Source organism: Stylophora pistillata, chromosome 4 (assembly GCF_964205215.1).
Source record: "Stylophora pistillata chromosome 4, jaStyPist1.2, whole genome shotgun sequence".
NCBI classification, from domain to species: Eukaryota; Metazoa; Cnidaria; class Anthozoa; order Scleractinia; family Pocilloporidae; genus Stylophora; species Stylophora pistillata.
The window spans coordinates 36,221,165-36,281,738 of NC_142522.1; the positions used below are offsets into that span (position 1 = coordinate 36,221,165).

Consider the following 60,574-nt stretch of genomic DNA (forward strand, 5'->3'; position numbering starts at 1 on the left):
CCAGCCCGAGAACTCTATTGGCTTTGTTGGAAGTTTTGTCACAGTGTTCTTTCCAATTTAGCTCGCTCGTTAATCTAACACCCAGATAATCAGAGGAAGTTACATGTTCCAAGACCTGACTATGCATGTAATATGGTAGTATGACAACGGTTCGCTTGTTGGTCAAGGATATGTGGTTGCATTTCTTAACATTAAACTCCATCTGCCAAAGGCAGGCCCATGAAGTTAGTCTGTCAAGGTGTTGTTGAAGGATAAGATGATCCGCAGGCGATACAACCTGTACGACGAATTAGCCTTCACGATCAATCTGGACGAGAGCTGATCAAACTCAGTCTCCGAGCTTCAACTTACCGAGGGATTCCAAACTTCTGTGTTATCATTAGGCCGAATAGATTTATTCCACAATTGTATATGTTTGTTGTCCTAGAGTTGAAATTAGTTTACATTTCTATCACAGAAACATAGGTTTTCCTCAAATCTAAACAAAAGAGACAAAAAAAAGCCACTATGCTCAGTACTTAATAGAAAATACGATTATTAAGTTTTTTGGAGAGCTTCTATCAGGAAAACCGTGAAAAAGGGAAGAAAAAAATCCGGCGTGTGTTGATCAAGAGAGGATTGATTACATTCAGTACGGATACACCCAAAAATCCAAAAAAAAAAAAGATCCCAAGTTCAAGATTCATGCTCTTAAATAGGAAGTGACATAACCTCAAATTACTTTTTTTTAACTAAATTTAGTATGGTAAGTATACGGCACTATTCATTACCATGCGAGGGCCAATTACTATAACTAGCCAGCTAAACTTTCCTATTTATGAAGCGGGGATGTTCTGGTTAGAACCGTACTAATCATTAATCACTGACCGCTAAAAACTTTTGGTCTGATTAGTTTCAAATTTTAATTGTTTGTTCATGTTTGGCGCCCGCTTATTTTATTTTGGGAATTTCACACACGTAACACTACATCTGCTTCTTTTGTTAATGACTTTCAAGACTGCGTGATTTTCTTAACAATCCTTGCGTTTGTTTGATTGTTTGTTTAGTTTCTTTTTGGTTCGTCTATGTATCTGTGCTTTTAGGCAAGCGGCCGGAAGCCTATATTGAATGAAGGTACTGAAACTGTTATACGACCCTTTAGGGCGATGGTACTAAAAATAGTTTTAGAATATTATCTTAATTAGATAAGAGATGCACAGAGACAAGATGAAAACTGAAAGAAACGTGATTCAAACGACCTTTTGTGGGGGGAAACAAACAGTTTTACGTGGCCAAATTCAGGAAATGTTATCTGGTGTAATAATCAACATTTTGCTAATTTTTATGAAAAGTTTTGCGGATTGCCCAGATCAAATAAATGTAAATAATTTTCACGTAGAATCTGTGCTTAACTGGCAGAATTATAATTACCTTGATAGACCTGATTGCAATTTCTTTCGCATTTCATGATAATGCTTCACTTTTAGATTTGCTTCAATATACGCCTTTTATCTGTAATTGGGCGAAAAATCCCTCACTTGCTGACATTTCAAATCACATTAAATAAAAGACTCACTGCTTAGTTGGTTATAATTACAATGAAAATCAGAAACGTACTTTGTATAATATATACACTCGTGGCGAAAGCAGTGAATGAGACAGACTGACTGACGCTTTACTCTTAAAGTCCAATCTAATGATTTTGATACGAACCAGGAAAACTGGGTCGAGTACACGAGGTCGAGGTCGTGGCTTGTTGGTAGACTTCCCAGGAGAACATTTGAACTTCTTAATGATTAAAGGAAAGGGAATCGAAACCTGTCCAAAACAATTCAAAGTTAAAAAGAAACCTTTGGTGGACTTTTTTGCAAAGAGTTTCTCATGAAGTTTCAGCTTGGCCCCCTTACCTTGGACTCAGTCGATTAAAAGCTGAGACAGGAAGAATCTCGGAGGGACGCAATATGAGGGGGGGGGGGGTGTTGGGGGGTGTTGCGGGTGGGTAGACCGCTATAGAGTGTGCTTTTATAAGTGGCATATTATGCTATTTGCTTTGCTCACTTTTTTTTCTCAAAGTATGTTCAAAATTATGCTGTTTTTTTTTTTAATTTTGCACTTTTCCTTGTCAAAATCTTTTTTCAGAAATAAGCACAAAACAACTTAAAAATTGTTACAAACAATTACAAAATGGTCAAATTTCATATTTAATTATACCTTCTTTTGCTTGAGTTACACACTTCCTCTGAGTAAACAACAACGACAACAACAAAAACAAAACAAAACAAAGCAAAGCAATAGCAAATAACTACTGCACTCCATTCCAGACTAGAACAACAGGCAGCCCAGACTCTATCACAGGCTCTGTCACAGGCTCTGTCACAGGCTCTGTCAGAGGCTCTGTCAGAGGCTCTTTCACAGTTGATTCATAGAGTTTGTATAGAGTAGTCTGTATGAAGGTAAGACTATTTCTTTGATTATTTCACACAACTTTATATTTACGGAGCTCAAAAGCAAGTCCAACTGAACCACTATACAAACTCTATAATAATCAACTGTGAAAGAGCCTGTGACACTGAGCCTGTGACAGAGCCTGTGACAGAACCTGGTCTACCTGTGCTAGAATCGGTAACTTGATGTATTAAAATGTATGATGTTAGTATCACATTGGTTATCTATTCCACGCTCATGACAAGACGAAAAACCAAAAATTGTCGTTCTTCAACATGAGCAGAGCTTTGTGGACCTGACTCTTCTACGGTCCTGTGCATAGCATGTTCTGCGCGTGATCAAACTTTTAAGGCGCGAGGGATTCTCTAAACCTGTACACCGGCACTCACTTGGTAAAAAAAAAAAATAATAATAATATAAATAAACACGAGAAATAAAACGGCCCGTGGCACAGTATATTCACAATGTCAAGCCGTTCACCGTGGGGAGTGAGATTGGTGTTAAACTAAACCACACAAGCTGGTTGAAATTTCAAGAAAGTAATAACAAGATGAAGCTATTCAGATAAGTTCGATAGTTAAAAATGTGAGAATCCAATCTACTCGAGTCAGAGGCAGACCCAATTAGGTATAATACACGACATGTTTAATAACTTGAACTATAGCACTTGAACTATAACTTCGACGAAGGGCTAACGCGCGAAACGTCAGCTTTTGTAATCGTTATGGTGGCCAATTTACCCCTTCAACTTTGTTGATATATCCAAATTATAGCCGAGAACGAGTTTATCCCAATAGACACCATTACCTCTCTTTTTTAAATATTGAGACAGGGATGAAAAACGTCTGCGCCTGCGCCAAGGACCCGCGGTACGTAACGCGGGCTCAGACGCGCGCTTCTGTAAACTCAATAAATTTTGCGGGAAATGGACAGCCGTTACAAAAGTTGAAAAAATAAGGAAGCCGTTTAAAAGATAAGGTTTTAATTCTCATTTTTGAAAAGAAGAGAAGAATTTAAAAAAATTGAGAGGGTCTACAAATTGTACAAAAATTGTTCTCGCGCCGAAAAACCGTCTTCGCTGCGAAGTTTCCATACGGTTGCGAACTGGCTCAATTTGCGGAAAACGTTTACAGTGTCGTGTTGGCTTTTTCTGATCACTTTTTTGTCCCTTCATGCAAAATGTTGGTGCGTCGGTAAAACAAGGAGCAGTAAAGAAGCTTTTTACGGAAATTATAAGCCCCTGCCACTTGGTTTGGCAAGAGCTGTGAACTTGCCTGAAGAAACTCCAGTTTGTTTACATCATCGTCGAACGATTGAAAAGCGAGATGATCGCTGCTCATAGCCGTTTTCCGACCGACATTCCAATTAATTAAACTTAATTCCTGTAAGCCTTTTCGAAATTTTGTACATACAGGGAAGAAAAAAAGCGAGATATCAATCAGGGAGCAAGTGGTGTAACGTTAACGCCTGTGAAATCAAATTTTACTAAAGTGCCGAAGGAGACTGAGGTATGGCGATAACAGATGGATTTCGTTGTGAACTATGTTGACTCAAACTCATGCATTTGGTTTTACTTTGATTTACATCGAGGAAAGTGGCTCTTTAGGATTGGGAAAATTACGAAACAAGAAGCCATTTATTTTTTAATCAACGTTAAATATCTATCATTTCAAAACGAATTACTGTTAATTTTACATAGGTAAACTTCCACTGTTTTAATTAAGCTAATATTTGAGAGAGGGAATTTTTCTCTCATTAATATCTTGTAATAGTTCCATTATTTACTGTGTTGTCAAAATAGCTTTGTTAAGTTTTCATAGCATTAAATTATTTTGGAATTTACTTTTGTGTCTGTTATTATCACCATTCAAATTTAAGACATATACCAATAATTTTGGTTACGATGAATATACGAAGTTCACATATTGGAACTGCGGTTATAGATACGTAGGATGCACGATCCTCGCAGTAGAGAGCGCTATTAATGCAATAGAGAAAATCAGACCTGAAAAAAATAAGGCCTGTACGGGGTTCGAACCATTGACCTCTGCGATACTAGTGCAGCGCTCTACCAATTGAGCTAACAAGCCAAGTGGGAGCAGGCCGTTAATTTGATTCGTAATAAACCCGTGATGATAAATCAGATACGATGAATATATGAAGTTCACATATTTGAACTGCGGTTATAGATAAGTATGATGCACGATGCTCGCAGTAGAGAGCGCTATTAATGCAATAGCGAAAATCAGACCTGAAAAAAATCAGGCCTGTACGGGATTCGAACCAATGACCTCTGCGGTACTAGGGCAGTGCTCTACCAATTCAGCTAACAAGCTAACCGGGAGCAGGCCGTTAAGTAGATTCGTAATAAACCCGTGATGATAAAGGTTCGAATCCCGTACAGGCCTGATTTTTTTCTGGTCTGATTTTCGCTATTGCATAAATAGCGCTCTCTACTGCGAGGATCGTGCATCATACGTACCAGTAATTTTGATCAGTCATTTACCTTGAACCAATTGTTAATAGAAACCAACTCAAACCAACCCATCCTTAAATTCCACCCCCATCATATCAATCAAAATATTCAGCTCAAAATTTTTTTAACTCAAAAATATATTTTTTGGCTCCCTATACCTAACCTCTTCTATTCCTTTTACCACCTACTTTTAGTACTAACCAACATGTTACCCATCTCCCTCATTCCTTTTCCTCTGATTATGACTGTCTCATCTTATTTCATTCTAACCTTCCTTATTATTAATATAAATATTTGTACTACCTTGAAGTGGCTGCCTTGCAAATTGAATATAAAAATAATGAATATACAAATTTGTCAGAGAAATCCTTAAAAAAAAAAAAAAAAACAATAAACAAACAAGTAATAAAGGGCTTTCCAATTTTCTAGAGACTAAAGATTCCTTTATGGAGTCCTTTACAATGAAAATCTTTCATTTTCCTTTTTTTTCTTTTCTTGTGCATCTTTTTGTCTTGTATTTCTTCATTTTCATTTTATTTGAAGTGTAGTTATAGTAAGTTAAGAAAAATTTGACCAACTATCAGCAGGTCAAAGGAATACCTTGTAGATATAGAAGCAAACAACATAAAATTGTGAAAGTGTGGACCTTCAATGCTAGTATCCATTTGAACTACTGATAGTTTATATTTTAATGCTGCCTTATGACTGACATAACTGCCTTGCAGTTTGTAGGTCCCTCAGTGCAACTTCTCTATAGGGGAATCCTTGTTTACAATATTTGCCTCATTAGCATAAGCAATTCAGTTTCTGATGGAGCTAAAAATAAATCAGTTCTGAACATCGAAAGGTCAAAGTACGATTAACTCAGCCAATGAATACGAGCCTGATGCATAGAATACTTTTTGTGCAACACGGGTTTAAAACCTCAAAATTTTACATAGAATGTATGAGCTCATTAGCACTTTTGCCACCCAGAAATTTTGCAGTTTTTGGACTATTTCTCCTTGAATATTACACCCAAAGAGCTAAAATTTTCACCGTGTACTAAGGTTTTCTAGCTCTTTAGCTGCCTGAAGTCAATTTGTATCTAACATGCTTCCTTCTTTATGCAAAGCCGTATGCGAATGGGCAAAAATGTAAACAATGACGTCAACATGAATCCGTCAATCGAACAACAAACATTGTATTTTCATCATTTCACACTTTCAACTCTTGCCACCCTCACGCTTCCTTTCCCCTTAATAACCCACTATTTTTGTGGAGATTTGGGAACCCTTTCATTTGGAATTCCATACTTTTACACATGTAATACCACAAAGGTTGCTAGATAAATCGAATGCATTTTTTTAAAAAAAAAGTTTTTCTTTCTTAAAAAGGTAAAAAAAAATTCTATCCAACCACATCAACATGACAATGTCACTTTCTGGTTCTTTCTTAGCACTATTTTACAGTCAACAGTTATTGGCAGAACAGGAAGCAACTCATGTACACTTATTGCCCTTTTGTTTATCAAACTGATTTATTCATCCAAAGTGGATATTTCTGTAATAAGCAGTCAACTGAGTCAGGTGTGGGTGTACCAGATAATTGTTCACGGAATATCTTACTAGGCAACGGGATCTGTGATTCAATCACACAAAACTCCTCAAACCTTTGGTGTGCTACAACCTCTCCAAGACCCTAAATCACTGAACAATAGTCATCAACCATACCACTATTGGTCCTAAACTCCCTGTCAGCATGAATCCTGAAACAATTCCGGCTTCTGTTTTCATTTGAGTTCCTACACCATTATACTTATTCCACCTTTCCCAGGAAGTTTTCTTTTTGATAGCACATCCACATCCATATCACTGCTTACAAAATCTTCAAGTTCAAGATAGTTATGTTGACGGAGAACAAATAATCAATGATGTGTCAAAAGTTAAATCCAGTTAATAGTAGTGTATAACTTATGTATTCTTCTATTTATTGTCATGTGTTTCTATTTCTGTATTTTTATCTCATAATGTCATTTCTGCTTTTAAATTAATGATTTAATATTTAATTTCTGTTTCTTGTATATTTATTGAATCTTTTGTTGAACCGAAATTTATGTAAGATGTTTTAGCGTCCACACACTGCCCGCCGAGACTAGCTATACTATTTGTGGGTAGTGGCTGATTATGTTAAGTTAAGTTTAACGCCATTAACATAAAGGAAGGAAGGAAGGTTTCAAAAAACAGGAAGGAAGGAAGGTTTCTACGAGAAGAATGGATTTCATGTGGCTTTTGCTGAGTGGCAGCATTCATAGGGTCTCCTCTCATACCATATGGAAATAACTAATTTCCAATACACTCTTAGGACTGTAACGAATGTTATGTTCCAGTGAGAGCGATATGCATGGGGTAACGCGATAGTTTGCATCGTTTTTGATTTGCAATTGTTCATGTAACACCGTGTAGGATCGGTGTGCTTTCGCTTCGCCTTGATAAAAAGTTCCATTTTTCTTCGAGATTCACATTTATTACCAAATCACGGTACTATTTACCCTCTATCAATTTGAATCTTAGCTTATTATCTAAAATGGAGATAAATTATACTAAAAGAAATTAAGCTTGCAGTGTTTCCTTACCGAGTTCTGAAAGTTGGCTCTTGTGCAAGCAAATAAACATTTCCCAAAAATAATACGTTCAACATGTCGACGAGTTCAGTTTGCAGAAGTTATTTTCAAATAGCGTCCTTACATTCCAGTCTGAAAGGCAAAATATAACCACGAATGCGCAGTTTAAATTGCTCCGACATTTCGTTGATCGAACGATCGAACAACTCGCCAACCACCGACAACAACATGCTCAGGCGACGCATGCGCAGATGATTTTGATCCCTGTCGATCATTGATAGCACATAAAAATTCATGCGTTCAGACGGACGACCGCTGAATTGAAGTCAAGTTCCTACAAAATTTGAGAGTCTTGCTGTGCAGTTGTGTGTTGTGATTGTTACTTTTTGAAACGGTCTGTGCTCGGAAAAGCTGTTCTGACCCTTCGCTCGCTGAACGGATACTTTATTTCAACTAGCATTTAACGATTCTTCGCTCGATTATTTGAGTTTTTGTACATTCAAAACGTGACGACTTAGAAGAGAAAAAAGATCATGTTTTGTTGTTACAGCCTGCCTCCGAGATCAGCTGTGACAGTTCTGCCACCATAATTCGCCATTGAGTTAATGGCAGCTTCGTCTGTTTATAAGGAGAGTTGCAGAAAAGACTGCTGTAATTAACATCATGGATAACAGTTCAAAAGGAGAATTAGAGGATGGAAGTGTTCCGGAAACCTTGAAACCTCCGCCACGCTCGAAGTCGCGAACAAAGTCAGTGGACGAACTTTTGGCTCATTTAGAGGAACAGAACAGGTGAGTCTTCACAGGATTGCTGAGATTTATTACTTTCTTTTTTTGTGTGAATAAAACGACGGCAATTTAAAATATGTGTGAGTGAGTACTTAAAATTTGCGATGTTTATTTTTACCCTTGATGTTTTGAGATATATATATATATATATACTGTTTGAAAATTATTGCCACAAAGTATGTTAATGTGTACATTGAGTTACAATATCAGAAATGTTTTGTGACCATTAATCGAGGTGAAAAAACTGCCCCCCTATATCGAAAACAGAGCCTTCAAGATGCATTCTTCATCTATCGACCTGAAGATTATTCATATCACTTTTGCTTAATCTTTGTGGACTTTTTTTTGGCAAGCTCTACTATTCCTGTGACTTTATTTCCGGCACGTGAAGCTCCTATGATAGTATTACTCAAGCGGCCAAAATATTGCGCTAAGTTGAAGTAAAAGTATATCAAAGAAAAGGAACCTTTCAAATAATGATTATTTGTTTATGAAGCAGATACTTTTAACTCTACAAGTTCTTATAGCTAACTAAGTGAACGCACTAGTGAGTCATTGATTAGATAACAAATAAAACAGTCAATTGGGTTCAAAATTTGCATATTTTTCAATCTGAAATATTACAGCTGTGTGAAAAGGCCTGATTGTAATTGTTTTCGGTATTGCGTAGGCAGTCAAATGAAGCATGTGATCAATTAAGAAAGAGTAACATGAGGAAAAGTAAAATGAAAAATAGGTCATGAATTTTCCTTCTTAAATTACCTGTGCCTATAAATATTTATCATTTGTTATCATGGCAAAAAGTGATTCTTGATTAGGAAAAGGATGTAATCTGATGGCTCTCACATAGTGAATGTTAAATTTGAATTGATAAATCTTTATTCAATTTTGTGATCATTTTTTTTTATTATTATTTTATGATTGCAGACATATTTGCATTTTTACAAATGTGTTATATATCAACTTAATTTAAAATAAATCTGAAGAATGTCATATCATATGATTTTACCCCATGCAAAAAATCTCTGGAAAATGTCATTTGCATATACACACCAATTTACATCCCAGATTTATTTCCACGGCAGCCATGAATCTTCCCAGCATACATGCACATTTAGCATATGATGCCTGGCCTAGATATTTCAGTGTTTTAATGAAGTGCTTCAAAATTTCCACTTTAAGTAATAATGTATCACATTAATTTAGGACCATTTCATGAGGTTAACAGTAAAAATTTTATCACTCTTTTAGGTTGTTGAGCAGTGATTCTAAGGCACTGACCACCATCCCAGATGGAGCATCTCCAAGCCTTGGCAATAAGAGATGGTCAGCATGCAGTACAGGAAGTAACTCTCTAGATGCTACATGTGACAGTCCAGAGACACCAGACAACCATGATGAGTTGTGTGGCGAAGCAGACACTTATCACCAATGGGGACAACTCATTAACCATTGGTCTGATTCTCAGAGGAAGAAACCAAAGTTTATCAGAGATATGGTTAGGCGAGGTGTTCCTAATGCATTGCGTGGGATGGTATGGCAGTTACTTTGTGAAGCAAGGGATTCTCCCCTTAGAGATCAGTACCCCCAGCTTATTAAGGTTAGTTGCAGTCACTTGTAATGTTGTAATGTGAGTATAGTGAATAATTTCCTGCAAATGCATGGCATCTGACCGTATTTTTCTTTCAGCAGCAATCGATTGATAATTGAATTGTAGTGTTAAGTAGTAAATTGTTTCACAACTCTTTAAAATCATATTGCTTATTGACACTTTTGGAATAATTCTTAAGGAATATCTTGGTATATGTCAGGACTTTTTTAACTATAAAATGATTTTCATAATATGTACATTATGTAAGGCTTCCTATATTTAGATGCTTCGGTTTATCATGAAAAACTGTGAAGCTGCAGTAATCCCACTAACTCAAAAAGCAAAGGGAATAAAAAGCAGTTTGGATTTACTAAAAGTAAACATTACTGCTGGAAATGGGCATCAAGGAAAATGTCCTTTAATTCAAGTTTGCAAGATATCTAAGGTGACTGAGTTCAAGGAAGCAAGTTTATTATTTTTTTTTATTGTTTGGTTGGCAAGCTACAACTATCAGCTTACTTGCAATTTCCTTTCTTTTTAGTTGATCAATTGATGTATCAGTTTTAAAAGAAGTCTCTGTTTGATATTTAAATTTTCTCATGTAATTTCAGAGCAATTCAGCATGTGAACGGATGATAAAACGAGATATTGCAAGAACCTTTCCTGATCATTCATTCTTTAAAGATAAAGATGGTATTGGTCAAGGAACTCTTTATAATGTTATCAAGGTAAACATGTGTGTTAACACTATTTGTCTTAAGTTTATGCCAGACCAATTAAACATTTTTTCCAGTTCTGCTACTTATTTCCAACCTAATATGTCTAATGTAAACATGAGACTGGTGTTACCAAATTATAATATGTGCTACTAAATCATTGACTCAGTGGAGGTTTGCTGGTCTGATGATGGTGTTTCATGCTTCCTGTGAATAAATAAAATTTATAAAGATTTTATGGAAACTGTTGTAAGTTGTTTCCACATTTTTCTTCTACTTTCCACCACGTATAAGCAATTTAACCCTTTCTACCCTGACATCAGTTTGCATATTCTCCTTGCTGCCTTCCACACATTTCCTAATCTGCTGACGAGGAGAATTTGTTCAACATTCAAGAGCTTATTTAGTTGGTGATTATTTCCTCTGCAGTCTATTCTTGTGACCTTCCTGTTTGATTCAGAGATGTCACACTGTAGGGTTAACTTGACTAGAAAATTTTGTAAAGCTTGACGTACCAATATTACCAGCATGTTCTTTATTTTGCTTTCTATTTAATTAGGCATACTCTGTGTGGGATAAGGAAGTGGGATATTGTCAAGGTAGTGCATTCATAGTTGGCATATTGCTTATGCAGGTAACTCTTTCATTTTGTTGGCTAGTGTGTTATAATTGTTTTTTTGTTTTTTTTTTGTATCATACATTTACATGTTTGTACAAGATAATGTTAAAACTTTATTTTTTTATATTGTAGATGCCTGAGGAAGATGCTTTTTGTGTATTTGTAAAGCTCATGCAGGATTATAGAATGAGAGAAATATTCAAACCCACAATGGCTGAACTAGGACTTTGCATATTTCAGCTGGAAAGCATGTTGCAGGTTTAAAATAACTCTGTTCATTAACACGGTCTGTTGTTATTATTATTACTGTTATTATTATTATTAGTTTTACTTAAAAGTAAAGCAACTTTTAATTTTAATACTAACAGGATTATGGTTATGGTGTGAGTGCTAAACTACATCTGGTAGATCACACATAGCTGAGCTAAATTTACATGCTTGTGTTATGCATTGCACAGTCTACATGTAACTGTTTGTTTTTGAAAGAACCCCTCCCTATACTTTTCAGGAACACCTTCCCCTTCTGTTTTCACATTTTCAAGCCCAGGTATTTCTAATTTCAGAATATTAATAATAGTAGTTAGTATGTAGTTAGTATGTAGTTAACATGTAGTTAGTATGTAGATTTTAAAGTGCTTCTTTAATCACAAGTTCAAAACTCTTTGTAGCCATTTGTAAACATTTCTGTATTTTTCCTTTGTTGTCAAGCAAGCTCATGTCAATTCCAGCTTGGGGGGGGGGGGGGGGCTACTGTTTTGGAGGAGCAGGGATGGTGCAGTGGTGAGAGCCCTTGCCTCCTGCCACTGTGGCCTGGGTTTGATTCACATTTAGATTGAGTTTGTTGTTGATTCATGTCCTTGCTCCAGAGTTTTCCCCTAGTCCTCTGGTTTTTCTCCCTCTGCAAATACCAACATTTTAAATTCCAATTGGACTTAGCAACTGTGGACAAGTAGAACCAATTAGAGGAATGTCCATTGCTAAATTCCCATTCCCAGGCTCCCTTACTCTCCAGCTTCCAAGAGTCCTTTGCATTTGGCTTGACAAATTGTGTGATGCACAATATTTCTTTAATGTATGCCACACAGAAAGCTATAATTTTGTATAGTGCCTGATATCTGTGTTTAAAAGAGAAAAAAAATCGAAACAAAAAGAAAACGAAAACAACTAACGTTATTTTAGAGAGACTAGCATTATTGTTTAGTACTTTCTCCATTACCAGGGATTCCATACAGCCATGTATGCATCATCATGGTTCTTGACGCTTTTTGCTTCTGTATTTCCGCTGAATGCATCATTTAGAATTATGGATGTCTTCATTTGTGAGGTGAGAGGTGACAAATGATTTTAGAATTCTCAACTATCCACTTTTTTTCTCTTTTAAAACGTTTGCGTGTACAGGCAAATAAATTTACTTTCAAAATCAATACCCTAGTCCTACCAAGGATAAACTCAGTCCATCAGTATTTAAACATTTCTTTGAAGTTGACTCTTTTACAGAAGTATCTATTGCTTTTTTTTGTTTAGGGAAGGGAGGGTCTCTTTCGTGTCATCATGGCAATGCTCACCCTTGGCCAAGATGAGATACTTGAACTCGATATGGAAGGAATGCTGAAGGTGAGTCAACCAGCCACCCAATGGGTGCGTAGCATTGTCACAATGGTAGTAAGAATTGGTCTTAGCTGTCCAAAATAGCAAAGAAAAGAAGCTGGAGGCTCCCAGTCTTTTAAAGCTGGTCGGCAGCAAACGACTTATTTCAGGTCTGGTCAATGTTTTTGATTTCAATCAGTGCTTAAGAAACGAAAGGTCTGTAACGTTTTGTTGCTCTTTTACCTGCACTTAGCTGGTGAAAGTTCAAGATTAGGGTTATGGTTCTTAATCAAAGAAGCCTCAGTCTATATAAGTTCGCTCTCCTTTAATCTGCCGAATTAATGTGACGAATCGCACTTTCTGTTCCGACGAACTTGAACCATTTGGCGACTAAAATAAAATGCGCAGGTTTTATAATTGTGTTAAGGGGGTAAGTTTCTAAAGAAACTGTGGTGCTTCGACGGTGGGGGGTAACAAGGTCATTTGGTTTTATCGACTAAGTCGATAATGAAACTTGACCACCGTGAAGAGTTTAAAAGCTGACGTTTCGAGCGTCAGCCCTTCGTCAGAGCGAATAATTGTGTCATGTCTCCCACTTGAGAATAGTTGATTTTAGAACCTGCCTTATTAGGTCTCTTTGGCTTATTGGCAAGGCAATTTATGATGGCTTTGAGTTCTCACATAAAAGTAGTTGAAGATACAGGTTTTGGTTTTGGCTGAGAAGACATTGCTGCCATCTACATATATATGTATTCTAGTCTTGTCACCTCAGCCACGGAAATCTTACAGCTGTCTCAGTGGAGCAAACATTATGAAAATTGATTGTTTGATTTTTATTTTATTTCTTTTCTTCCTTATAAGTATTTTCAAAAAACCATGCCAGACAAATACGAAGAGGACATGAATGTTTTGATGAAAGCAGCTGCAGAAGCCAAAGTGAGCACCAAGAAATTAAAAAGGTACATCCTCTGGCAGCTGTGTCGACTTGAATGACTTGTAAACTACTGATCTTTCCCTGCCCCCCTCCCAGTGGTGCCCTGTATATTCATGTCGGACGCTCTCTCAGGGGTGGGTCAATCCAATTCCTTTCGCGCGTTTATGTTTTAGGCTGGAGAAGGAGTACACGCGTGTAAAACACAAAGAAGCAGAAGACAACGAAGAACTACGACGATTGAAGACTGAGAATAGACTACTGCTCCAGAGAATCGATGAACTGGAGAAGGTTAGTACAGTTTAGATGTGTATATGACCACAGGAGGATAGCGTAGGCACTTTACAATTAACTTTGTTTTTCTTCACGTCCATTATCAATTTTGGAAGTTGCATGGGGTTTTAAAGATGAAATAATCCGATGTGATAAGAAAAATCCAGGTCTCCAGATGGGATTTGAACCCACGACCCTCCGTGGTCACATGCGCTGATCTAAACTTGGCTGTGTAGCCGCATGGGGTTGTAAAGATGAAATAATGCGATGAAATAATGCGATGTAATAAGAAAAATCCAGGTCTCCAGACGAGATTTGAACCCACGACCCTCCGTGATTACATGCGCTGATCTAAACTTGGCTGTGTAGCCGCGCGATGCGGTTCCAGTCCATACCCACAAACTGACCCTTGCTCACCATAGAGTCTCCAGAAACTCAGTGGTTGGCGCATCCGACTAGATCATGGAGGGTCGTGGGTTCAAATTCCATCTGGGGACCTGAATTTTTCTCATTGCATGGGGTTACTGAAATTTTACCTCAGAATAAGATCGATAAATTGTCACTAAATGTGCGGAACACTTTTGGTTTTTCTGTTCAACAGGAGAGTGCCAGTTTAGCTGACAGATTAATACAGGTAACGGCTGTTTTTGGTCAAGTGCAAGAGTTGTTACATCTTTGTCTACAGCGTGGGACAAAGAAACTTTCACTGCTATATGTATTTGTGGAGATGGTAAATCTTAAGCTGGGTGGTCGAATGAAGGATGTTTTACATCAGACACGAACTGGGAACAAAGATGGAGAGTTTTCGCACTATTGCTCTCGGTTTCATATCGCTAAGTTTCTTATCAATTCTCGTCCCATTTTCTTTTCAATGTCATTGTGGCAAAGTGTTCTTCTCCAGATCTTTCACTTCCAACTTTTTATTAATTTTAGGGTCAAATAACTCGGGCGCAAGAACAAGAAGAAATCTACGCTCTCAAGCGAGATCTTGTCCTTTTGAAAAAACACGATGAGGCAACTACTGCTGCACTTTTAGAGGCCAACAGACGAATAGAAGAACTCTCAATGTTTAAGGTAGTTAAATGCGTTCATTTCTGTCAAAGTACGGATCATTTTCGCTCTCTATACTAAGAGATCGTACGTACGTAAGATAATTGTGTGTGTGCCGATTTTTTTTTTTTCTGTACACGAGTGGATCAGGACACATCTGTCTTTGCCGAATAATAAATTCTAATTTTCCCAAATTTGTTCGGTCAAGATGACTTCTTCTCGCTTCTTCCCTTGGATCCCTTATTTCTTTACGATTTTAGAGTTGTGAAATAGTAACAAGGTCCACCTTGAACTTATGATCACCTTTGCTCAATTGGCATATTTCCCAACAGAGTCACATAATAAACGAGATGAGCGGGCGACAGGATGCCTCTCCTCCCTCCCCACGGGACGTTAAGATCATCGCATTGGAGGCGGAGCTGGAGGAGTACAAAAAGAGAGAATCTAAAACAAACCAAATGCTTAATGAAATGTCGAGGAGGTCACGAGATTTAGAAAACGAGGTTTGTTTTAAAGGCTGTTGCATGGGGTAAAAAACTAGGAGGATAAAGATGTATTTCAGTTGTTATCAAAGTAATGTTTTGTCAGTCGCGGCTACATGTGCTGCAAAGCTATTAAATAATCGCACAAAATAGACAAAGCACCTGTGCACGGTTGTAAGGGGAACAAACAAAAAGGCTAACAAAGGAAATAACTTAGAACAATTTACATTTGAAAAGACGAAGTAGGTACTATACGCACAAAAATGTAATTTACAGTTCATTATGAAGAATAGAATTTGAAACTTCGACATAGATGACATACATATGTACACGCCCAAACTTCGAGAATACCTGCGAGGTCTTTTAATTTGTTCATAATAGTAAGTGACTATACTGGTAATAAAGTGCTTTGTGCAGTACAATCAAGTGTCATCGTCAAAATATACCAACATTAGTCATTATGTTTTTTTTTTTATCATTTTATCAGCTACTAGCTACTTGTTACTTGCCTAAAATGTAATTTGCAATCTCCAATTGCTGACTATCTATTGAAGTGTTGTTGCCCGTTTTGCAGCTTTACCTCGCTAAAGAGAGTGCAGAGAAAGCGGCCGTTCCTCAAGTGGAGGAAGAAGTACAGAAAGATGAAAAAATTATTTGAACAACAATTGGTGGAAAAGAGTCGGATCGTTTAGCTGATATGTAACTGACGCACGCAAGACATGTGGAACATTCGTTTTAAGACGATTAAGTCATTCAGCTTTCATAGCTATCAGGTCTCTTGGATTGTCAAGGTGCCTTTATTGAGCCCAGAATACGAATAATTTGTATTAGATTGACTTGCGTATCGCTGTGATTTCTTTTCTTTTCTTTACATTGTTTTGTAAGGATAAGGTCGTTATGGTCGTCGAGACGGAAGAAGGGAGTTTACAGGTGAATTACCTGAATTTGTCTTTTGACTATGTTCAAAATGTAATGAATAATGTAATTTGATGATAAAAAGAATTAATTTCGTATTCATTATTAATAGTTCTCAATGTACTAAAGAAAGAAGGAACTTGGAATGATTTGTTTTAATTTTTCCTTAGTTTTCTCTGGTTTTGAAATGTTCTTTATGGGCAAAATATGACACAAAATGTTCAAAGATATATCGAGCTAAAGAGAAACACAAGAAAGAAAAAACATTCAATTGTTATCTGTTCGAATGCTCTTGTTACAGAGGAGAGTTGTACAATAGAAATAATTAAATTAAACTGATATCCCACGTCGAGAATTGTAAAAAGCGAAGGCTCGAAATGTTGATGTGGAAAATGCTTTATACGAGAAATTAAGGTATCTCAATTTTTTTGGTATTTGTATCTTAGATTTAAGAGTTCAAATATTGCTAGAGTACCTTAAAATATTAATGAAGAGTAAAGTTTACTTAATGGTTTAGTTTTGCATTGATTATCGTTTCAAAGAGTATGTGCTTGTCATTTTGAAAAGAGACTAGGCCGGGTTTCTGTGGTCAATAAATACGGAAATTGTTTCACGGAATATTGAAATGTTCAAAGGCTGACGGTTTCGAAAGAAACTGAACAAAAGCTCATCTTTCAAACCGGCAGTCTAAATCCCACAGGGATCAACGAACGCTTTTCATTCCACTAATTTATTCTTGTTTCTCTCGTTGCCATGTTCCCACCAATAACGTAGCACCATTCTCTGCCTTAAAAAGCACACACAAACCACAATTCCTCTATTCGCTCCGACGAAGGGCTAACGCTCGAAACGTCAGCTTTTGTAATCGTTGCGGTGGCCAATTTACCACTTCAACTTTGTTGATATATCCAAATTATATTGAAATCTTCAGTTGGGTTGCCTGTTCTAATTCAGTCCACAAAAATAAATCTGTGACCTCGTATTTCAAGGTTAATGTTATTCGAAGAAAATCTATTCCACATTCCTCAGTGTCGGTATCTGTGTTAGGAATACCTTTGCAACTAAGCCAAATAATCGGTAAATAACTTTTGTCATTCTCTTTACTTGTCAGATAGTAGACACTCAAGAAAATATTGATTGTAATTTTTTTTTATTCAATCTCTGTCCAAGCATCTTGCAAACTTTATATTATACTTAGTTCTGTGGAAAGGCCGGTTCCTCAGAAGAAGCGTTTCAAGACCTGTGGAAGTACGGAAATTCAAAAGTGAATCTAAAATAGCTAGGACAAACTCATCTTATTTTACAGATACGCTCCATTATCAGCTGGAGGGTTGATTCAACCTGCCTTCGAATATTTGATATTTATTGAATTGATAGCGGCTTTCCCAAAGCGGGCATGCCAGTATCTTAATTACGGTAGGTATTGGAATCACCCTAGCCTGCAATGCAGGCCTCTTACGAACACAAGAGCGCATGAACGTTGCAAGCTCGCGATTTTTTTATCCAACCGGCCACTTTCGATCTAGAGTTAGGGTGGGTAGTGGGGGAGATGGGTGGGGAAGTCGAGCACCCCGTCCCCTCTCCCTCTTTTTGACCGTCTCTCACCCCTTTGGTCACTCATAATCTTGTGCTGCCGTAAAGATCAAAGATGGCAGCAGTAATTATCACCAAGAGAACACTGGGCAACCGCTGCCAAATTTACGCCTGCTCTGCAGGCTAGACTCACCCTTTAGGCATCGCACCCATACAACTCTACCCTCATGCAGGGATAGCTCGAGTCGACAACGATGATCTTGATATATCGGGCCTTAACAGGATTGAATGTATTCAACGCAGGTGTGAAATGATCACAGTTTCCCGCAAAAGTCTGAAATGATAGCACGACATAAGATAGTTTAAAATAGCTGGAAGAACCTTTACAGATACGCGGAATACTTAAAGTGCTCCAAAACCGGGATAATAAAAAATTAACATGCTCGAGCACCAACCTTATGAAAGCGAACAAATAAACAAACAAAGAAAAAAACAATAGTTTGGCAAAGAAATAAAACGTTGATTGCAATAGCTTTTGGTTCTCACCTTTTCCTTTCCATTTTCCTGGTAAATCTGGAAGTTTGATCCGTCATTACTGAAAGCCAGTTTGTATTCTTTGACGTGCTCATGGAAAACATCGCGACCTTAACGACAATTAAAAATGAAAGCTTAACACGAACTAACTACATCACTTATCGTTAAGATTTTGGGTAATATCACAAACTGCACGCACTCAAAGGCTCTTGTCACGGGCTTTTCCTATTGATTTTAGTCTCCGAAAAATTTCGTCAATTTATTTTCTTCAAAATGATAAAATCGTGGTAAAGCATTTTTCAATCAAGAATGGAAACCGATCCTAAACTGTTTTGATTTTTCCTTACTGCGCTCTGTGTTAACTGAAAACTACCTTATATTTATGAATTGTTCGACTGCGTTGGCCACTAAGTGGAACGCCTGTTTATTATCAACTCCAGAGTTTGTTTAAGTAGGAAATCGTTGGGGTTACAAGTGCGCACCTAGCGAGAAAGCTGCGTTGATCTCTAAGTGAAACACCAGCCAATTGGAGAATTTTTCAATTGAGTGTATAAAAAAGTGCGAGATTACATTAGTTTCGCTCTACTTCGATCAGTGATTAATCCAAAAAAGTCACACCACTCTCTCGACCAATCAGATGCAAAACTAAAACCAATCACGATTTGGTCGGCCGCGTTTTCCCCGCGCTTTGGTTGCTCTATCAGTTGTAAGGATTGTTACGGGAGATAAATCACTAGCGTTATGAGTATGAATCCCCACGTGAAGGCAATAGCCAGCTACAGTTCCGGCTAACATGTTACAACTGCAGGTTTAGATTACCTTGTGTGGCTATTCCCCTAACTGTCTTGGTTTGGCCAAGATCAATCTGTAGCCACTGGTTGTCGCGAACCTCAGCGCACCAAGCTCCGATCCTTTTGTTGTCTTGGTCATCCTCAAAGTAAAGACGAGCATTGTCTGCTGTGGCTCTCCAATCACCTACCATGATAAGAAAAAACCATACGAACGCAAAACGCAAATAAAAGGAGGAATCATGTATCAACAGAAAGGACCTTGTGTGGCCCACTAGCTAATCAGCCGCACATAAGCGCAAAACCAAACGAAGGTAAAACGCAAATGAGAGAAAGAATCATATAGAAACAGACAGGTCGTTATGTGGCTCACCAATTAAAAATTACTTGTACATGAGAACAAAACTAAAAGAACCCGCAAGGTAAATGAAACGAGAAATCATGTGGCAGAAGAAAGGTTCTTGTCTAGTCCTGATATTTCATTTACTTTTTTCCTCCTTCGAGCCAACAGAGACGCCGCGCCAGAAGGATCCAAAAGGATTCGTAGTCCAAACCTCGATAAATGATAGGAGAAGTAGTATGGCACACGAGGACGGACAACTTCGAGCGAAGGAAGACATACACTCAATAAAAAATCTAAAAAGTTTAATAAAAAAACGTTTCGGTCCAAGACCTTCATCAGCAAAGTGCTATGCCTGAAGAGCCGCAGCAGCGGTGAAACGCGTAGCGCAAAAGCAAAGTAAAAGAGGACTTTCGTTTTTCATTTATTTTACTATATGTATATATAAATTTCAATTGAAATTTTTGAAACTGTTCACCCTTAGAACCGTGCGGGTGACCAGCATCCAATTTCTCCAAACAATATCACTAACTAAAGAATAAAGAAGCCCCCGATTGTTAAAAAATTCTCCTTGTCAGCACCATAGGAAATGTATAACGAACAGTCTAGAGGATATGCGTTATGATGTGTTAGGTTGTAAAGGGTTAAACTTTGGTCATCCTGTTACGCAGAAAGTTATGTAACTCGCCATTTTATGAGTGCACGGTATGTATCGAGTAAAACAGAACAGCATAGTGGATGACGGTTATCCCAATGGATTTCGTAATTACTCACTCACCTGGTCTGTACTCTGTTGAAGCACTAAAAGCACTGTCTGGAAGTTTGTAGCTTCCTGGCCATCCTAGACCGAGACCTTCTGAGCAAGCACCTAAGTGACAAAACATAACCATGCGATGGCAATTTCAGTCAGTGTCTTGAGTTTCTGAAATGTGAAAACGGTGACAGGGGTAATAAGGTTTTCAACTACATCTTTTTCCACCCTTATTATGTTAGTAGTTTTAAGACGAACAGGAATTTAAACATGTATTCAAGCTGCAATGCTAGTGTGCAAGATGGCAGAGGACCCACACCAAGTAAAAGAAGCCACGCCGCTTTCCCTTTTTAAGAACTCTCTTATTTTCATTTTAGTCATTAGTTTTCTATTAATATAATACTCGGACATACTTTAATTTGCTCTTTTTTATTGTGTTGATCTAGAAAAATTGTACTTCATTGATATGTAATTTCCTTTTTATTCAAATTTTTTTAAATATAATTTTAAGATAATTTTTAAATTTTTAAATTCTATCATGTAGTCTTAAATTTACGCAGGGCCCCTTTTGATACCAGCCTATGGCTGATGGGGCTACCTTGCCCAAATAAAGATGTTTTGTTTGACCCTTGTCTTACCTTTAAAAATACATTAATCGTTACCTTTAGGCTTGATTGGGTACGTATCACATCTTGTTTTGCAACTAATGCGGCAAGTACTTTCAGTCCATCCATTCGTTTTGCATTCACCACTGGCAGCCCACGATGGACAGCTTTTACGTTTATCAACACACATGAAGCCTGGAATGCAATGATCCGAAAAGTTTTTACTCGGTCATGACTTAAGAGAATCAATTAAGTATAGGTGGTGCTCAATTTTCTCTGTAAAAAGTTTCTAGTTTTTGTTGCACTTGACTTTGCCATGTTGTTCTCACTTCAAAACAACCCATTAGAATGGGAAAATGGAAAAAGTTGTTCGAAAGGTAAATATTCCCTGAACAGTTCTTAAACTGCAAGCGCATCGAAATTCAAACGTGTCTTTATGTTGTTCTTTTTCTTAACAATTTCATTTCATAATAACTTTTTCTATACCACAGAAGTCTTTTTACAACAAGAAATTGACAAATAAAGGATTTATTTAAAGGAACTTGATGCCTTCTGTAAAGAAATTCTGTGCCTGAAAATACAAAGATAGAATTAAAGCAAACATGGAACAGTGAATGCACTAACCTGATCCCGTCCTGTTCGGCAAAGTAGGTGGAACGGTTGGTATCCCTGTGATTGGTGGATTAGTTGGGTTTGGTGGCTTGGTCGGTTTCGGTGAATTAGTCGGATTTGGCTCTATCAAAAAAAAAAAGGAAGAAAAGAAAAAAGAAAAGAAGAAGAAGGATAACAGAATGGCGTTGGGAATTACTAGAAAGCCCATAAAACATCACACCTTAAAGGTTGCCTCAAGGGTCCTTACTTGTGCACTCATTACAGTAGCCGCACGTGTGAGGACATTCCATTTCCATCTTGACTGGATCAGAACTGCATTCATCATTTTCTGCACGAACCTTACAGTCAAATTTCAGATCGACGCAGTTATCTGTGGAGACGCAACAGACGCTCTAAGCATTTGAAGTCCTTGGTCGTATCTGATATCCCTTTCTTTTTTCCATACATAATAATAGATTCGACGAGCGAGATAATAGAGAATGACGCCCCTTGTTTAAGATAAAATGCTCGAGGTAAGGCTGGTGATTATCTGCCGATCCAAAAACCTCCGTCTTTTTTTGTAAATGCCAAACTCAAAATTAACCATTTCCTTAGAAAAAATATAATTTGAAGCATGCATATACCTGATGAGCAAAAATCACAAGTCTTTTTGCAGTGATAGATCAAACTTGAATGTTGGGGATTCGCACAGAAACCAGACCGCTTCCAACTGGCGCAATTCGCTGATAGAGCTCTGTCAATACAAATCTTGGGCGATGGGTCTAAAATTTAGAATAGGAAGCAGATATTTTAAGTTATCCTATTTTTAGTAAAAATAAAACATACCTCTTTTCAACATGATGTGCATTAGTTAGTGGACGATGGTATCATGTTTCCCGAGACGAAGTCGGAAAACATCAGGACTTGAAGGAAAACAAAATTAACTGTTTCCCCGAGGGACCATACATTAAGGTTACCGTGCACCTTCAGGGGTGTCTCGCGCGCAAGCGCTGAAGCGCGTCCGCTTTAAACACGAAGGCGCGCTATAAAAGGAGCCTTAGGTCCCACTGGACCATTTGTCAATCAACCGTTGTGTCATGTAGAACTCTTAGAGTCAAGTCAGCTTGAGCTACAGCTACTCCAAAGCAGTGAGCAACAGGCGCATTCCTCAAAATTGTTTTTTGTCTTCATCACAATACAAGAATTTTTGAGATTTGTATTTCCTTTCTCCAATGGAAACTGTCTTCATTTGTGGCGGTAAATTTGAGATCGAAGTAGGTGGTTCGCACGTTACCTCATGCCACCATGCTGGTGGAAGTAAACAATAGATATCTCATTAGCTCCTTTTGTTCGTCTACCACCATTTACATTTGACCCGCACACGTCAACGACGAGTGACTAATGAGCCAAGGTCTTCCCAGGGAAGACTTCCTTATATAGCGCGCCTTCGTGTTTAAACTGTAGATATCTAAACACTGAATCACCTTTTAAGAGCTACAAGTCAAAGGGAATTTGTTCGATTGCTCTCAAATTTGGACAGTAGCTATTATTTACATATAAACAACAAACACGGGTCTCCGAATTTGTTATTTCTAAATAGTTTTTATCAAGAGCAATTTTTGTACGATCACTCCACATTTTTTAATCCTATTTCAAAACTGTTCTGTAACTTTTCACTGAAATTGAATATGGCAAATCGCAGACGCGTGTTTTTAGCGCTTTGGCCCCGGAAACGGAGGAACACATAAATAAGCGAAAAACAAAATTCGCTTTAAGGCGGCTGAACACAGTTTTTGATACCTTTGTTTCTTTCACTATTTTCTCTAAAACCCTTGATCTCTCGGTCGCCAAAATTGGAAGAAAGCAAGTTAACAACGACGTATGTGCCGTTGCCATGGCGATATGAATAGATATAAATTAGCAATTAAAATCGGTTTTGTTTTTTTGTAGAAAATCTAGTCATTAAATTTTCTTTATAATTTGCATGCAGTGAGCTTGTAACGATACTCACAAGTTAACACCATTTTGCTAACAATTTAACAGAGAAATCTTTGATTATCCCTTGTTAAAGGTTCACTCGATTTTCTAGCATTTCCTTTGTTTAAAATCTATTTTTTTCAATACTCCAGTTACTTGTTTCCTAAAGTATTTCTGTGCCAAATTTCGTGAAATTGTAATGAGTGGTTCTCAAGAAATAGGCATATTTCCGAGGAAGCAATTTTCCATTCAATCACATTTTTTTACTTACTACGCATGCGCTACATTTAACTGGTTTCTCAGTTTCGGTAACGACGAAAAAGCTCAGAATCACTGGGTTCTTTGCACCGTTAACTTTTCTAACATATCTTTGTAACAAAAGATTAAATCCCTCATACACTGTGCCAACTATAGAGAAAAATAGCACAGACAGTGCGGGTACGGGTTGAGTAAATGAAATGGCTGCTCTGTGACGGCATGTTTGTTTTTTGCAATCCTTGTGCGCGCGAAAACTGTGTTCATCCACCTTAACATGTAACGTTCAAAAGGTGATTCGGGCGCTCGCATTTAGAAGTCGTGAAAAACTCGACAATTCATTTTTTTTTCAAAACTTTTGGTATAGTCTGATAGCCAGTCCTATAAACTTTAATTTGATATAGGGGTTTACATATCTACAGTTTAAACCGGACGCGCCACATCGCTTGCACGCGATACCCCTGAAGGTGCACGGTAACCTTAAGTGCTTTGTTATCTATTTAGACTTTCCCTTAAACAATCCTTTAGCAAATTTATGCTGTTGCATTCGGCGCGCAGCCAACAACTGCGCAATTGATTGCCGGTCGGGATAGATCGGGGACACGTGACCAAGAATCAACCAATCTCAGTGCTCGTTTTGTGAGTGAAAGTCTAGGTATATAACAAAGCTTCTTATTAACCCTCTGAGCTGTCTCTAACTAGACTAAGATCGTAAGTAAAATCAAGATTTCGTGGACAACGCTGATTGTATAGCATCAAACAATATTAAATATGGTGTGGATTGAAAAAGACAAAATTTAGCTGTCGCAGCAATCAAAATACAAATGAATAAAGGCTGATAGTTTCGAAAGAAACTGTTTGAGGCTGCGAAAGACGAAGGGCTCCGACGAAGGGCTAACGCTCGAAACGTCAGCTTTTGTAATCGTTACGGTGGCCAATTTACCATTTCAACTTTGTTGATATATCCAAATTATCTCGTTACCCCTACCGACGCAGCCCCAAACAGTTTCTTTCGAAACTATCAGCCTTTATTAATATTGAATATGACTTCACAAGTAGATAATCATTTGCAAATACATTTGCAAAGGCGAAAGAGTAAATAGATTGTGCTATGAAGAAGGTTTTGATCAGCTTGCAACCCTTTAATAAAAAAAAGGGAAACGAAAACAATTTTCCTGACCAAGAGATTAATAAACATTGGAGTGACTGACCGAACAGAGGCAAAGAAGACTAGTTTTGCTTTCATTTATTTGGTTTTTTACTCTTCGTTCATGTGGCCGAAAGGTCAATTGCTATTGAGAGATCCCTCCGTTCGGGAGGTCCTGTTTTTGAGTCTCGCTTCGACCACTTAACGGACAGGTAGTTCCGAGTTCTACTATTCAGTTCAAATTCCCCAAGGTTATATGTTAGCATATTTTTCTATAGTCTTTGGAAGTGTAACTTACCAGTGCACTTTTTGCACGTGTTACACGTGTGAGGACAGTGCTTGTCCATGTAATCTTTGTCGGAGGAACATTTTCCGTCAGAAGCCCATTTTTTGCACTCGTATTTTAAGTCAATACAACTATCTGAAAGCAAAAAGAAAAGAATCTTTGGCATTTGTTTGGCCTGTACTACAGAGACAGCATCGAAAATTCATTGTAGTAGAGCACTCTTCATAAGACAAATAAATAGATCTGTTTTTTAAGTCTTTTCTTGTTCAGATCAATTAAATCTCAACAAAGATCGATTGCAGTATTTTCCAAAATCTTAGTGTTTCGTTGGGAAAAGTTAGAGATCTTTCAGATGTATCTGTTATACTTACTAGATGAGCAAAATTCACAACTTTTTTTGCAATGGTAAATCAGGGAGGAATGCTGTTTGCAGAAGCCGGCATTTTTCCAGCTCTCGCAGTCGGCTTTTGGGGCCCTGTCAAGGCACCTCTCTGGAGCAGCATTTGCTGGAAATAGAAACCAATGCAAAAGTTGTCCGGTTTTTCTTCTAGCATCTGTCTCACTCTATCTCTAGGCAGCACGTTTGAGACAGTGAATATAGTACATGGTTCAGCTAATCAACAGGATCTTTAAACTCAGTTTGTAAAGTCGGAAGTTCTAGGTTCAAATTATATTCTCAGGTGCAGAGATGTCAGATTGTTTTTCTGAGTCACACATCCACGACTAAAGTTGAAATATTGACAGAACCTCTTTTGTTCATTTGAATTACCCGAACACCAACTATGCTTTGGTCTCAGGTCAACGACATTGGGTAGTTTAGAGGGTGAAATTTCTATCAGTTTCAACAACCCGCAAAACGGTATGTGGCAAGACTAAGAACTGATTCGAATTAAAATTCAGCATTAAGTTGATTGTTGTAGTTCACTTTGTTTTACAGGGACTAATCTTAATTAATCCAGCACTTGATATATTAATTGCAAAAGCTAGTTAAAGAGATCACTTACCGATTGTGTTTCTTTTAACTCGACCTGATTACAGATGAATTTACAAATAGTTAACAAGTGATATTGACCTTGATGGGAACTGTATAAACTTAAGTGAAGTTAAAATTTTAGGCCAATTTTACTGATATTTGGTTGAGTAACAGAGAACTTAAATTTGGAACCTGCAGAGTAAGCTTCATAATCAAGTTGAGGTCTTTTTCTTTGGTTTTCCCTGAAGAAAATCACCATTGGTTTAAGCATTTTAATAAGTTAAATGAGTTGTGACCGATAACCTGAAAAGTTTTACCACTCATTTTTTTTTCTTTTTTACGTTTGTATTTGTTTTGCATGCTCTTTCTTATTCCCATCAATTCTACCATGAAGAGATACTTACTGGGACATTTGTACATCCTGCGCGCCTGTAATGCGTCATCGTCACTGAGTTTGATATACGGGGTCTTCCCATTGAGTGGTCTGATTGGCTCCAGAGTCATTTTTCCATTTTTGGAGAAAGCCGTCCATGGGTAATGCATTATAGATGAGTAATCATACGGGACCCCGTAGTCGATTACCTCTGATCCTTGAACTTTCTTCTTGAAGTTGTACGCCATACCTAGGAATAAAAGTATTGGCTTGATTCGTTGCAAATCACCGTCCGTTAGTCTGGACAGTCAAGTTGTGACTTGCTTTTACATCATTCTAGAGATCGAGAGACGTTTGGTAAAATGAAATTTTATGATCGTTCTTGTCGCTCACTCTTATCCATCTTTCAAAAGCCTTTTTGTGGTAAGATGAAATTTTTCATTTAAGCGTGCCCGATAACTTACTGTCCAGAATGTTTTCCCAGTTGATCTTCAAATAGTTGTCCCGATCAGGTCTGCTCTGTTCGTGCCAAAAACCAATAGCGTGACCAATCTCGTGAGTCATCACGTGCTTGTATTCACAGCCGTTTCCGATGGACAGCCAAGTTTTTCGACCAGACACTTTTCCAACCTCGCACCAACAACTGTAAAAAAATGGTACGTTTAATACTTTCGATCGATAAGGATCTTAGATTTATTGGCCTAATGCGAACATTTCTGCCTGGTCCTCCGACCCTTCTTGTTATCACCTAATTATCCATGTAGCAAACGCAAGGGACCGTTTTATTTTCGAGTGCTTTTGACTTACACGGTGTCTTAAGAAGAAGGGGGTGTTCTTAAGGAAGACCTTGAAATAATATTCAAAGTAACCTTATCCAACGTGTAATAGAAATGTGTATCAAGAAACTGAAAGGAAGCCGTGAACAAATGCCAAGAATAACTTGCAGTGCATTGGTACTGAACCAATCCAAGAGTAGCAGCAATAGTCCAAGTCGCTTCATGCTACAAAAACCATGATACACTCGTAAAATCAGGGACTGATAGACTCATGGACATGATCTAAACCACCATACCCATTTCCACGATGGAACCAAAGAAACTCTGTCTCAGTCGTCCTCTTAACGAATCTTAGGCATGTTTTGCTCTCCCACTCAGCAATAGCTTCCATTGTGGTTCGTACCGCGCGATCCATGTTGGCTGCAAATAAATGACGCATTTGATTGGTTAAAACAGTAGCTTTCTATTTTCATTCTATATAGTTGTTCCATAATACGTCCGTAAAATGTTAAAGAGATCAAGGGGAAGCTTTTTGGGTCGCTCACTTTTTTGTTGGGTGGGAAAGGATCAAGAATAGATTACAACAAGTCAGGAGGAGCCTGAATGCTTTCTTGCTATTTCTTAAATAGTTACTTGTTCAGCTAAACCGTTCTTGGTATTAAGCACTCACCTACACTACAATCAAACTCGTAAGGAATAACACCATTGGGCCACTTTATCTTGTCCACATTGGTTGCGGCGCGTCCTGGAGATCCATCTGGGTTTCCATGCAAAGCGTTGTTTAGTCGCTGCTCCTCTGAAAGCTTGATATCTCCTTCATAGAGATGCAGTGAATCAGATTGGCGCTCTCCTTGGCTCTCTGGATTATCTGTAAAGGAATGCGTTTTCAAACAGAAATTTAGAAAAATTATTTCGCGCACGGGGTTTATTTTAATATGCATGCAGAAGAGCATTACCAGGATGCAACCCGCAGTAATATTTCAGTTCCTTTTACTTTGCAAGCTTAAGGAACGCCTTAAATCAGCAAACAAGATGTCCTTAGTAAATTTTTCGCATGATGTGGTGAGCCGATAGTTTCAAAACCTTCATTCTTTAAAATCGCACAGAACCTGCTTAAAACATCTGCCTGAAAATGAAAGTGATCCAACCTAGCAATGTAGCAGTGATTCTTCAAGAGATGATGATACTGGGACAGAGTTTGTTTGATCTAGTCGCCTTTTTGCCTAGAAATCGAAATTTTCTTTTCTTTGCATCGTACCTGAATTGCCATTATAAATTTGCTATCTGAAAAAGAATTAGCTGACACACACCATCACTGTTGGCAATATCACATAGGGAACCCCTTCAGTGGAGCTCAGATTGCAACCTACTTTTTATTCCAAGATTTACTTCCAGAATCTGCTCGAAGGCTCCTTTCTCACCCTGGTATCCTTTGGTCAAGAGAAGGGTACCAAGAACCAGCAGCGAGATGTGATTCATCGATAAACGCAAACAGTCCTGAAAAGAGATAAATTTATAACTCTTCAAATATCATAATTCGATGCAAATCGAAAGTTTTACATCTAAGCACGAGAAAAGTAATGTTCAAAAGCAGACTTGGTAAAAGGAATTGGTGTCTCTGTGATTCTAAAGCAAAATTTCAACGAGAATCATTTCTGAGTGACAAACTCACCGGACATATATCGTTACAGCCATTCTATGTATTTTTAAAAAAAACAATTATAAAACTAGGTGAGGTTTAAACAAAGGAAAATCTTTTCTTCCACTCCCTTGGAATGAAAACTAGTTTCTGTGATTTGACGACATTCTTGAGACCGATAATTGGCAATTCCGATAATGATTTCTTCATCACATTTCATGGGCCACAAAAAATGTTACTTACCCTAATTATTCCACTTACTGCTCAGGAATATTAGTCGTCTGCTTCGGCGCTGTACATTGAAGAGTGGCCTTATTTTGCAGGGTGAATGCCTTTCATAGGTGTTGTTCGTTTGAACAGTTGCCGAACTGATTTACCCGTACAACAAACAGTACTTTTCTTAAGACATTGCTGTGTTTGAAATAGCAACAATACCCATCTTGCCTGAACATCTATTTGGCATTGTGACTGTTTTTCTGTATAAACACAAAGTAGATTTGTGTAGTATCTTGTTGTTCTGTTTAGGGTGCTCCGTTTGTTCAAGTAAGGAAAATCGATCCATTGTACGTTAGCTGAAGCCGATGTAGAGAGATCATTTATCTCGGGGTCTCAATTTTCTTTGTTCTTCATACAGATCCCGTAATAACTGCTAGGAGTATATACTAAAACAGTGGATAGCGCTGAAGGCGCGCTCCGGGATTGGCTAGTCAAACTCTGAATATCCTTTGCTATTTACCTCCGAGCAACTCGAGAAAAAATGGCGTCCCGGTTTGCATCCGTGACAAGCGAAGAAATCACTCAGATTAATATTTGGTGGTGTATATTATCTCACTGTTTTAGTATATACTCTCAGATGTATCTTTTGTACTTACTAGATGAGAAAAATTCACGTTTTTTTTGCAATGGTAAATCAGGGAGGAATGCTGTTTGCAAAAGCCGGCATTTTTCCAGCTCTTCCCAGTCGGCTTTTGGGGCCCTGTCTATGCACCTTTCTGGAGCAGCATTTGCTGGAAATAGAAAACAATGCAAACGTTGTCAGGTTGCTTTTCTAGCATCTGTCTCACTCTATCTCTAGGCAGCACGTTTGAGACAGCCGTGAATTTAGTACATCGTTCAGCTAGTCAACAGGATCTTTAAACTCAGTTTGTAAAGTCGGAAGTTCTAGGTTCAAATTATATTCTCAGGCGCAGAGATATTTACCTCGTCGCTTCGCGACTCGGTAAATATCGACCACTTGAACCACCTCCACTTCGGTGAATAGTTGTTAATTATCGAGTTCAGCATATGCATCTTGCACAATTATTTGAATGCGGGGTAAAACATACGATTTGAATGCACTAAAACAAGCAAAGTTGGAAAATGCTTTAATGCGAGTGTGAACAAACAGTTCGATAACAACATCAACGAAATTTCATTCGAGGCAAGTTGAAAGTGCACTTTATAAATCGCGTTGAATTTGAAACCGTTCACCTCGCAAATATAGCTATATTATGTAACATCCTTATTGCTAAAAAGTAAAAATCAACCATTTAGTGATAATAAAATAGCCATACCACATATTTACACAGCCTTGGTCTCACGCTTAAAAATAATGGCAAAAGGCAGACATTTTTATTTGTTTTACCGAGCTAAGTCTAAGACAGAGCTATTCAACTCAAAGAAAGACACATACAGCTGATGCAGAGAGAAATCTGACCTTGGCACGGGCGAAAACACGACGTAATTGGAGGTGATGTTGCAAATGATTCCTTACTTATTCTTCTCTTTTAATGAATGGGCTAATTAGTAAGACTTGCACCAAATACACTCATTGTGTGAACGACGACTAACACCGGCTCTAAAATCATGTGGAAGAGATACAATTTATGAACGTACTTTGCGTAGGAAAAAAAAAGCGAGATAATATACTACATGAAATTGATACTTTCAAAGGAAAATCTAATAATTTTTCATCTTTGTCTTCTTTTTTTTGTTGTTGATAATATTAAGAGAACTCCTATCTATTCTAAAGCGGAAATTTTGCTTTACACTGAAAATGCGGAAAAGTACAAGGAGTGCATTCTTGGAAACTGACTGCTGATTTTTCATTTCCGACTAAGATTGTTATCTAGCAAGGAAACAGCTTGCGGTCATCCAAAACAAGAAACAAAATTAATTGTATAAACAGATACAAATGATCTTTAAAATAATTTCCTCCTTTTTTTAAAGGTAGCAAAATGAAGAACACAGCGTTTTCCCTGGCACATAAATCACTCTGAATAATTCATTGCCCTTTGACCAACAAAGCATTTTAAGGAGCATTCGGTAGCGATGAAGTTTGTTAACTTTTCAAACAACATTGTTAGGGACACTCGCTTTTGTCAAACAAATACGATAGGAACACATGCAGCAACCTTAAACGAACTTGAAAATGAAATATTTCCGCAACGTTTTAGCGCGAAAGTGTGTATATGCCTTTAAGAATTTCACTTTTAATTCGCGTTTACGTATAAGAGCACTGATGGTTTTATGTCATGCAAAAATACAACCATTAGTTGTGGCGTATTGTGGCTTTCTCCGTTTGAACCCTCAATACAGGTAAAATGATTAAGGTATGTAGCACTTTAAGTCCTTTTAGCTTTGATCAATGGTCACTCGCAAATTTTTTGGCGACAGCTACCCAACAAGCGTAGTGGTGGCGCAATTAGATTTTTCTTCATGTTTTTGCTTTGAAGTTGGAAATTGAATTTCTTCCAAATTATTTCTCAGATGAATTTGATTTTCTTGCGATATTTTCACGGGAACTAACAAACTTAACAAAATTCCTGTCCAACTTAATATAGACTTAATGGTCACGGTGTACTTTATTGTTTGATATATAACTGCTTTCTCTTGGACTATGTTCTTATGTTATATCAAATCCACATCTCTATTTTCAAGGGATAATCGAAAATTCACGTAATGAAGAACAATGGCTACAGTGCTAATTTAGAGCGACAAAAGCTGAGATATTTAGGTCATCGAAAAAAACATCGATCTCCTATTTATTTGCTTAGATCGTTGAGGTGATATTTAGAATAAGAATGATTAATTCGAAAATCACTCTAGAAGAAAGGATAACGAACCTTATCAAAAAGCCAAAAACAGGAGCCGTTACCATTTCAACTTTTAATAGAGAAGATATTTGAAATGGAGTAAAATTTTTCAAGTCTGAGCTGTTAAGTTACGTAGTTACTGTAAGAGAATTGCGAGAACGCATTGATAACTATTTTAGTAACTGAGAGCAGTGATCTCATCATTGGGTGATTCTCTTTTGGTTGTAACTATTCTGAATAGGGAATTGTGATTTTCATCCTTTTGGTGAGCATTGGAGCATTTTGCCAGCGACAGCATTTGGACAAGGTGGTTCTCAGAGACTTCTACAGATCATCTCAGGGTCCTGTTCCTAAGCACAGCTCTCCAATGGGAATTTATGCCGAGTCACGTTCAAACTACCGTGAAGATAACTGCTGTGTCAAGAGGAAGATAGTACAAAACGGAAAAATCAAGTCTCAGTGTCGCAGCGAGCATCCTGATTGTTTTTCTAAATCGAGTCCTACAAGCCCTAGTTTTGGGAAGTGCGAATCTGTGAGGGACAGTGAAGATGATGTAATTGCTTGTCGATGCGCTGCTAAAAAATAGGAAAGTAACCCTCTCTGATCTTGAACATCCTTTTCAGGGGAAGTTCTTAATTAAAGTCTAAACATAAAGGAATACAAAAGGCCGTAATGCCTATCTATTGTTGTCTTCTCTGCATCGGAATAATTTGATTTACGATTCTCCACCATTATTAATAGTGATTGTGCGACCTCTGTAGAGTGAATACCACAGGTCTTTCTCTTTGAGCTTACATGCTTCGTCCTCTTTGCGTGGTTTAAGCACAATCAAAATAACTGTTGCTTCCACGTGTCTTTCGTTATCTAGATTAGCAAATATCATTTACAAATGTATGTGAAAAATAATAAAACTGTTCGTGGTTTCCACAAATAGTTATCCCTTCCACGTTGATTCCCGTAAGAAACTAAACCGGCTAAGGTAAGCAACGCATAGTATCGCCTGAAAATGCATCAATGAAATCCAGTGGTTACACCTCGAAGCGTTTTGAGAATTTTAACCTTATTTGTGCAAAACCTATATTTTGCAAAATGAATAAGTTTTGATCTTGGTTGACGTCTTCCGGCTGAGTACCCGTAATATTTTTGCTCGACTGACCTTTCAAGAACTTTTGTCAAAAATGGTCAAATCAAGATTGAGTGCATAATCACCCTTTCCAGTTGTTTCAGGAAATCAGATGCCGCAAACTTTTCCCTTGTTTAGTGTAGAAACTATTTTTATTCCTAAATTTTTTGTGATTGGCGGCTGTCATTGTCCTGCACGGCTGGATCTTTAAAATGTGTGGGTATCCCAATACAGATAATGAGACCCTGTTTGAGAGACCGATTCATCAGTGTAAATAAATTGATTAAACGTCACGTACTTAAATTCACCCTTCAAATCTTATCAGGCAAAGCATTCAGCCTCTTAAAGATTTCACGTGATCTGTGATGAGCAATTAGCACACGTCATGAATAAGGTCTACTCTACTTTGTGGCATATGAAGACGGATGGGATTACACGTTCAATCGCAAAAACAAAAGCCACAAAGGCTACTATTTCACTGATTTTATATCTCCATCGATTTGCGTTTTCTGGTAATTACGCATGCTTCTGCTGCGTTTTTAGTACTCACATACTGATCAAGGAGTAAGTGAAACGAAGGAAACATTGGAAAATATTTTAATTGGGTCAAGTTGTTAAACTGTGACGACTGTCCTGGTTGTGCAAAGTCCCCTAATACAGAGAATGACCAAGGAAGAGGAAAACAGGAAAATTTATGAACAAAGGGAAACTAGAAACAAATTGCTCTTCACTCCATTTAACTCAAATTGTAATAATCCCGGTTTTTGATGTGGCTGACATTTTATTGGCAACAGTTCAAAATTAAAGACTATATTGGACATTCATTGTGATATCAATTCGTGATTAACTATTCTGCACTTGACACTTCAAATTTTATTTTAGCTCTTTATTTCACAATCCTTAAAACCACGTAACAATAATGTATCGATGTCACTCATTTAATAACACCTTTCTTTTCAAATCCTTTTGAATATTCTACTTTAAGTTTGGCTGCCAGAAAAAAAATAATTATCAAAAGATATAGAAAAAATGATAGAACATCTGACAATTCAAGAAACTTTTCCAGCTAGTTTTTAGCGGCGCATCGACAAGCAATCACACTATACCTACTGTCTCTCACAGTTTCACATTGCCCAAATAGGTTACTACTAGGATCAGATTTTCTGAAACAATCGGGATGCTCGCTTCGACATCGATATGTGATTCTTCCGTTGTTGATAAAGCTCTCCTTGACACAACAGTCATCATAAGATGAGTGGCGCTTGACTCGTTGAGAAATAAAACTTCTTGAGGCATCAATCTGTGTTGTATTCCAAGGTGACTTGTTGGAGTTGAGGAGTTTCTCCTTCAGACCTTGCGGCCAGCAACTTATTTCGTACAGGAAACAGCAAACAACAAAGGCAAAGATAGCAACCTTGAGAAAGCAAAGAAATGCACCATCAGGAATGTGTGTATCACCTTGAACAGGTGTTGATTTTCATTTCAAGTTTGCGAGAGAGAACCTTTTAATTGTTACTGTATATTATGATTTTATCAAATCGGTTTTAATTGTCAAGTTAAGCATGTTTTCGTGGAAGTACTTATCATACTTCTGTTCATAGGCTTCCCTTACAAAACGCCGGCAAAATATTTTAAAAAAAATCATTGCAGCTGTTCAAGGTGATAATGTTTAAGTTAAAATCACTGCTATAAGAAAAATTGAAGCACATGGCATCTGTGCATTGAACTTGACTTATCGCCTGCTTCATAAAGGAGTTATTAAATATATGTATGGTCTACTTTCAAGACATCGTACCTTGGAAATCATTTTGTTCCTACTCAGAACTTGAATAATCCACAGGTAGTGAAGACACTTTTTCTCTCTGATTTCACTGCAGTTTGGAATGATGTTCCTCTCCTAGAAGCTATAGCCTTTTATAGTCTCCCATCGAAAAGGGATATTTTTTCCTATCCATTGTACTACTACAATGCATGTAATTTCATTGATCATCGATACCCATTGACTAAACAAAGAAAGGCTATTATTATCAAAAAAAGTTGTAATGGCTTGACGTCAAAGATCGTTACAGAGAGCATTTAAGACCTGGGGACTTCCCATTTTCCTAAATATGCAACTTGCAAAAGGATATATCGAGGTTTATTCAAACAAAGAGAACCTTAAAGCTGCCACATGTATGTTATCAATTGATTTATTTTTTGTAAACCTGCTATTTCGTCTTAAAGATTCCTTTGTGTGAATTATCCATTGCTAAACAGCTGAAAAACAAAATAGAATAAAAATAAACCTTTCCTGTCAGAAACAGTACCTAGGATAAGTAATTTTAAACATTTCTTTTTCTTTTTTGAACTGAAAACCACAAGTCCTCGACTTATATACCAATATTTCCGACATAGCTATTGCCCGCGATACTGACATTACAAACAATAATACTTATTAAAGATTCACTGCTTTCAACACTAACAGAACCTTCAATGGTCAGTGACATATTTTCGATATTTAAAAATTCCTATTTTACAAAAACTGCGTAAAAAACCAACATGATTTGTACAATTCACTTGTTTATTAGAGACCTGTTACATTATTGTAGATAGAGGAGGGAGGATGAGAATGTACCACTTTGCAGGTGTACATATGTTTCTGTATATCATTGATATCGATGTATCGGTCATAGAAACTAACGGGGGGCATTTTGACAGAACAAATTTCGTAAGTTTGGATAAGACGCAATACTTCCGACCTCATCAGATATGAAATCAAATAGGAATAATCTTCGAGGATTCTACTACCCTTTCCAAACCAAGAATGCAAGGAATTGTACAGGTTAACAGTACCAAGCATGGTCTTAAGTCATTTCGTTATTTTGCTGCTAAGACTTGGAACGCGCTACCAGATGCTATACGCGCAAAGGCTGGCACAAGAACGTTTCTTCACGATATCTGTCGACTAAAATTCTAAGTTTTTAGTTTTTTTTATCTCTTTTTACTACACATGTATACAAATATATATTTCAGTTTGCGATATCCTTTTAGTAATAATATTTTACTTAATGTACATAATTCTTAGTGTAGGTTGTAATTTTTTATTGAATATTTTGTTGTGGGTTTCCTGGAAAGTAGCTTGTAGCTAAGTGTGGTGCCACATTAAATAAAGAACTACTACTACTACTAACTACTAAAACCCAAGTCAGGGAGAAAGTGCAGTAGTGAAAAGTTGTTCATATCCGCCACGCAAATAATCCAACGCCGCTCCATCCCCACCCCCCTAGCCCCACCCTCTTTAAAAGTAACACCAGTGCTTTGAAATAGCAATTCTTGCCCATAGAATTTTACCCGATTGGCTACTTTTGTAATAATTACCTTTTCCGCTTCTATGTAAAGTGGTAGTCACAGAAAGAATAACACTAGTTAACACAAGTACGTCAAACGGTTACGCTCTAAACTGGTTGGATTAGGCTATTATTGTGTGGAAACGTTGCCAATGTAAGATCAAAGAGAACAACATAATTTTTTATAATATAACAAAGGGTAGAATATAAAAATTGTCATTTTTTAGATTTTTATGACCGTGCCAGCGAAGTATGCTCAGTCATCCGCTGACTCCTTGACTCAATCAAGCTCAATGACCCAAGCACTCCCTCTTTCATTCACACTCACTCAGTTTTCAAACACTACCTCACTCATTGACTCGGTTATGACCCCATGACACTCACTCACTTACTTTCTCCCCTGCCTACTCACTCACTCACTCACTCACTCACTCACTCAGTCATTCTCTCACTCACTTTCTTATTCTTACCCACCAAATCAATCAATGACCCAATCACACTCTGACTCTACTCACTCTCTCTCTCTCTCTCTCTCTCTCTCTCTCTCTCTCTCTCTCTCTCTCTCTCTCTCTCTCTCTCACACACTTCCTCGCTTGCTCTCTCAGTCTCTCTCTTACTTTCTAAGTCACTCAGTCATTTTCTGACTCTCTTACTCAATCACTTCCTCTCTCTCTCTTTCTCTCTTCCTCACTCCCTTCCTCTTTCACTTTCTCAGTTACTCACTCAGTCAGCTTCCTATCTCCTTTTCCCATTCTCTCACCTACTCACTCATTCACTTCCTCTTTCGTTTTCTCATTCAGTCACTCAGTCACTTCTTCTGTCACTCTCTCACTCACTCAGTCAATCACTCAGTCACTCGCCTAATCAATTTCTCACTTATTTACTCGATAACTCACTCATTCACTCTCTCTCTCTCACTCATTCATTTTCCTCAGACATGTCCTACAATGATAGGCAATTAATTCAACCATTTAACTCTTTAAGAGCTTTACCTCATTGCGTTACAAATTCTTTTATGACTTAGAAAAGTCATCTCTGCAGGTTGTGTTATGAAGGCTGAACCGGTGGCATCCAGTTCGATATGAGACGAGTTTGGTCCTTTGTTTTGTCCGTGAAAGGTGTTTTGAAGGCGCATTCATCTTGTGAATAAGTCTAGCAAGAGCTAGCATGGTTCTGCATTCGTTGTCACGGATGTTAGGATGAATTTGAGACGCTTTAATGGCGAGCTGACTTGGCTGTAAAAAGGTTGACAGTTTGAGAGGTTTTTAGGAATTTCTTGTTTGTCTCCCTTTCTTTCCCTTAACTTTTGGAGAGCTCTACCTCTCCTAGGTCGTTTCTCAGTTCAGTCGGCCACCTCCGGGTCCTCGCTATCAGCTGACCGCACTGGTCGCTTTTTATTTAAGAAGAACCAGTTTCTGGTAGGGCCTGAATCGTCAGTCCAGCACCGAGACCAGCAACTCTTTTAAGACCCACTTAACTTCCTCCATGTAGCTTTTCTCAAAACAATCGGGTAAGAAATGACTGCTACAAAAAACAGAATTTTTAGACGGCTCGACGAAACTGGCCCTTTTCACTTGAACAAATTTAGCCCTTTGTCGCTTCAAATATGATTCTTTTGGAAATTTATGCATTGTTTTGTTTGAATTACTACAAAACTGGACAACACAATGCTTTACCATTATGAAACACTGGATATATGTAACCAAATTATAAGTATAAAAATCGTGACGAGACCGGCAAACAAGGGATGCAAAGGAGACTCAAAGGTATCTCAAGCGCTGTTGACCTCCGCTACCGGATGGTTCCACCCGTGACGTCACAGGAAAGAAGGCAATTGCTTCGAATTTAAAAGAGCTTTTACAAGGTGAAAATGGAATTTTTGAGAAAAAATGAATTGCACCTTTGGTGTACTTGATATATTTTCTAAACAGCTATATGAAAAGAAAATGTACGATTTTTGTGTTAACATACCCTTTAAGTAGGTAAAAGAGAAAAATAAAAGACACGATAAAAGAGAAAGTGATTGAAAATCAGAGGAGCTTGAAAGTTCAAATTAGTTTTCCATTTTCCGTTGTTTTTCATTTGCGTTGATTTTTCCCACTAGAGTTCAAACTTGAGGACAATTTATTGACGGCATTCCTTAAAGTTCGAAAATCTTATTATTTGACAGGAGCTGAGGCTTTGAACTTTACTTCGTTTAATTAATATTCTATACAATTCTTTATCAAAATTAAAACGTTGAACTATTCACAGCGATAACATTCTTCAGGACAAGTTTCTAGTCAAAAGAAAGAAATATCATTAAATTTCTACATAACTTCTGCATAACTTCCTCGGCTATATTCTAGCGGCGCATCGACAAGCAATCACAACTTTCTTACTGTTCCTCACAGTTTCACAGAGTCCAAATAACTTACTGCCAGGATCAGATTTACTAAAACAATCAGGATGCTCGGTCCGACACTGATACGTGATTCTTCCATTGTAGATAAGCGCCTTCTTGACACAACAGTCATCATTAGACACTTGACGCTTGAGGCGTTGCGATGTGAAACTTCTTCTACCTTTGGTCATATTCCAAGGGGGTTGAGTGCTGTTCGTGTCTTCCTCGTTCAGACCAGGCAGCCAACAGTTTGTTTCATACAGAAAACAAAAAACAACAAAGGCAAAGATGACAGTCTTCTGAAAGCGAAGGAATTTTCGGTTAAGATTGTATGGTTCTTCTTAGATAGGTATCGAAGTTTTGGATGATCGAAGAATTTAGTCGAAACCGCAGGATTTCATCGATTCTGTTTCATCATTGATTTGACTTGAAATGTTGAAGTCTCATTTTCTTTGGGAGTATGCTTAGTTCTTACCACATTTTCTGGATACTGGCTTCACTTAAAAATTGCACGAAGAAATCACTTTATTTTCTAGACAAAAATAAATAGTTGTCTCAAAACATCTCAGTTACACGTACTAAAATCAAAATAACTGAGTAACATTATAAAGCGTTCCAGTAATCATAGTATCTTTGCTACCTTAGAAATAAAGGCGACATGCCATTTTGGAGTCTTGCTTTAACATAGCGTACTTTAACACAACGTACGTACCTTATTAATCATTTTGGTGTTACTCAGAATTATTCCACGGCAAGTTAAGATACTTCTTTTCTCTAAAGCTTCTGTATGGAATGATGTCCTTCTCCACAAAGGTGTTCCTTTTTATACCTCACCATCAAAACAGGGAACTTAGCACCATTACGAGACAATCATTTCATTGATTGAAAACTTATCGTCGGAACAAAGAAAGGCTATTCTTATCAAAATCAGGGTAACTGTTTGACGTAAGTAAGTTAACAACCGTTACAACGGAAGGCATTTCTGAACTGGGGCTTTCCTTTTACCTAAATATGCAACTTGCACAAAAATAAATCCAGGGTACTGAGTTGCGTGTAAAGAGAAATTTAATATAAGTGGCTATGTCATCAGTGACATTTACATTCTTATGTACGTACTAAATTAATTTTTTGTCATAAATCATAGTTTCTTTACTTGTATTTCCCTTAAATAAATAGCTCAAACAACAAAATAGATCGCAGAACATGCTTTCCGGCCAGTAACAGTTCCCGTTAGACTAATAAGTCTCTATAATTATTAACAAATTTCTCTGTTATAGAAACGGCAACAAGTTGTTACCATTAGACTTTTATTTTCGATCATAACATTTACTTCCACTCTAATATAACATTACTTACAAAAATATCACTGCTTACAATATTAGAATAACTTTCTTTGGCCACTTTTCTTCAGTATTTACTAGCAGTCAACTTGCAATACTAAAACTATGTTGTTATGTGATAAGTTTGTTAAGAATTACCTTACCAACATACGAACACAAGTCACATTAATTAGATGGAGATAGAATGGACCAGAATGGCGATGAACCATCAATTTGATGGAACTATGGCGTATTAGTTGCAAAATGTTGCCACTTTATTATGACAGTTAACGAAAACTCTCGATGAGTCGCATGTTTTCCGATCTAACAAGCTAGTTTCCAGTACATAGAATCTAACTGAATTTTACCCGCTCTATCGAACCAAGAATGCGCGTACCATCTAAATTGTAAGAGAAGCACGTCGGTTAGGGAAAGCAGCATTGAGAGTAAAAAAAATGCGTTTTAAGACATAGCGTAAGAGTCTCAAAATTGATAAAAATTATACTGTTGATATCCGCTACACAGTAAGTCCGACCTCACCTCGCATACATAATTTTTTCCTCCCATGTTTCAGACTGGTGGTCTTAAAACATCACGTCTTAAGCTGAACTTTTTTACCGGCCGGATGGACTGATTTTGCCATAATTAGCCTTTTAGCTTCTAAGTAAAGTGGAAGTCGAAAAAAGAACAAAGAGAGGGCTTCTATATAAAATTTGGCCAGCGCTTAAAAGTCAATTCACGACGTGGTATTTCTAACTTTTGATATAGATTTACTTGCTTTCTTAAACCATTTTTCCATTCAGCCTAAAGTTTCTTTTTTTACACGAGGGAGGGGAGGGAGTGGGGAAATCACCAGTTTTACATGTAACAATCTGTAAGGATTGTTACCATGTTTAAGTCCATATGTAATGCAGTTTTTGATATCTTTACTTTGCACGGAAGATGCTGTCGGTATATATATCTTATTAACCAAGCGCGAGGGCTGTACTGGGAGATTTATTATACGACTGAAGTTCAAAGGAACACAAGTGCGGTATCATTCGGGATCATTCGGGACAGTGCCTGGTCCAATACTGAGAATATTGGCCGGCAATAGAGCATTTTTGATTGGTTGATTTTAGTTATTGGCCTTCTGACTGCCCGAGTCGTGTAATAGAAAATCAGAATGAATGACATCATGATGTCTTATAATGGTGTAGTGAACATTATGTTGGATGAGTGTTTCCATTTGTGCGAACTTTTAAGAATAAAGCGTGCAGCTTACCTACAGAGGGACCTATGGCCCGCTTACTTTTTCTTTCACTTATTCATGTCAGTGTTTAGCCGAAGCACTTACCTTGTAATTTATATGGTACTTGCATTGTTAGCTTATCAGAGCTGGTAAAATTCCTATGGTTTCTGTATATTGGAATACAGAGCTCGCTTAGTCGGAAGTTTTTCAACTCATCCAAAGGTTACCTCAAATGTTATAATAAAATGGAAGATTTTAAAACTAAAAAAACCCTATTCATATGCGCATATCTGCAAACTTGTGACACGCGGGCCCCTTCGTACATCGTAGCACAGTCACGTGAACATTAGTCATGATGACCTTACATAAAATGGAATCTGTTTGATAAGTTCCACAATTTCAGGCAATTCAAACATTAATGCTGGAATCGCACACATCGTTAATTGGAATAAAAAAGGAATATCGCATAAAAAATTTCCCAAAGGAGAAATACTGATGAATTATGCGCGCTGCTCAGTTCAAGATAACTTATAATTATCCCAGTTTTTAATGAGGCTTTAATTTCTTCCATAAGAGTTCAAACTTGGGTACAATATATGACAAATCGACACAGAATATAGTCTTTTGAAGTCCATGTTATCCCATTTTATTATTATTTCATTAACGATACTTTAGCATTTTTTATTAACAGTAATTTTATATGATTTATTTTATAGGGACAAAAAGATTTATTACATTTCTACACAAATCTGAAAAACTTTCTCAACTATATTCTAGCGGCGCATCGACAAGTAATCACATCTTGTTTACTGTTCTTTACAGTTTCACATTTTCTGAATAATTTACTACTTGCATCAGATTTACTAAAACAATCAGGATGTTCGGTTCGACACCGATACCTGATTCTTCCATTCTCGATAACCGGCTTCTTGACACAGCAATGATCATGAGTTACTTGACGCTTGACTCGCTGTGATATAAGACTTCTTGAAGCGTTGATCTCTGTCACATTCGAGGGAGACTGGGTGGAGTGGATGATTTCCTTACTCAGACCTTGTGGCCAACAGGTTGATTGGCGTAGAAAACAGAACACAACAAAGACAAGGATGACAGTATTCTGAAAGCAATAAATATGCGGTTAAAGTTTGATGTTTGGTCTCGAACAATTACCGATTTTTTTTTTTTTTTTTTTTTTAAGTTTATGAGGTTTATCACGCTGAAGATGTCTCTTTAATCTCAACAAACCGTTCTTTTTCATTCGGTTTATTTTGTGACATGTTTAAATGTTCTCAGTTGGAAGTATTTTTCATTTGCTTGATGATTTTCAATTTTTGCTTATTAGGATTTAAGAAATAGTACAGGTAGGAATGCCGTCGCACCACTCTGACAAAATCAATTCTTCGGGGAAATTATTCCTTGGTGGAAAGTTACAATGATCTTTGATTACAGAAATCAATCGATATGGTGTAATTTGCAGATCAAAATAATGTGAAACATATCTCAAGTACTAAAGGGTTTTTTTTTTAAGTTTGCTTTCTAAATTCAACATACCTTGCTCATTTTGGTGCCTAACAGGATTGCTCTGCTGGTGAAATGGATACCTCTTTTTTCTAAGTGTACTCTAAGTTTTGATGGGATTCTCGAACAAACTATTTCTTTCATGCTTTAAATCAAGAAAGGGAAATTTCCCCCTTATATTCACTGCTCCATTACAAGACATAATGTGGTCTGCAGATATGGTCTGAAAAAAGGAAGGCTATTCTTATCAAAAAACAGCTTAACTGTTTGACGTAAAAATGCCAATAATAGTAGAGTGTAACAGACCTGGGTGCTTCCCCTTACAAATATACACAACCTCTAAAAGGCGAAATGAAGAGTACTTTAAGGGATACAAGTCATCTATTACATTATAGATTGATTTCCATATGCTTGCTCAATTTTGGGTCTTGAATTTTTTCTTTGTTTGTGTTCCCCTTTACTAAGAAGCTGAAAAATCGACAAAAAAAAAAAAAAAAAAAAAAAAAGAAAAGAAAAGAAGCACTTCTTCCGCTCAGAAGCAGTTCCGCTCGAGAAGTAACATTTCATGACCGATGCGAGAAAAATTCTCTTTCATTGAGAACCACTTATTGCTTGAAGTACTAAAGTTTCTTGCGATACCGTCGTTTCCCGCAATACTCAAATAACAAATAAACCCCGCAGGACTCTCTCTAGTCCACCTTTTGTCAAATAATTCAATAATTCTTACTAAAAAAAAAAAACATCAATTACAATACCGACGGCTTCTTTTTTATTCGTTTTCAATTGTATTTTAAGCTCGCGCATGCATCTTACCCTGGGACACGATAGGGAATAGGGTGCTAGAAAGGGGACCGGATGCAAACTATCTTCTGTACATTAGGATAAAGAATTGGTTTTGAAAACTAAACTTTTTGTTTTAACATCTATCAACGAAGTGAATAAGTAGTACGATTTCCGATCAATAGAAACTCCCTCGGAAGCCAGCTATCACGAAGATGATTTGTAAGCTTTTCACCAGCTTTACTAAACCAAGAGTACATGTCATCAGATACGATGAAGTTCATATATAGTACATGTAATGTATGATACAACTAATTGACAGATGTATGTGAGGTTTTATGCAAACTCTCTATGTGCAGCAGTTTCTTTTGCCTATTTATATTACTTGGTTGTTTATTTATTTATCTATCATAGAAGATTACTTAAGAAATTACGGTATCACTTAACACATGTTTCAGCAGACCAGAATTAATATTTCACAGGAAGTAGTTTGAACCGAAAAACTGAAAACACGGCTAACACGTGAATTGATCTTTCATTTAACGACTTCCATTTGAAAAAGAGGGAGTTTGGTAGTGGAGAGCTGGTCTTGTTAAACTTAAAAAAATTGATAATTGTTACGCAGAATTCTCGATTTCATAAAAATTTTATCGAACATGCCTTACTGTTTATCGTACCCCACCTCCACCGCCTTAAATTTAGAGAAACAGTCGTGGTCATAAAATATCACTTTTTTGCAAAGGATTTTACCGGATAGGCTGCTTTAAGTACAGTTAGCGCTAGGCTTTCAGCTTCTAAATAAAGTGGAAGTAAAATTGAAAAATAAACCGAGCATAATGATTAAAAGATACCATAAATAGTTAGCCCATAAATTTTGTTTTAGCCCATAAATTTTGTTTAGGATTCCCAAAGTTAGCTTCAAGTTTTATGTTCAAGTTGGGGGGGGGGGAAGAATCAAGGTCTTACATGCCTCCTACAACGATTGCTGATGTGTTTTTACGTCAAACTGTTTCTGATAAGAATAGCTTTTCTAGAGAAAACATTGGGAATCTCTGCTTGCCGCAAAACCGCAAAGAAATAGTTAAAAATGAACACCGCATCACCACAAGAAAACTTGAAGGAACACAAAATGCGCAACATACTCGACACTCATGAGATATTTAACAGTACACATAACTAACAAACCAGAATGCCGCACTTTATATGTGCACTTATTAGTAAGAAAGTCGACTCAGACTGGTCGTCTTAATTAAGTCCAAATGCAAATGATCCTTTCTTACTATTCTTAGGTGTTTTTTTTTTAATTGTTGTTATTATCAAATCTCTAATGAAATTGATTTTCTTGCGATATTTTCACGGCAAATAAGAAACTCAACAAAAATCCTGTCTAACTTAGTATAGACGTAATGGTGTATACTTTATTGTTTGATATTTAACTGATTTCTCTTCGACTATGTTATTATGTTATTTCAAATCCACATCTCTATTTTCAAGGGATAACCGAAACTTCACGTTGTAAAGAACAATGACTACAATGCTAATTTAGGGCGACAAAAACTGAGATATTTAGGTCATCGAAAGAAACATCGATCTCCCATTTATTTGCTTAGATCGTTGAGGTGATTTTTGCAATAAGAATGATTAATTGGAAAATCACTCTAGAAGAAAGGAAATTGAAATGGTAAATTGGCCACTATTACGGTTATAAAAGCTTCCGTTTCGAGCGTTAGCACTTCGTCGGAGCTAGGGATAATGAACCTTATCAGAAAGGCAATAACAGGAGCCATTACCGTTTCAACTTTTAATAGACCAGATATTTGAAATGGAGTAAAATTTTTCAAGTCTGAGCTGTTAAGTTACGTAGTTACTGTAAGAGAATTGCGAGAACGCATTGATAACTATTTTAATAACTGAGAGCAGTGATCTCAGATCATTGGGTGATTTTCTTTTGGTTGTAACTTTTCCAAGTAGGCAATTGTGATTTTCATCCTTTTGGTGAGCATTGCAGCATTTTGCCAGCGACAGAATTTGGACAAGGTGGTTCTCAGAGACTTCTACAGATCATCTCAGGGCCGTGTTCCTAAGCACAACTCTCCAATGGGAATTTATGCCGAGTCACGTCCAAACTACCGTGAAGATAACTGCTGTGTCAAGAGGTAGATAGTACAAAACGGAAAAATCAAGTCTCAGTGTAGTAGCGAGGATCCTGATTGTTTTACTAAATCGAGTCCTAAAAGCCCTAATTTTGGGAAGTACGAATCTGTGAGGGACAGTGAAAATGATGTAATTGCTTGTCGATGCGCTGCTAAAAAATAGGAAAGTAACCCTCACTGATCTTGAACATCCTTTTCAGAGGAAGTTCTTAATTAAAGTCTAAAGATAAAGGAATACAAAAGGCCGTAATGCCTATCTATTGTTGTCTTCTCTGCATCGGAATAATTTGATTTACGATTCTCCACCATTATTAACAATGATTGTGCGATCTCTGTAGAGTGAATACCACAGGTCTTTCTCTTTTAGCTTCCATGCTTCGTCCTCTTTGCGTGGTTGAAGCACAATCAAAATAACTGTTGTTTCCACGTGTCTTTCGTTATCTAAATTAGCAAAAAACATTTACAAATATATGTGAAGAATAATAAAACTGTTCGTGGTTTTCACAAATAGTTATCCCTTCCACGTTGATTCCCGTAAGAAACTATACCGGCTAAGGTAAGTAACGCATAGTATCGCCTGAAAATGCATCAATGAAATCCAGTGGTTACACCTCGAAGCGTTTTGAGAATTTCAACCTTATTTGTGCAAAAACCTATATTTTGCAAAATGAATAAATTTTGATCTTGGTTGACGTCTTCCGGCTGAGTACCCGTAATATTTTTGCTCGACTGACTTTTCAAGAACTTTTGTCAAAAATGGTCAAATCAAGATTGAGTGCGTAATCACCCTTTCAAGTTGTTTCAGGAAATCAGATGCCGCAAACTTTTCCCTTGTTTAGTGTAGAAACTATTTTTATTCCTAAATTTTTTGTGATTGGCGGCTGTCATTGTGCTGCACGGCTGCATCTTTAAAACGTGTGTGTATCCCATTACAGATAATGAGACCCTGTTCGAGAGACCGATTTATCAATGTAAAAAATTGATTAAACGTCACGTACTTAAATTCACCCTTCAAATCTTATCAGGCAAAGCATTCAGCCTCTTAAAGATTTCACGTGATCTGTGATGAGCAATTAGCACACGTCATGAATAAGGTCTACTTTACTTTGTGGCATATGAAGATGGATGGGATTACACGTTCAATCGCAAAAACGAAAGCCACAAAGGCTTCTTTTTCACTAATTTTATATCTCCATCGATTTGCGTTTTCTGGTAATTACGCATGCTTCTGCTGCGTTTTTAGTACTCACATACTGATCAAGGAGTAAGTGAAACGAAGGAAACATTGGAAAATATTTTAATTGGGTCAAGTTGTTAAACTGTGACGACTGTCGTGGTTGTGCAAAGTCCCCTAATACTGAGAATGACCAAGGAAGAGGAAAACAGGAAAATTTATGAACAAAGGGGAACTAGAAACAAATTGCTCTTCGCTCCATCATGATTTAACTCAAACTGTAAAAGTCCCGGTTTGTGATGTGGCTGACATTTTACTGGCAACAGTTAAAAATTAAAGACTATATAGGACATTCATTGTGATATCAATTCGTGATTAACTATTCTGCAGTTGAGACTACAAATTTTATTTCAACTCTTTATTTCACAATCCTTAAAAACCACGTAACAATAATGTCTTAATGTCAATCATTTAATAACACCTTTCTTTTCGAATCATTTTCAATATTCTACTTTAAGTTTGGCTGCCAGAAAAAAAATAATTATCAAAAGATATAGTAAAAATGATAGAACATCTGGTAATTCAAGAAACTTTTCCAGCTATTTTTTAGCGGCGCATCGACAAGCAATCACACTATACCTACTGTCTCTCACAGTTTCACATTGCCCAAATAGGTTACTAGTAGGATCAGATTTGCTAAAACAATCGGGATGCTCGCTTCTACATCGATATGTGATTCGTCCGTTGTCGATAAAGCTCTCCTTGACACAACAGTCATCATTAGATGAGTGGCGCTTGACTCGTTGTGAAATAAAACTTCTTGAGGCATCAATCTGCGTTGTATTCCAAGGTGACTTGTTGGAGTTGAGGAGTTTCTCCTTCAGACCTTGCGGCCAGCAACTTGTTTCGTACAGGAAACAGCAAACAACAAAGGCAAAGATAGCAACCTTGAGAAAGCAAAGAAATGCACCATCAGGAATGTGTGTATCACCTTGAACCGGTGTTGATTTTCATTTCAAGTTTGCGAGAGAAAACCTTTTAATTGTTACTGTATATTAGGATTTTATCAAATCGGTTTTAATTGTCAAGTTAAGCATGTTTTCGTGGAAGTACTTATCATACTTCTGTTCATAGGCTTCCCTTACAAACGCCGGCAAAATACTTTGAAAAAAATCATTGCAGCTGTTCAAGGTGATAATGTTTAAGTTAAAACCACTGCTATAAGAAAAATTGAAGTACATGGCATCTGTGCATTGAACTTGACTTATCGCCTGCTTTATAAAGGAGTTATTAAATATATGTATGGTCTACTTTCAAGACATCGTACCTTGGAAATCATTTTGTTCCTACTCAGAACTTGATTAATCCACAGGTAGTGAAGACACTTTTTCTCTCTGATTTCACTGCAGTTTGGAATGATGTTCCTCTCCTAGAAGCTATAGCCTTTTATAGTCTCTCATCAAAAAGGAATATTTTTCCTATCCATTGCACCATTACAATGCATGTAATTTCCCTGATCAACGATACCCATGGACCAAACAAGGAAAGGCTATTATTATCAAAAAAAATTGTAATGGTTTGACGTCAAAGATCGTTAGAGAGAGCATTTAAGACCTGGGGATTTCCCATTTTCCTAAATATGCAACTTGCAAAAGGATATATCGAGGTTTATTCAAACAAAGAGAAACTTAAAGCTGCCACATGTATGTTATCAATTGATTTATTTCTTGTAAACCTGCTATTTCTTCTTAAAGATTTCTTTGTGTGAATTTTCCATTGCTAAACAGCTGAAAAACAAAATAGAACAAAAAGAAACCTTTCCTGTCAGAAACAGCATCTAGAATAAATAATTTTAAACATTTCTTGTTCTTTTTTGAACTGAAAACCACAAGTCCTCTACTTATATACCAATATTTCCGACATAACTATTACCCACGATACTAACATTACAAACAATAGCACTTATTAAACATTCATTGCTTTCCACACTAACAGAAACTTCAATGCTCAGTGACATATTTTCGATATTTAACAATTCCTATTTTACAAAAACTGCGTAAAAAACCAACATGACTTGTACAATTTATTTGTTTATTACAGACCTGTTACATTATTGTAGATAGAGGGAGGATGAGAATGTACCACTTTGCAGGTGTACATATGTTCCTGTATATCATTGATATCGATGTATCGGTCATAGAAACTAACGGGGGGCATTTTGACAGAACAAATTTCGAAAGTTAGGATAATACGCAGTACTTCCGATCTCATCAGATATAAAATCTAATAGGAAGAATCTTCGAGGATTCTACTACCTTTTCCAAACTAAGAATGCAAGGAATTGTACAGGTTAACAGTACCAAGCATGGTCTTTAGTCATTTCGTCACAGTTTTGCTGCTAAGACTTGGAACGCGCTACCAGATGCTATACGCGCAAAGGCTGGCACAAGAACGTTTCTTTACGATATCCGTCGCCTAAAATTTTAAGTGTTTAGTTTTTTTATCTCTTTTTACTACACATGTATACAAATTTATATTTAAATTTGCGATTTCCTTTTTGTAATAATATTTTACTTCATGTACATGATTCTTAGTGTAGGTTGTAATTTTTTATTGAATATTTTGTTGTGGGCTTCCTGGAAAGTAACGTGTAGCTAAGGGTGGTGCCTCATTAAATAAAGAACTACTACTACTACTAACTACTAACACCCAGGTCAGGGAGAAAGTGCAGTAGTGAAAAGTTGTTCATATCCGCCACGCAAATAATCCAACGCCGCTCCATCCCCACCTCCTAACCCCACCCTCTCTAAAAGTAACTCAATTTATTCTTCCCACGTTTCCCGCTTTGAAATAGCACTTCTTGCCCATAGAATTTTACCTGATTGGCTTCTTTTGTAACAATTACCTTTTCCGCTTCTATGTAAAGTGGTAGTCACAGAAAGAATAACACTAGCTAACACAAGTACGTCAAACGGTTACGCTCTAAACTGGTTGGATTAGGCTGTTTTTGTGTGGAAACGTTGCCAATATAAGATCAAAGAGAACAACATTAATCTTTATAATATTACAAAGGGCAGAATATAAAAATTGTCATTTTTTAGATTTTTATAACCGTGCCAGCGAAGTATGCTCAGTCATCCGCTGACTCCTTGACTCAATCAAGCTCAATGACCCAAGTACTCCCTCTTACATTCACACTCACTCAGTTTTTTAACCACTAACTCACTTATTGACTCGGTTATGACCCCATGACACTCACTCACTTACTTTCTCCCCTGCCTACTCACTCACTCACTCACTCACTCACTCACTCACTCATTCTCTCACTCACTTTCTTACTCACCAAATGAATCAATGACCCGATCATACTCTGACTCTACTCACTCTCTCTCTCTCACACTTCCTCGCTTGCTCTCTCAGTCTCTCTCTTAGTTTCTAAGTCACTCAGTCATTTTCTGACTCTTTCACTCAATCACTTCCTCTCTCTCTTTCTCTCTTCCTCACTCACTTCCTCTTTCACTTGCTCAATTACTCACTCAGTCACTTCCTATCTCCTTTTCTCATTCTCTCACCTACTCACTCTTCACTTCCTCTTTCGTTTTCTCATTCAGTCACTTCCTCTGTCACTTTCTCACTCACTCAGTCAGTCACTCAGTCACTCGCCTAATCAATTTCTCACTTATTTACTCGATAACTCACTCATTCACCCACTCTCTCACTGATTCATTTTCCTCTGACATGTCCTGCAATGAGAGACAATTAATTCAACCATTTAACTCTTTAAGAGCTTTACCTCATTGCGTTACAAATTCTTTTCATGATGGCTTAGACAAGTCATCTCTGCTGGTTGTGTTATGAAGGCTAAACCGGTGGCATCCAGTTCGATATGAGACGAATTTGGTCCTTTGTTTTGTCCGTGAAAGGTATTTTGGAGGCGCATCCATCTTTTGAATAAGTCTAGCAAGAGCTGGCAGGGTTTTGCATTCGTTGTCACGGATGTTAGGATGAATTTGAGACGCTTTAATGGCGAGCTGACTTGGCTGGAAAAAGGTTGACAGTTTTAGAGGTTTTTAGGAATTTCTTGTTTGTCTCCCTTTCTTACCCTTAAATTTTGGAGAGCTCTACTTCTCCTCGGTCGTTTCTCAGTTCAATCGGCCACCTTCGGGCCCTCGCGTTCTGCTGACCGCACTGGTCGCTTCAGTTTATTTAAGAACCTGTTTCTGGTAGGGCCTGAATCGTCAGTGCAGCACCGGGACCAGCAACTCTTTTAAGTCCCACTTAACTTCCTCCATGTAGTTTTTCTCAAAAGAATCAGGTAAGAAATGACTGCTACGAACAACAGAATTTTTGGACGGCTCGACGAAACTGGCCCTTTTCACTTGAACAAATTTATCCCTTTGTCGCTTCAAATATGATTCTTTTGGAAATTTATGCATTGTTTTGTTTGAATTACTACAAAACTGGAGAACACAATGCTTTACCATTACGAAAAACTGAATATATGTAACCAAATTATAAGTATAAAAATCGTGACGAGACTGGCAAACAAGGAATGCAAAGGAGACTCAAAGGTATCTCAAGCGCTGTTGACCTCCGCTACCGGAAGGTTCCACCCGTGACGTCACGGGAAAAAAGGCAATTGCTTAGAATTTAAAAGAGCTTTTACAAGGGGAAAATGGACTTTTTGAGAAAAAACGAATTGCACCTTTGGTGTTCTTGATATATTTTCTAAACAGCTATATGAAAAGAAAATGTACGATTTTTGTGTTAACATACCCTTTAAGTAGATAAAAGAGAAAAATAAAAGACACGATAAAAGGGAAAGTCATAGAAAATCATAGGAGCTTGAAAGTTCAAATTAATTTTCCATTTTCCGTGGTTTTTCATTTGCGTTGATTTTTCCCACTAGAGTTCAAACTTGAGGACAATTTATTGACAGCATTCCTTAAAGTTCGAAAATCTTACTATTTGACATGAGCTGAGGCTTTGAACTTTATTTCGTTTAATTATATTTTATACACAATTCTTTAGCAAAATTAAAACGTTGAACCATTTACAGCGATGACATTCTTCAGGACAAGTTTCTAGTCAAAAGAAAGAAATATCATTAAATTTCTACATAACTTCCTCGGCTATATTCTAGCGGCGCATCGACAAGCAATCACAACTTTCTTACTGTTCCTCACAGTTTCACACAGTCCAAATAACTTACTGCCAGGATCAGATTTACTAAAACAATCAGGATGCTCAGTCCGACACTGATACGTGATTCTTCCATTGTAGATAAGCGCCTTCTTGACACAACAGTCATTATTAGACACTTGACGTTTGAGGCGTTGCGATGTGAAACTTCTTCTACCTTTGGTCATATTCCAAGGGGGTTGAGTGCTGTTCGTGCCTTCCTCGTTCAGACCAGGCGGCCAACAGTTTGTTTCATACAGAAAACAAAAAACAACAAAGGCAAAGATGACAGTCTTCTGAAAGCGAAGGAATGTTCGGTTAATTTGGATATACCAACAAAGTTGAAATGGTAAATTGGCCATCGTAACGATTACAAAAGCTGACGTTTCGAGCGTTAGCCCTTCGTCGGAGCGAATAGAGGAATTGTGGGTTGTGTGTGCTTTTAAAGGCAGAAAATGGAGCTACGTTATTGGTGGGAACATGGCAACGAGAAAAACACGAATAAATTAGTGGAATGAAAAGCGTTCGTTGATCCCTGTGGGATTTAGACTGCCGGTTTGAAAGGTGAGCTTTTTTTGTTCAAGAGTTTTACGGCTTTACGTGCTACCTAAGTTTAAGGAAAGACCGCAGATTGCCATATGTTGCTTAGAATGATTAGGTAAATTAAAATATCTAGCGACTGGTTTCGATGTGTCCTTGTCATTGCTTTCCACGTCTGTTCGGTTAAGATTATGTGGTTCTTCTTAGATAGGTGTCGAAGTTTTGGATGATCGAAGCATTTAGTCGGAACCGCAGGATTTCATCGATTCTATTTCATCATTGACTTGACTTGAAATGCTAAAGTCTCTTTTTCTTTGGGAGTATGCTTAGTTCTTACTGCATTTTCTGCATGCTGGCTTCACTTAAAAATTGCGCTTAGAAAGCACTTTATTCTCTAGACAAAAATAAATAGTTGTCTCAAAACATCTCAGTTACACGTAATAAAATCAGAATAACTGAGTAACACTCTAAAGCGTTCCAGTAATCATAGTATCTGTTCCACCTTAAAAATAAAGGCGACATGCTATTTTGGAGTCTTGCTTTAACATAGCGTACTTTAACACAGCGTACGTACCTTGTTTATCATTTTGGTGTTACTCAGAATTATTCCACGGCAAGTTAAGATACTTCTTCTCTCTAAAGCTTCTGTATGGAATGATGTCCTTCTCCAGAAAGGTGTTCCTTTTTATACTTCACCTTCAAAACAGGGAACTTAGCACCATTACGAGACAATTATTTCATGGATTGAGAACTTATCGTCGGAACAAAGAAAGGCTATTCTTATCAAAATCAGGGTAACTGTTTGACGTAAATAAGTTATCAACCGTTACAACGGAAAGCATTTTTGAACTGGGGCTTTCCTTTTACCAAAATATGCAACTTGCACAAGAATAAATCCAGGGTACTGAGTTGCGTGTAAGGAGAAATTTAATATAAGTGGCTATGTCATCAGTTCACATTTACATTCTAATATACGTACTAAATTAATTTTTTGTCTTAAATCATAGTTTCTTTTCTTGTATATCCCTTAAATAAATAGCTCAAACAACAAAATATAACGTAGAACATGCTTTCCGGCCAGTAACAGTTCCCGTTAGACTAATAAATCTCCATAACTATTCACAAGTTTCTCTGTAAAAGAAACGGCAACAAGTTGTTAACATTATACTGTTATTTTCGATCATAACATCACTTCCACTCTAACATAACATTACTTACTAACCTATCACTGGTTACAATATTGAAATAACTTTCTTTGGCCACTTTTTTTCAGTAATTACTAGCAGTCAACTTGCAATACTAAAACTAAGTTGTTATGTTCTAATTTTGTTAAGAATTACCTTACCAACATACGAACACAAGTCACATTAATTAGATGGAGGTAGAATGGATCAGAATGTTGATGAACCATGAAGTTGATGGAACTATGGCGCATTAGTTGCAAGATTTTGCCACTTTATTATGACATTTAACGAAAATTCTAGATGAGTCGCATGTTTTCCGATCTAACAAGCTAATTTCCAGTACATAGAATCTAACTGGAATTTTACCCGCTCTATCGAACCAAGAATGCACGTAACATCTAAATTTTAAGAGAAGCACGTTGGTTAGGGAAAGCAGCATGGAGAGTAAAAAAAAAATGCGTTTTAAGACATAGCGTAAGAGTCTCAAAATTGATAAAAATTATACTGTTGATATCCGCTACACAGTAAGTCCGACCTCACCTTGCATACATAATTTTTTCCTCCCATGTTTCAGACTGGTGGTCTTAAAACATCACGTCTTGTGCTGAAACTTTTTACCGGCCGGATGGACTGATTTTGCCATAATTAGCCTTTTAGCTTCTAAGTAAAGTGGAAGTCGAAAAAAGAAGAAAGAGAGGGCTTCTATATAAAATTTGGCCAGAGCTTAAAAGTCAATTCACGACGTGGTATTTCTAACTTTTGATATAGATTACTTGTTTTCTTAAACCATTTTTCCATTCAGCCTAAAGTTTCTTTTTTTACCCGAAGAAGGGGAGGGAGTGGGGAAATCACCTGCCCAGTTTTATATGTAACAATCTGTAACGATTGTTACCATGTTTAAGTCCAAATGTAATGCAGTTTTTGATATCTTTACTTTGCACGGAAGATGCTGTCGGTATATATATCTTATTAACCAAGCGCGAGGGCCGTACTGGGAGATTTATTATACGGCTGAAGTTCAAAGGAACTCAAGTGCGGTATCATTCGGGACCATTCGGGACAGTGCCCGGTCCAATACTGAGAGAATATTGGCCGGCAATAGAGCATTTTTGATTGGTTGATTTTAGTTATTGGCCCTCTGACTGCCCGAGTCGTGTAATAAAAAATCAGAATGAATGACATCATGATATCTTATAATGGTGTAGTGAACATTATGTTGGATGAATGTTTCCATTTGTGTGAACTTTTAAGAATAAAGCGTGCAGCTTACCTACAGGGGACCTCTGGCCTGCTTACTATTTCTTTCACTTATTCATGTCAGTGTTTAGCCGAAGCACTTAGCTTGCAATTTATATGGTACTTGCATTGTTAGCTTATCAGAGCTGGTAAAATTCCCATAGTTTCTGTATATTGGAATACAGAGCTCGCTTAGTCGGAAGTTTTTCAACTCATCCAAAGGTTACCTCACATGTTATAATAAAATAGAAGATTTTAAACTAAAAAAAACCCTATTCATATGCGCATATCTGCAAATTTGTGACACGCGGGCCCCATCGTACATCGTAGCACAGTCACGTGAACATTAGTCATGATGACCTTATATAAAATGGAAGTTGTTTGATAAGTTTCACAATTTCAGGCAATTCAAACATTAATGCTGGAATCGCACACATCGTTAATTGGCTTTACTAAACCAAGAGTACATGTAATGTATGATACCACTAATAGAAAGATGTATATTAGGTTTTATGCAAACTATCTATGTGCAGCAATTTCTTTTGCCTATTTACTTGTTTGTTTATTTTTTTATCTATCAAAGAAGATTACTTATGAAATTACGGTATCACTTAACACATGTTTCAGCAGACCAGAATTAATATTTGACAGGAAGTAGTTTGAACCGAAAGACAGAAAGCACGGCTAACAAGTGAATTGATCTTACCTTTAACGACTTCAATTTGAAAAAGAGGGAGTTTGGTAGTGGAGAGCTGGTCTTGGTAAACTTAAAAAAATTGATAATTGTTACACAGAATTCTCGATTTCATAAAAATTTTATCGACCATGCCACACTGTTTATCCTACCCCACCTCCACCCCCTAAAATTTAGAGAAACAATGCTAGTGATAAAATATCACTTTTTTGCAAAGGATTTTACCGGATAGGCTGCTTTAAGCACAATTAGCGCTAGCCTTTCAGCTTCTAAATAAAGTGGAAGTAAAATTGAACAATAAACCGAGGATTATGATTAAAAGATACTATAAATAGTTAGCCCATAAATTTTGTTTTATTGTTACTAGAAAGCATTCCCAAAGTTAGCTTCAAGTTTTATGTTCAAGTTGGGGGGGAAGAATCAAGGTCTTACATGCCTTCTTCAACGATTGCTGCAATGTTTTTACGTCAAACTGTTTCTGATAAGAATAGCTTTTCTATAGAAAATATTGGGAATCTCTGCTTGCCGCAAAACCGCAAAGAAATACTTAAAAATGAACACCGCATCACCGCAAAAAAACTTGAAGGAACACCAAATACGCAATATACTCGACACTCATAAGATATTTAACAGTACGCATAACTGACAAACCGCAGAAAGCTGTACTTTATACGTGCACTTATTAGCAATAAAGTCGACTCACGACTGGTCGTCTTAATTAAGTCCAAATGCAAATGGTCCTTTCTTACTATTCTTATGCGTGTTTTTTTAATTGTTCTTATTATCAATTCCTCTCGAACCTTGGCTCTGAAACCTTCTTAACCATATTACTACTTACCGGATAGCTTGAATTTGATTTAGTTTTTGACAAAGACAACATGGTTCAGCGACCCGTGTCCGAGGCTCTGCTGAAAAACAAAACCATTGGAATGCACTGGAACGCGCTTTAACGATAAAAAACGAACACCGCAGGATGTGGGACGTTACCGAGCGACACCGCAAATCTCAGTGTCCCTTGTTTCTTTGTTCTCACGATATTTTAAACAAATTGTAGATACGAAATGATGCTTCATAATGGTCCAACGAACTTGGAATTTTTTCCTTTATGAATACTAAAGTATAAAGGAAACAGCTTCACCATAGACATTACCTATTAGTACTTAAAGTGAACTCAACGAGTTTAGACATCTCTTTTACCACTGGGAGGTCAATTTGTAACTGAACAAAAATGATTAGGGTAAGTTCAATTAAGAATCAAAGTAAAAAATGATTAAAGTAAGTTCAATAAAAGAATCAAAGTTGTGTCATGGAAAAGTTGAAATCTTTTATCTCAAGAAACATGTTTTTTGTAAAGTAGATTTTTTCATAAACCCATTATATTAAATCAGGGATGTTCTTTAGCATTCTTTTGGAACCAAAAAAAAAACAAATAAACACACAGTTGAACAAAGATACCGTAAAAATAAATGGAACCACAAAGCAGAGTTTTCTCTTTATGCTAACGATGAACAAAAGCGTTGTTACTCGATTACTCTGGATCACCTTTGGTAGCATTAATCTTTTACATCCTAATTTCGGCATACATATTCTCCACAACTTTCTCTATACATTAAATGACATAAAAACAGAGTTTCTTATAATCGGCTCCCGCCATCAGCTGGCAAAGGCGACAATCGATTCTATCGTCGTTGGTGAATCTAGCATTAAACCCTCAGGAAGCGTTCGAAATCTTGGATCATGGTTCGATCCCCAAATGCGTATGAATATACATATAGGCAAGACCTGTAGTAAAGCTTTTCACGGTCTGTATAAAATAAGACAGATTAGGAAATTCCTCAATGTCAACACGACACAAACATTGGTCCATGCACTTGTATCCTCTCACCTTGACTACTGCCACGCCCTTCTCTTTGGCCTACCGGAATATCCTAGAGTCAACTGCTCTACATTTGGGGGTCGCGCTTTCACCCACGCTGCACCGGTTCTATGGAACGTAACTCTTTACCGCTGACTATTAGATATAGTAGCAGTATTTCTGTGTTTAAAAAAAAAGACTGAAGACTTTTCTTTTAAAAAGAGGCTTCTAATTTGTGACTTTTGGTCAATTTGATATATATTCGAATCGCATCATTGAATACAGTCTCGCATTCTGATTGGTTAAGGAAACGAGGTATTTAGAGTGGAATTGCGAGTTAAAAACGAGGCTAAGTGATATTGTTTCGCATCTACGTAAGCAGAACAACTACGAAGTTACAAGGTTTGGTTTCTAAGTCAATTTAAAATGTTTTCAAAACCATTGTAACCTTTTAAAGAGCCAAAAACAAAAAAAAAGCGTTTTTCAAAGTGAGCCTGAGGTTCTTCCTTGTTTTGAACTGAACTATAAATTCTTGGAAAGGCATGAAAAACCTCTTTCGCTCGCGACAACGCGAAAGCGAGAAAATCCTGTGAACACGGCCCGGAAAAAAACAATCTCCGAGCCAACAGGTCACGCCAACCCGGGTTCAATATCCATCTACAGCCATAATCTTTTAGAAGAACAACAAAGGATGTCAAGCAAGTTGGCTGTGTTTTTAGTCGTACCATTACGACTGTCACAGCTGGTAACGCCAGCGGCGGTCCACGCACTCAAGCTTTGCGAGAAATTAATGTCAAGAGCCTTGCACTTCTATCAGTAGTTGGCAATAACACAACAGCAATGAATAACGGCAGGGATGGTCTAACAGCAAGAGTTCAACAACTCTCCAGTGAATATTTCCATCAACTTTCAGTCGAATGCTCATCCCAACGATTCAGCTAATGGCAGCCGTTGCCTGTAGTGCATTTCTACAAATAAAAAGACCAAAGTTTTTGGACTTTTCATGAAACACTTCTTTGTTTTCAGAGGAATAAAATATCGATTAATACACGCATTTACACTTTAAGTTACTCACCTTATATTAATCGCGATGTTAAACTTTCAGTGTTTTCGCTTGCACACTTCATTTCTTTCCGTTTTGCCACCAGAGATCATGAAGTTGTAAATTATTTTCCTTCTCGAGCAAATTCAGTGGAAATTTGAGAAAAAGACGTTAAAAATAAACGGCCTGAAAATTCAGTGAAATACCACCATTATCCTTAAGTAGTGTGAAGCTTGTTTAAAAAGTTTGAAACCGAATGTAAAAACAAGGTTCAAATAAATATGTCGAAGGTTAACGTGCGCGACTGACCTTGCTTCCTATTCGCGAACGCAATGACAGTTCTGACAAATTGATCTCGAAATGGCTTTCTGGGGCTCGCGCTCTAGATGAAAACAAACAATATTATTGCTGTTTTCTTGTTTTCCTATTTTTATTCTGTTACGAGGATCGAATTGTTGTTACTGAATCTGTCCCGCAATCCCAGACTTATCTATAATCCGTAATAGAATTATCTATAATCTGTAATATTCCAGAAACTTCTTTCATGTGACTCAGCAGTTTCCAAAAATAGTACAACTTGTAATACGCTATAAATTGTAACAGAACATTCTAGATAACTAAAGTAAATGTATAAAACCTGGCTTGTGAGAAGTACAAAGGAGATTTTCCCGAGGGCTTACCCTCGTGGCTTGCTGACTGAACTTGTGGAAGCTATGATATGACAAGGCTATGACCTTTTGACCTTGCGATATCCGGAGAGAAGAAAGAGATGAAGAACACGATAGTCAAGAGAGGAAAAAGATAGAGAATACAGAGTTTACTATGGAGTCCTCCGGAAGAGTTTGTGTACAAGGAAAGAATGCGATAAATCAAGAAAGCCAAGCGCTGTGGTCTTCAGTCGGCGGATGTTGGAATTGGAAGTTGATCAAGAAGACGAACACTTACACGGCATGAAGGATTGTAAGCCTGCTTTATGAACTGCTTAACTTAATCTTTAACCTAAGTAAATTAGGCAATGTAAAACTAATTAAATAATAGTTAAAATGGGTAACTGCTTGTTGTTACATTTTTGTTGCGTGCCATATATCGTACTCGGGAGTCTATTTTCACATATGCTTTGTTAGTGGACATTTGTTGGTCATTCGCGCACGTAACAATTCATTGATGCGATTCAAGGAAAATTCATTACCTGACGAGGGAAATTCCGCGTTAAATTGCACTTGGAAACCGATATCGCACGAATCGCTTCGCGATTCGTGCGATATCGGTTTTCAAGTGCAATTTAACGCGGAATTCGCTCGTCAGGTAATGAATTTTCCTATATTATTGTAAAGCGCTTTTGAATATTGACCAATAGTTAATGCGCTCTATAAATATATTATTATTATTATTATTATTATTATTATTATTATTATTATTATTATTATTATTACAACTTAGGGTTATTTCCTTTATTCTCATGACCTTAATGTTTCGAGGAGAAATGAAACGCAAACCACTCTCAGGGGTCAAAAGATTTACTTCTGCTGAAGTCCAGCTATCATTTTTTAAGTTCATCTTAGAAATGCCAACATACAATCAACACTTTGTATTCAAACCTGTCTACATTTACGAGTTTTATGGCATTTTAAAGCAATTTAAGTTCACTGAAGTTCTTTCACTGAATGAATAGCACTTATGCGCGATGTCGTCAAAACAATTTCTCGCAGCGTCAATCCGAGTCTTGGTGATGATCGCTT

The 60,574-nt window shown here is 37.2% G+C and overlaps 4 protein-coding genes and 1 long non-coding RNA gene across 6 annotated transcripts; 2 read left to right on the forward strand and 3 right to left on the reverse strand.

Annotated features, from left to right (window-relative positions):
- Nucleotides 1-8,022: 8,022 nt before the first annotated feature.
- LOC111328327 (EVI5-like protein) lies at nucleotides 8,023-16,375 on the forward strand. 2 transcript variants are annotated; one of them, XM_022932728.2, is made up of 14 exons: nucleotides 8,023-8,293; nucleotides 9,542-9,890; nucleotides 10,493-10,609; nucleotides 11,157-11,231; nucleotides 11,349-11,474; nucleotides 11,725-11,763; nucleotides 12,436-12,540; nucleotides 12,741-12,830; nucleotides 13,665-13,762; nucleotides 13,911-14,025; nucleotides 14,609-14,641; nucleotides 14,941-15,081; nucleotides 15,390-15,560; nucleotides 16,114-16,375. In XM_022932728.2, the coding sequence occupies exons 1-14, from the start codon at nucleotides 8,166-8,168 to the stop codon at nucleotides 16,195-16,197; spliced, it is 1,671 nt and encodes a 556-aa protein (XP_022788463.1). In that variant the 5' UTR covers nucleotides 8,023-8,165; the 3' UTR covers nucleotides 16,198-16,375. The 2 variants fall into 2 exon arrangements, with proteins under 2 accessions (XP_022788463.1, XP_022788464.1); XM_022932729.2 differs by lacking the exon at nucleotides 11,725-11,763.
- A 1,212-nt stretch (nucleotides 16,376-17,587) lies between these two features.
- Nucleotides 17,588-29,380, reverse strand: LOC111328333 (zinc metalloproteinase nas-15). The gene is made up of 18 exons (XM_022932734.2): nucleotides 29,266-29,380; nucleotides 28,754-28,880; nucleotides 28,054-28,251; nucleotides 27,680-27,803; nucleotides 27,072-27,250; nucleotides 26,639-26,857; nucleotides 26,266-26,289; nucleotides 25,633-25,767; nucleotides 25,274-25,396; nucleotides 22,241-22,378; nucleotides 21,865-21,987; nucleotides 21,630-21,740; nucleotides 21,063-21,200; nucleotides 20,428-20,517; nucleotides 19,341-19,496; nucleotides 18,534-18,631; nucleotides 18,181-18,321; nucleotides 17,588-17,694 (listed from the first exon to the last, which is right to left on the reverse strand). The coding sequence occupies exons 2-17, from the start codon at nucleotides 28,860-28,862 to the stop codon at nucleotides 18,184-18,186; spliced, it is 2,103 nt and encodes a 700-aa protein (XP_022788469.1). The 5' UTR covers nucleotides 28,863-28,880; nucleotides 29,266-29,380; the 3' UTR covers nucleotides 17,588-17,694; nucleotides 18,181-18,183.
- Nucleotides 29,381-31,466: 2,086 nt separating this feature from the next.
- Nucleotides 31,467-33,027, forward strand: LOC111328334 (uncharacterized). The gene is made up of 2 exons (XM_022932735.2): nucleotides 31,467-31,613; nucleotides 32,338-33,027. The coding sequence occupies exons 1-2, from the start codon at nucleotides 31,605-31,607 to the stop codon at nucleotides 32,680-32,682; spliced, it is 354 nt and encodes a 117-aa protein (XP_022788470.1). The 5' UTR covers nucleotides 31,467-31,604; the 3' UTR covers nucleotides 32,683-33,027.
- A 954-nt stretch (nucleotides 33,028-33,981) lies between these two features.
- On the reverse strand, nucleotides 33,982-35,766 carry LOC148733543 (uncharacterized). The gene is made up of 2 exons (XM_088758926.1): nucleotides 35,015-35,766; nucleotides 33,982-34,633 (listed from the first exon to the last, which is right to left on the reverse strand). The coding sequence occupies exons 1-2, from the start codon at nucleotides 35,024-35,026 to the stop codon at nucleotides 34,286-34,288; spliced, it is 360 nt and encodes a 119-aa protein (XP_088615052.1). The 5' UTR covers nucleotides 35,027-35,766; the 3' UTR covers nucleotides 33,982-34,285.
- Nucleotides 35,767-52,077: 16,311 nt separating this feature from the next.
- LOC148733544 (uncharacterized) lies at nucleotides 52,078-53,521 on the reverse strand. Its single transcript, XR_016000825.1, has 2 exons — nucleotides 53,399-53,521; nucleotides 52,078-52,580 (listed from the first exon to the last, which is right to left on the reverse strand). It is a non-coding gene; the product is annotated as an uncharacterized LOC148733544 (long non-coding RNA).
- Between the last annotated feature and the right edge of the window lie 7,053 nt (nucleotides 53,522-60,574).

Excerpts from the sequence above, each read along its gene's own strand:
- LOC111328327 (XM_022932728.2), top strand. The coding sequence starts at position 8,166 with ATGGATAACAGTTCAAAAGGAGAATTAGAGGATGGAAGTGTTCCGGAA. Across the intron at positions 11,475-11,724 it reads AGCTGGAAAGCATGTTGCAG|GAACACCTTCCCCTTCTGTT; the intron begins GTTTAAAATAAC and ends TATACTTTTCAG. Across the intron at positions 14,642-14,940 it reads TAGCTGACAGATTAATACAG|GGTCAAATAACTCGGGCGCA; the intron begins GTAACGGCTGTT and ends TATTAATTTTAG.
- LOC111328333 (XM_022932734.2), bottom strand. The coding sequence starts at position 28,862 with ATGAATCACATCTCGCTGCTGGTTCTTGGTACCCTTCTCTTGACCAAA. Across the intron at positions 21,988-22,240 it reads TTGTGATTTTTGCTCATCAG|ATAACTGCGTCGATCTGAAA; the intron begins GTATATGCATGC and ends GCGTCTCCACAG. Across the intron at positions 20,518-21,062 it reads GTACCCAATCAAGCCTAAAG|GTGCTTGCTCAGAAGGTCTC; the intron begins GTAACGATTAAT and ends TTTGTCACTTAG.